This window comes from Mustela nivalis, assembly GCF_964662115.1.
Source record: "Mustela nivalis genome assembly, contig: HAP1_SCAFFOLD_2319, whole genome shotgun sequence".
Classification (NCBI taxonomy): domain Eukaryota; kingdom Metazoa; phylum Chordata; class Mammalia; order Carnivora; family Mustelidae; genus Mustela; species Mustela nivalis.
The window spans coordinates 1-67755 of record NW_028134346.1 but is presented as its reverse complement, the minus strand read 5'-3'; the positions used below and the strand labels follow the sequence as shown (position 1 = coordinate 67755).

At 52.8% G+C, this 67755-nt stretch overlaps 4 protein-coding genes across 13 annotated transcripts; 1 reads left to right on the top strand and 3 right to left on the bottom strand.

The window, feature by feature from the left end:
• Window positions 1–6: 6 nt before the first annotated feature.
• MTFP1 (mitochondrial fission process 1) lies at window positions 7–2887 on the bottom strand (the record flags this gene model as incomplete). Its single annotated transcript, XM_082751101.1, has 4 exons — window positions 2644–2887; window positions 1615–1742; window positions 1002–1234; window positions 7–38 (listed from the first exon to the last, which is right to left on the bottom strand). Coding segments are annotated over exons 1-4 (460 nt in total), but the record flags the coding sequence as incomplete, so codon positions are not given.
• A 1026-nt stretch (window positions 2888–3913) lies between these two features.
• Window positions 3914–24497, bottom strand: LOC309858396 (SEC14-like protein 2). Its single transcript, XM_082751100.1, has 12 exons — window positions 24338–24497; window positions 22081–22156; window positions 17769–17812; window positions 17311–17370; window positions 16868–17056; window positions 15738–15833; window positions 15549–15609; window positions 15108–15191; window positions 11849–11955; window positions 11607–11746; window positions 11289–11458; window positions 3914–6167 (listed from the first exon to the last, which is right to left on the bottom strand). Exons 1-12 carry the CDS (start codon window positions 24389–24391, stop codon window positions 6037–6039), a joined length of 1212 nt encoding a protein of 403 aa, XP_082607226.1. The 5' UTR covers window positions 24392–24497; the 3' UTR covers window positions 3914–6036.
• A 12593-nt stretch (window positions 24498–37090) lies between these two features.
• RNF215 (ring finger protein 215) lies at window positions 37091–44076 on the top strand. Of its 5 annotated transcripts, none has more exons than XM_082751111.1 (9): window positions 37091–37482; window positions 37748–37891; window positions 38325–38396; window positions 38477–38562; window positions 38980–39136; window positions 42498–42617; window positions 42694–42837; window positions 43070–43172; window positions 43264–44076. In XM_082751111.1, exons 1-9 carry the CDS (start codon window positions 37198–37200, stop codon window positions 43284–43286), a joined length of 1134 nt encoding a protein of 377 aa, XP_082607237.1. In that variant the 5' UTR covers window positions 37091–37197; the 3' UTR covers window positions 43287–44076. The 5 variants fall into 5 exon arrangements, with proteins under 5 accessions (XP_082607237.1, XP_082607235.1, XP_082607234.1 ...); XM_082751108.1 differs by having other exon boundaries at window positions 37114–37482; window positions 37748–37774; XM_082751109.1 differs by lacking the exon at window positions 42498–42617 and having other exon boundaries at window positions 37107–37482.
• Window positions 41403–60685, bottom strand: CCDC157 (coiled-coil domain containing 157). Of its 6 annotated transcripts, XM_082751106.1 has the most exons (13): window positions 60093–60677; window positions 57205–57316; window positions 54501–54759; window positions 52144–52315; window positions 51158–51436; window positions 50791–50971; window positions 50027–50104; window positions 49506–49696; window positions 48112–48288; window positions 47804–47972; window positions 46588–46727; window positions 46093–46181; window positions 41403–46003 (listed from the first exon to the last, which is right to left on the bottom strand). In XM_082751106.1, exons 3-13 carry the CDS (start codon window positions 54746–54748, stop codon window positions 45754–45756), a joined length of 1974 nt encoding a protein of 657 aa, XP_082607232.1. In that variant the 5' UTR covers window positions 54749–54759; window positions 57205–57316; window positions 60093–60677; the 3' UTR covers window positions 41403–45753. The 6 variants fall into 6 exon arrangements, 5 of the variants coding, with proteins under 5 accessions (XP_082607232.1, XP_082607228.1, XP_082607229.1 ...); XR_014308172.1 differs by having other exon boundaries at window positions 47790–47972; window positions 50791–51436; XM_082751102.1 differs by having other exon boundaries at window positions 50791–51436; window positions 60093–60685.
• Window positions 60686–67755: the final 7070 nt, after the last annotated feature.

Sequence of the window (67755 nt, the reverse complement as noted above, 5' to 3'; positions counted from 1 at the left end):
GTTTGCGCAGGCTGGAGTCCAGGAGGAAGTCCACTGACCTGTGGTGGACAGGAATGAGCAAATGAGCCCTGGGAGCTAGAGCGGGGAATAGGAGGTAGGAGGTCAGGGCTAGGAAAGGGACTCCTAGATGCAGGGCATGAGTGCCATCCAGGTGGCAGACATCACCCTTTTCTTTATTCAGTTGGGGAAACTGAGGCACAGAGAGGGTAAAAGGCTCACTTAGGGCCCTTGGGTAAGCTGTGTTCCCTTGGGAAAGGCCTGCTCCTCCCACTCTACATTGGTCTGATTGAGTTGGCCTTGTTCTCTGGTTCTAAGAGCAGGCATGTGACCCAAGGGTGGCCAATCAGAAAAGAGAAATTGGCTCAGAGGTGGGCACTCAGTCCAGAACAGACCAATGACAGCCTTCCTTGGGACTTTTTTGGTCAACTACAAGAAGCTTCCTATGGGGCTTGCTAAGCTGGTGGGGAGGAGGCTAGGAGCTGCTGGAGGCCATCTCTGCTCCCACGTGGGGAAAGCGAGTGAAGCCAACATACCAACATGGGATGGTATGGGAAGAAGGGCACAGTAGGATGGGGAGACCAAGACCCCAATGACCCCATTTGGGTGCCTCAATCCAGCCATGCCTGAAAGCAGCATTAACTCTGGACTTCTCAGTTTCATAAAACAAATCATTCTTATTTTCCTTCACCTAGCTTCTGTCGGGCTTCTGTCCCCAAAATCTCCCTAAACCCATCCCCTCCAATGTGCACCTGATCCTGTCTGCCTCTGATTGTTCTATAACACTAGGGTTTCTTTCTAGAATTTAGTGGTCCTGTGTCCTATACCCTCAAGGCTCTGCCCATACCTTTACTGCTTAAGTGCCTGCCAGAACACAGGCACAGACCATCCTTTCTGCCTCAAAAGCCTGTTCTACCAGCCCTGCCCGTGCTGCTCTTGTCCTGTGCAAAGTGGGGACACCCCACGTCTCTCAGAGGACCCCTGAGGCTGGAAGAGGCACCCACCTGTCAATGGGGTGGATGATGACAGGGATGACCAGAAGCCCCAGTGCAGTGGTGGTCCACTTGCGGACGGACAGAGGCCAGCGGGTGGCGGTGCCTAGGATGTAGAGAGAGGCAGCACACACACGGTTGATAGTGAAGCCTGGGATAGCCACAGAGGCCAGAGCCTGCCACACGAAAGTGTCCACCACAGCCACGGTCACCCTGGTGCTGCGGCCCGCTTCAGGGCACGGTACCTGGTAGGGAGAAGAGAGAATTAATCCAGCAGGAGCAAAGGTGGGAAACCCTGTAGACAAGGGGCATAAGACTGGACCAGGGTAGGTAGGTGGCCAGTGGGGGTGGGGACAGAACCACACTGGTGTCAGATTCTGGACTGTACCAATTCAGGGCTGAGCGTGAACTCATCCACAACCAGAATTGGGGTACAGGCTAGGGCACATGCATGGCTGGGGGCAGGGGACACTACCCTACAAACAGGACTGAGGTATGGATTGCAACAGGCAAGGTAGTAAGAATTGGACTGTCCCACCAGGCATTGTAGCAAACACTGGCTGTGGACAGAAGCACAAAGGGAGTGGACTAGGGTGGGGGGGTGGAGGGGCAAGCCAACACTCACGGCTCCCGCCTTCTTGCCCTTGTCAATGGCATCCGCCAGCACATAGGAGCTGGACACACCATAACTCAGCCACACCACAGCTGTGGGCACCAGGGAGCGGAATGCCTCTCCCACCTCATTGGCATAGCCTGTTGGGGAGAAGACATTTCACTCCGATGGTGGTGGGGGGGGGGGCGGCTGGCTGGCTCAGTCCATTAAGCTTCTGGCTCTTGATTTTTGGCTTAGGTCACATCCCAGGGTTATTAGATCGAGGCCCGCGATTCTCCCTCACCCTCTCCTTCAGCCCCTTCCCTCTCTCTCTAAAAAACCAAAAATAAGAATAATTCCGGTGGTGGGGAGGGGGGACGGGCTGCTCCACAAGGGGGCACTAATTCTAATCCCAGCTTGCTAAATGGTAGCTGAGTGACCTTAGATAAGTGATTTTATTTCTCTGAGCTTCTGTTTCCCAGTCTTTAAAAAGGCAACCATGAAGTCCACCTCCAGTCTAGGGCCACTGTGGGAGAGCTGAGTACAGTCACAATCATCATTCCCTTGCCTTCCCAGTCTGGGTTCTAGGAGCATGTGCACTAATGCAGAGACTAACAGCAGGTCCGCTGATGAGGCACTCACCCTGCACCAGTCTTTCCTGTGCCTTATTCTACCCTTCCAACTACCAGCACACGAGAGAGGCGCCGTTTATCTCCGTATGCCCCCAAAGAAAACCAAGCATCAAATAGAGCCAGTATGAGAGTCCAGATACTGACTCCATAGTCAAGGCCCAGACATACCAGAGAGGGCAGCCCACTCACCCCGTTCCTCCCAGCCGGGCTGGAACGTTCACCTGGGAGACTGGCCAGCAGAGACCCTGAGCCCAGAGCTGGGCCGACCTGAGCTGTGTGACCTTGGGCAAGTCCCCAGGCCTCTCTGGCCCATGCAGAATGAGAACTACGATCCTCCCACCTTCTCCAGGGCACTGACCGGCGCCTGGCGACCCCTGTCTCTCCAGCCACATGGTAGGGGAGTCGCCGTGCCCCTCGCCACCGCACTCACCTAGGTACCGCACCCACGTGTCCCGGAAAAGGTCGCGCTCGGCGCCCCGCGGGAGCGGTTCGGACATGGCGTTCCGCCTCCGCAGGTGCCACTGCAGCCGGTCCTGCTGCCGTTACCACCTCAGTTTCCACTACCGCTCCAGTCCGCCGCGGCGGGACGGGCTGAAGGTCCCGGGCTGAAGGACAGGTCGTGCGGTCCCCGCCAGCAGGGAGCGTCTGCAAATTACCCCGCGCACTGAAGCCCCTCTCCCAGGCTTGGGTTTTGCAGATTAACACGCTTCAGGTTTTCTCTGGGGTTGAGTGGTTGGCGCAATCCTTTCCCACGACTGACTGTAGTCTTGGAGCCTAAGAGACTGGGGTTCAAATGCGACATGCTACACTTCCTAGTTGCACTTTATAACCTCAGGCAACACACTGTACTCTGAGCTTCGTTTTATTAATTTATTAAATGGGGAACGCCGTGTTCAGTCCTGGGACAGTTGCAAAGATTAATGATAAGAAATCATTTATTAAGTTTACTACTGGCCAGACCATTGGCTAAAGACTCTAGACAGATTGCCTTCTAAAGCCTCCCACCAACCCAGGACCCCTATTTTACAGACGAGGAAATAAAGGCACACACACACACGCAAAGGGTCACTTTTCCAGGTCATACAACTAAGTGGTGAAGCTGGCATTTGAATCCAGCTCGTGGCTCCAGGTGCCGCGCTCTCAAGTTGAGCTGAGTGAATGAGGCTGGGGAAGTGAACAGTGAGCAGCACCCTGGTGAGGTGGATATTTGGACTCTCCCTGCCAGGTGCTATGTTCATATACCAAGCTCTGAGGTCTAACTGGATCAGCATAACCCCCAGACCAAGATTCTCTGGGGCAGGACCTCGAGTGGTTAAATGAATGAATGAATGAATGAACGAACGAACGAACGAAGAGACAGGGGAAGCAAGATATCATGGAAGTGAGCAAAACAGAAAGAGTGGTCTTGGGTTGTCATAATTACTAAGAAACTCTTCCCCAGCTGGACCTCAGTATTCTCACGTGAGCAATGAGTGCCCTTCACTAAAACCGTGAATCCTTGGGATTTTGGAGGTATCAGGCAGCGAAGAAGTAGAGAGGGCGTCCTGGGTTCAAATCCCAGTTGTGCCACCTATTTATCTACGTCTGTAAAATCTACTAGTAGCCCATATTTACTGAGTGCTCACTTGTTAAGGTTCTCTTCTAAGCGCTTTGCACATTTCCTTGAACCTCTGCAACAACTCAGGGCCATAAGCACAGGGTTGAAGTGTGGTACCCAGTAAGCACTTATTTTATTAAAGAATTGGCTTTTTATTATCAAATAAAGATGAGTGAAATAAGACCATTAGTTCAATATTAACGACTCCATTTGCAGCCCTGGGCTTCTCTGTCATCGTATGGTCGTATATACGGCAGCCGGCAGCCGGGTCAGCGGCGATTTGAGACCAAAAGCGCTCTCCAGCCCCGGAAACACCGGTAGTGCTGGCGCGGAATTAGGAGACGGTCCCTAGCACCACGTGAGCGTCTTTCGTCCGCTTCCCTCCCACTCTGTGCCCACCGCAGGCGCTGCACGTTCTCCCCAGACCCGCACAAATCCGCGCGCTAGAACCTTCGGGCAAGTATCCAGAAACCGGGTAGGGCGGGGCATCCGCCCAGACCTTGAAGGCGGCCAGGAGGCCCCCTGGTGCCCTTAACAAAGATGGCGGAAGATATTCCATCACGTGGACCAATCGGGAAGCAATCTGGTCATTGGGCCTCATGGGAAAGCGCGCTAGAGGGGAACAGTGAGGGGCTTCTGCGCGTGCGCCCCAGCTGTTGGCGACTATGTGGTCCGCTATTGAGGCATGAATCTTGACTGAGGGGCTTCGAGGAGGGAGGCGGTGGGCATTGACTTTTACTCCCTGTGTACTGAATGTTGCTTTATTCATTGGTTAATTTTCCTAAGAGAGCGCTGTAAACCAAGGTCAGGATGATGCCTCCTCAGCGGAGTAGCTGAGGCTGGCGCAGCCTCAGGCCGCTCCGGTCAGCTCCAGCCCTGCTCCCTTTTCCCTCGGCTTCCCCAGACCATCTCCCCACGCTGGGCCGGGGCGGGGGTGGCTGGCTTTCGGAGGGAAAGGAGTTCCTGCGAGGGCCTGGGGACGGGGGGGGGGGGGCGCTCTCCATTGTTCGTTTGCGGGGTGGAGCGTTGGGTTATGTGCTGTGGTTGCCCACAGGGTCCGTGCCCTCCAATCCGTGGTCGCTGAGGGCCTCCTTGGCCATCCCTGCTTGTCAGTGTGGACGGCGGGGCTGGGGGCCTGCGAGGCTATTTGTGCCTGCCCCCAGATGCCGGGCCAGCCTTTGGCCCACTGCCCGGGCAGCCTCCCCGCCAGACACCAGGAACCCAATGCTCCCGCCATATGCCTCCAACAGAGACGGGACTGCCAGAGCCTTGCTGAGGTCACTCAGGAAGCCGGCTGACCGGCAGGCACCGTGGGAGACTCAGACTAGAATGGCTTTCACTGAGACCTACTGTCTTGATCCCACTTGTCATTTTTGTGTGGGGTGCTCAAATGGAGAGTTGATGAAAGGCTGACAGCACTGAAAAGGGGAGGGGGGGGTTAGAAGCCTCAGGATTCACTCCCACCCTTAGCCTCCTGGCCCCATCCTGGAACTGGGATTCCTGGAAGTAATTTTCCTGTGCTTTGTTTGCATTGCAGGACAGTGGCTGGGTACAAAATTGCTGTCCTGAGAAGCTCTGAGTCACTGACAATCAGTAATTAAAGAGACTGCCGGTGGGTCCCAAGTCTCAAGGTGGCCTCTCTGTCTGCCCCTGAGTGGGAAGATCTATACTGACTCAGGCCATCCCTGAAAACTTGTGGGAAAAGCCAAAAGGTCCTAGCCTTGGAGATAGAAAGTTTAGAAGAGCCTTTGAACCCCCACCATAATTCTAGCAAACTGCTACCTTGCTACTCCTCATAATGATCTAGACTTAACATTTTCAATTTGGGAGCAAGTTCCTCCCCTACAGCTGGCTTCCCTGAAGTGTTAACAGAACCTTCCCCCCGTTTTCTAATTTCTGCCCTGCTGCCACCTGCATCTCCCCCTGCCCCCCACCCCTTCCTGTCTCAACTGTCACTGGACAGGTGATGTTGGCACAGCTTATAGGATGGTAGATCCTATCATGGTGCCCAGCCCCTGGGGACCCCTGAGTAATTTGAGAGGAAGGAGACCCTGTCCTGCTGCTCCCCCTCTTCCTAATTCTGAAATGAAAGTTCCCCAAATCCAGCCCAAGATCTTTCTTGTAGCCCAGCTTTTTTGGGCATCTGGGTACTGGGAAAATGACTGCTACAAGGGACAGAAACTGACAGAGACACAGAGGGAGCCACGCCTGCTGTGGGAAGAGGCATTACTTCGGGGTGACTGCCCCCAGCTGTTTCATCTTCTCTTCTGAGGCCTTGTCCGGAAGCAGGACCTCCACAGTGAAGCTGACCTTTTTGGCATGAATGAAGCTGTAGGTGTTGTCAAACCGCAGGACATCTGAGGGGAGGCAGAAAACCAGACATTCAGGCAGTTCTACAAAGGACAGCGATTTTGTTGACTGAACAAGGCAGTGTGGTACGTAATGAGGATAAAAGGTGACATAAGCAGTGGTCCCTCACCTTCTGAAATTTAAGCTGGGTGGACAAGATATTCACAGAAAGAAAAATAAAAAACAGAACATGCTGAGTGCCAGATGAGTGAGACAGCCACGTCTGTCACAGCTTGGAAGGAGAGGGCCTTGTTAAAGGCTTTTCAGAAGAGTTAGAACTTGAACAGCATCAATTGTCATAGTAATAATGGCAACAATGGCTATGGAGGTGTCTCAGCCCTGGGTTGGTAATCTATATATACTATTATGTTATTGCTCCGAATAACTCAGCATTAGTCCTGTTTTATAGCGTATAAAAAGGAAGGCACTGTGTCACACGGTGAGGAAGTGATGGAGCTGGAATTTCCTTCTGACCGGCATCACTGCCTGTCTTGGGCCCCGGAAAGGTGAGCCCTGTTTCAGGTTCTGGTGAAGGTAAAATACCTGGAGTTTTTGAGCCAGGAATTGATCCCACAGAAAGATAAACGGACCAAGATGTGCCCTGCACCCCTGTTTATAATCCTAAAAGATTTGGAAACCTCAAAACGGGTATGGAGTTGGCAGAGAAGGCTTTGAAGCCTTGGCCAAGAAACAGACTGCTTTTAATCTAGCCCTTTTTGAGTTGTTCCCTTTCAGTCAAACAGCCCTTCAAGAGAACAGAGTGTGAGAACAGAAACACTGGCTCTGCCCTTTCCCTATCCTGGTCTTCTCTTACTTTTCCTAGGGGAGGAAAAAAAATTAAAGCAAGCCCCCGCCTCCCAAAAGTGTATTTAATCCTGAGATTTAACCTCGCTCCTTTCTTACCCTAGTTAAATGCATAGTTTAGACATTGGGTAGACATAACACCCACACTTTCTTCATGGTGTAAAGTATTACTCATCAATTTTCTCTGCACCAGAGGTCTTTCAGAGCCAGTAGTCCCTCTGAAAAGAGGGACACTTCCTCAGTGCCCTGGATGACAGAGTCCCAGCGACCAGAATCGGTCATGCTGGAGGAGAGGTCTGAGCTCCTTGGATCAAGCACCAGGGTCGAGATGGCTCTGTTTTGCATATTCTGCTCTCAGAAACAAGGAAGGGGCTGTTCAGAGGTCGAGGCCTAAGGGGAAGTAGAGTTCATGAATTGCGTGGTTCATTTTGACACTAATCATATGCTGACACTTATAGAGCCCCCCCCCCCACAGAGATCCTCTAGGCTAGGGCTCCTCAACTTTTGTTGGGGAACTGACCCCCTTGAGAATCTGATGAACGCACCCAACTGTAGATCCCCTGGATGGAGCCCATCATGGACTCTTGGGGGCAGGGTTTCCCAATGGGAAAGGCACCATTCTGAAGAATGATGGCAAATAGCTGTGATCATCCACTCTCATTATATATGGAAACAAATACATATTCTAAAGCAGCTTCCTTTTATTTCTCCTAATGGAAGATGATAATGCTTTTTAAATTATGTGTTTAGGTGGGTTATGTTATCCATGAATTTCATTTCAGAATAGTAAGAGGGATATTAAATGCTGTATGTTATAAAAAACAGGTGTTTGGTCTTTAAGGGAGTCTATAAACCCCAGATTAAGACCTCCCTCGCTCTAGAAGTGCCTGGCTGGCTCAGTTGCTAGAATGTATGACTCTCTTCTTTTTTTATTTTTAAGATTCCATTTATTTGACAGAGTGAGAGACAGTGAGAACGGGGACAGAAGTAGGGGGAATGGGAGAGGGAGAAGCAGCCTCCCCGACAAGCAAGGAGCCTGACGCAGGGCTCGATCCCAGGACCCTGGGATCATGACCTGAGCCGAAGGCAGACACCTAACAACTGAGCCACCCAGGCACCTGGAGATTTTGACTCTTAATCTCAGGGTTGTGAGTTCAAGCTCCACACTGGGCACGGAACCTACTTAAATAAGTACATAGATAAAGAAGACCTCCTTCTGTAGCCCACTCTTCTCATTTTAAGGAGAAAGAAAGCAAAAACTAATTATTTGGAGAGTTGGTGGCACAGCCCGGCTCAGAAACCAGGCCTCCTGGAGCCTAGCTGGGCTCTCTTGCCCCCAGCACTGCCTGGAAGTACGATGGAGCCTTCACCCCGTGTTTGAGGCTGCCTGTTCCACCTCATGCACTCCTGGTGGACAAAGTCCAGATCTTTTCTGCTGAATCTTCTTTCCTAATAGAGTATTCTACACTCCGGCCCCCAGGAAACATTACTCTAGAGAAAATAAGTGAAATCAATTCAGACTTTGTTTCTCCTTCTCCCTACTTTAAGCACACTTGGGCAAGGACCAGACCAGCCTGGGGAGGATTAATGTGCTCTTGCCATTGGAGGCTGGCTCAGAGTTTTAATTTCTCCACTGGGTGATTATGTTCTACTTTGCAGGGAGTCGCCTGGTTCTTCAAGGGCACTGCCCTCTTACAGGTGAGCTTGTAACCTAACACTGGGTTCTCTCTGGGCTCAGGTCTAACCTGAGCCGTGGCTCCAGGCAACAGCTGATCCCACCTCATTGTCTTTCCACCTGGGAAAGGGACGTGGGTGCTGCAACCTGCCTTTAATCCTCCTTGGAATGGACAAGAAGCAGCACCCAGTCAAGGCCCTGCATGCAGATAAATGTTCCAGCTGGGAATGTAACCAAGAAGAGCTGAAATAAATTTGGGGTTTGCAAACCTAAGCCTGATTATGTTGTAAGGTATCCTGGTCCTTTCTCAGGCTGCCTCCTTCAGATACTACAGACAGTCATGGGCAATGCTGGAAAATCCTGGCTGCGTGATCTCAGGTAAATTACTTTCCTGGTCCAGGACTACTCTCTCGTCTGTCACATCAGGGACAGACCTGATCATCCCTAGGATAGACTATTGCCTAGAGATCTGGACCAGGACTTTAGGATTCCCTCATGTCTTCCGTCTTCTGGTGTGTACATGAACTGCTTTGTGGGAGAGATAACATTCCTTCTCTATACCTCAGCTTCCCTGTCCATTAAGGGGAAAAAAAAAAAATCAAGCTTAGGGGGACCTGGGTGGCTCAGTCAATTAAGCATCTGCCTTCAGCTCAGGTCATGATCCTGGAGTTCTGGGATTGAGTCCCACATCAGGCTCCCTACTTGGCAGGGAGTCTTCTTGTCCCTTCTCCCTCTGCCTCTCCCCCACACCAACCCCAACTCATGCTCTTACTCCCTCTTTCTCTCAAATAAGTAAAATTAAAAAAAAAAAATCAAGCTTTGGGGCACCTGGATGTTTTGGTTGGGCATCTGCCTTTGGCTTGGGTCATGATCCCAGTGTCCTGGAATCAAGCATTGGGCTCCTTGCTCCTTGGGTAGACTGCTCCTCCCTCTCCCTGCTGCTCCCCTTGCTTGTACACGCTCTCTCTGTCAAATACATAGATAAAATCTTTAGAAAAAATGGGCGAATCCTCTAAAAAATTCAAACTTCTTTATAAAATAGGTGCCGTGGATAATAGTAGCTGGGCTAGTGTGCCAGGCCTTGTTCTTGTTGAAGCATACAATAATACGCCTTCTCCTCCAAGGACCTGGCTGCAGGCTCACTAACAAGAATATTCCTCCCCAGGGAGCCATACCACAGAGCATCTGTGAGGAAGGGGTGGTTGAGACGGAAGGTTGCCTGGCAGGTGGGGAAGTACACAGCATCGGAGGTTGGGATGATGGTATGAGAGATATCTGTGCCCCTAGAAACAGGGCACAGGACTTCTCTCCCATCTCCAGGACCATCTCCAGGATGGCCCTTCTCCCCGCACAGGTCTTGCCCTAAGGATAATGATGACTACAGTGTGTTGAGTGCTTTGCTGCACACCAGGCATAAGTGCTGCCCATTTAATCATCATGTATCCCCAGGAGGTGGAGAATTTGATTCCCATTGTAGCAATCAGGAAACTGAAGCACGGGGAGACTAAGTCACCTGCCTAAGAACTAATCAGTAGGCAAATCCAAGTCAGCTCGATGATGAAGCCCTTGCTCTCATTGATTTTCCACGCCCGGCACATTGGCTCTGATAGAAAGGAAACGGAGATTTGAAGGGCTTTTTGTGTGCATGTATGTGCTTTTTCTGCTTACAAATGTAGTACATGGTCATTGTAAAATAAGCTAGTTGCAGAACTAGTGAAAAACTAAAGCCCTCTAGAAGCATCCTACCATCCCAGAGATAATCACCATTACAGTTAGCATACATTCCTCAGAATCCTTTTCAATGTATATACTTAAGAAAGAAAAAAAAAAAGTGAGTGTATACCATACGCTATGTTTCATTCTTTTTTTTTTTTTTTTTTGACATGTATTAGACCCTTTACACTTTACATTTCAATTTATTCTCCTGAATGGGTATAATGTATTTCATGTACCCATGTACCATAATTCATTTAACAAGACCTTTTTAAGGTCATTTGGTTTATTGCCAGTTGCCCAAGGCTGCTAAGAGCATCCTTTTACCTCTATTTTTGTGCCTTTGTGTAAACATTTCTGTAGGATACATTTCTGGAAGTAGAATTGCTGAAAAGGAATTTTAATTGATACTACAAAGTGGAGGGATGTAAAACACTTCCAAATGCCTGTTTGCAAAAAAGTGGGGGGGCATTTGCCATTCTTCTTATTCCTCCTGGCTAAACTTCCTGTTTGTGTCCTGTACCCAGTTTTTGATCAAGTTGGAGATAAGCTCAGAGGGGTGGGGACTGGGCTTTTCAGCATTCTGCTCACCTCGGATCCCTGCCCCCCACCCAGGCAGTTCTGCCTCTCTGACATCTTTGGAAGGAGCATTCTCCAGAAACGTTTGGTCACGGTCACAGATCCAGTTAAACTTGGAACAAAGAGCAAGTGTTCTAGACCCTCGTGATCACCTAGGACCATGACTCACCTCGACCTGGAAGTATTAGGTCAAGAGATCTGCCCTAGGTTCACTCCCTCATCTGTGTAAGGAGAGTGTTGAGCTCATGGGGCCCCACATCTAGTTCTCAGAGTCTGACAGCCTAAATCCATGGAGCGAGAGGGACCCCAGAGGCAGACAGCTAGGGAAGGGGCTTTAAGCCAAGAGAGGGAGACTTACAGATGCCAGGATCGCTGCAGGTGAGGGTCCCATCCTCAGGCACCAGATGGGCATTGTACCTCTGATTGGAAAGCACCTCTGTCATTTCACCTGCCCGCTGCCGCTCCCCCATCTTGGTCTTCAGGAAAATCCCAAAACCGATGTCCGAACCTTCCGATGTGAACTGCCACCTGCCGGGGACATCCGCCCATTCAGACCTGATTGTGTCTCTGTGTGCACTCTGTGGGTCCTGCCCCCAAGGCTTCTCCCACCCCAGCCCAACCACTGGCACCCTAGGGCTGAAAGGCACAGGTTGCCTGTCGGGGTCCAGAGCACTACCTGAGGACACAGCCAGGGAAGAGGATCTCATACTCCACTTGGTGGGAGGAGCCACGAGAAATCTGCACACTGTGTTCATACTGCTGTTTCACCTGATCTCGCACATAGTACTTCTTAGGGATGTCGCCCCCATAGTTGATCTAGAAGCAGGGCACAGAGTGAACTGGAATGTGCATTTGAGCCAGGCTTCCCTGGTGATCCCTAGCCCTTCTGGGTTCTTCAGGGGACTACACAGCCCATACCTTGGACTTGCACTTGGGGTTTCCATCAGGATCAGTCATGGTGCCCCCATACTCCACAGGCAGCTGGTCAGGGCTGATATATTTCAGTAAAACCTCCTTCCAGTTTGCTGGCAGCAGGGGGAAGGAAGGAGGGGAAAAAAGGATCACCACTAGGCAGGATTGCTTCACAGCACTGGCGGTCAACACAAAATGGGCAGGAAAAACCTGTCTGCCTCAGCACAGAAAACACTAACATTAGGAGCCGGCGATGTGCACACAGCTTTGCTGGGGGGTTCAGGAGGCAGCATCACCCAGAGGACTGCCCTTTCCCTGGACTAAGAATCAGAACCCCTGGAGTCCGTCTCCATTGCCTCTGACCCATTGAGCAACCTTAAGTAACGTCACTCTGTGCTGAGCCTGATTCTACCTGCCCCACGAGGCTGCGGGAGCGGGGGGAGTGAAGGGAACTAACTACTTGAGAGGATGTCGTAAACTATTAACTCCCTACCTGTATGAGAGTGTACGCTCACTCCCAGGCAAGGGGTACAAATATCTGGTGTGCAATCAGAAGTAACAGAGGGAAGGGCATCCCACCAAGAGGGAACAGCAGGAAGGCCTGAATCAATCTGATTTTTCCTGCTTAGACTGAGGGGTCTAACCCCATGTCTCAACCCCTGCTTTCACCTACACGTAATCGTGCTCAGTCGTGACTTACCGACTATACCACTGTCGAGTGGCCCCTTAAATGGGGCTCCCTTGGCTTTACCCCAGCCACGACTTTACTTACTTCTGCTGTTTTTCAGGCTGTCTAGCTGCCAGTGACTCGGCTCTTTTTTTCTTTCCTTTTTTTTTTTTTTTTTTTTTAAATAACCAAGCCCTTTCCTGACTAGGAGAGTTTGACTCTAGTGCCACCAATGCTGAGAACCATTTCACCACTCCAAATTCCTAAACCAGTATCAGCCAAGCACAATATTTTGATACTGGAAACCTTTCTGTGCCGACTCTATAGACCATAAATAGGCAGTCATGGGGTACAGACCCAGGGTCCTCGGCTGTGGGGACTGGCTAAAAGCCTCATAGAGGCTGCCCAGGGTCACCCAGCCCTTTGATTTCTAGGGTCCTGAGACCACACTGTTAGAACTGTTGGAAACTGTTGGAAAACAGCTTCTGTGGTCTTGGTGGGACATGTAATCTGTGCTTCCTAAGCTCCCCTGACCAGCCCAGCGTGAATGTTTTCCATCTTCTCTTGAAGAACTGGTATCTTCTGAGCCTGAGGCGGGCTTGGTTGAAAGGGTTTTAGGTGTGGGCGGGAGAACAGTCTGCTGCCAGGAAACCTAGCCATCTCCTGCTCATGGTGGGTGGTAGCGGCAGCAAAGCCAAAAATCATTGGAGCCTTTTGCTCAGATTTTGTATGTCTTCCCCCAGCTCAGCTGGAGAGTTGGAATAAGGCCAGAGGAGGGGCCCTTCCCATCTTACAGAGAGAGTAACTGAGGCAACAGGAAGCAGAACTTGTTGCTGCCAGAGTCAGGACCAGAACCCAGAAGTTCTGAACTTTCCAGAATGCTTCACGCCACTCCTGGGTCTCACTAATTTGCATCGGAAAGATCTCCACTTTCCATTTGTCACCTAGCGGTGAACATCCAGAAACCTTTAGAATCCCTATTACCTACCCCCAAGGTCAATTCCATAGGCAGCACCTGGCCTGACACAAGCCAATGCCAGTCTACCTCTCTGGCCTTTCCTTCCTACCAATTCCTCCTAATGCTCTGGCAAAACTCAGGTCCTCTCTGTTCCTGGCTGGCTTGATTCCTGTGCATCTTCCTTGCTGGCTTCTCCTTGTGCCTTGATGTCCTCTCAGCTCCCCTGCATATCCAACCTGTGTCGAGTGTGACACTGCCAAGCTCGTCAATCACTCCTTCTCCCTGGTGGGCTCCTCTTGCCGTGCCTGCCCTTGAACTCAGTCCCCAGGGTTCGCTCTTCTGTGGGCAGTCTTTACTCTCAAGTTCTTAGCTGCTGCCTATAACTGCTAACTCCCAAATTTTCAAACCAGAGTCCTCGCCTCAGCTTCAGACTCACGTATCCCCAGTCTCTGTGCATCTCACAGACTCCCCAGACTCAACATCAAGGTCATGTCCGCCGGCTGAACTAAACACACCAGAGTCATTGCAACACTCAAGTCACTCACACCAGCCACCAGAAAGTCATTCTGGATTCCTCTTCCTCCCTCCCTATGCCCAGTCGATCTTGTGGTTCTGTTGTTTTACTTCCTAAGTGAGTCCCAAATCCCTCCTTTCCTCTCTAGCCCTACCGCCACCGCCCGGCTTGGGTTTGCAACAGCTCTTGTGCGGACGACGACCACAGCATACAAACTAGTACCTGTCCTTCACAGGCATGCCAGTCATATAGGTCTCCATTTAAAGTCTGATCCTAGGGACCCCTGGGTGGCTCAGTTGGTTAAGCCGCTGCCTTCGGCCCAGGTCATGATCCCAGGGTGCTGGGATGGAGTCCAGCATCGGGCTTCTTGCTCAGCGGGGTGCCTGCTTCTCTCTCTCTCTGCCTCTGCCTGCCACTCTGCCTGCTTGTGCTCGCTCTCTTTCTCTCCCTCTCTCTGGCAAATAAATAAAGTCTTGGAAAAAAAAAAAAAGAGTCTGATCCTGGTCCTTCCCCACAATGTCCCCATTTCAGAACTCTTCTCTGGTTCCCAACAGCCTGTGGAGCTGTGTCCCAGCTTCTCAGCACAGTGCCCTGGATTCTCTGTGCCTGGCTCCAGGCAGCCTATCCAACTGCACCTCCCCTCTTGCCACGTGCTCTCCAAGACTGCCTGAGCCGTGGTGCGCAAGGCCTTCACTCAGTGCTATTCTTTCTGCCTGGTGGCTCTGGCTTCATGGGACTGCCTCTTACTCATGCCACAACACTCAGCTGAGGTCAGCATCTGGTCCCGCCTGGGTGTCTGGTTGGGAGGGCTGAGTGCCCCTAGTCCTTGTTCCCACCCACGCACCCAGGGTGCAACTCCCCTTCCCCAAGAGGGCCAGGAGCTCCTCAGGGGACTCTGATACCCCTTTGTCACCTAGTCCAGGGCTGACCCAGGGTAAGCGTGCATCAAAGGAAGCCCCTAATTGGAAGCAACCTCTCTGCTCCTATGACCTCCGTGGCCCCCACTTGCTCTTGGATCCTACTGCTACCATCAGCAGAAGAAGCCTTCACCCTAGCCACCTCTAAAGCTATCCCCAGTTTGGGTCACGGGCCAACTGGTGGCACTGGAAGAGTCTGAGCTACTCACCCCCCAGGACCATGATCTTCTTGCGGGTGTCCTCACTCAGGAAGGGTTTGATGAGGTTGTAGGCCACAGGAAACAGCTTGGGGGCTGGACGAGAGAGCAGGTATTGTGAGACCCAGAGCAAGGCCCACTCTGTCCCTGACAGTGTCCTCCACAGCCCTGTGTCGGGTCAGCCCAGGGTGGGAGGTTTGGCATTGGCACCTCTTTGACTTCTGGCTTCCCTGTCTGGACAGCAGGTCTAGTCTTCCTGTGTCACCACTCTGGGTGGTTCCAAGGAGGCAATAAATCCAAAAAGCTTTGTGAATCATAAATCCGTCTGCCTATGTCAGGGGCCCTCAGATCTCCTCCTCTGGCTCACCCCATTCCACTCTCCCGAATCTGTCTCAGGAACATTTGGGGCCCTTCTTTCCCATTTGACTTCATCACAGGTAGTTCCCAACTTACCTTTAACAACGAAAAGGCGCTTCAGTGTTTCAGGGTAATTTTCCTCAAACATGCAGAGAAACTGAGGAAACAAAATCACTGAGTCCAGCACACCCTGCCTCTCCCAGGCCAGACGGGACCTCCTAGCAGAGGGGCCCACTCCCCTCTGCTTTCCTCCTCCCAACCACAACCCCCAGCTCTGCCCCTCACCTCCCCATAGGCCTCTACCGCAGGCTTCCAGAGATGCTTGAGGCCAAGCCCCTCGCAGTCATAAATCAGGGTGATGGTCTCCACCTTCTTCCCCATCTGCAGGGGACAGAGAGGAGAAAGTCACAGCAGGTTGCTACCCTGCAGAAGCCTACCCCAGTTCAGGGCAGGAAGCTGATTTGCTGATGTGCCCGTAGGGCGACCAGATCTGGGCAGGGCCATATCTAGGGTTTTCCAAATTGAGATAAGCAGCCCCAAGGCCAGAATTATGGCCAAGGTTAGTCACTCTTCCTGCCTATCTGTCCTATTCTCATCCAGTAAACAACTGGGTGGATCTAGGTTATATTTGAGGTCTCTTCTGTTCTGCAGTCTGACCTGATGGCCTCCCTCTTCCTCTGTGCATAGCACCTGGCAGGGCTCAGTCCATGGGACCTCATCCAACCTAAGCCCTGAAGGGTGTCCATCAAACACTTCTCCGCATCCGCAGCCTATAGGGTCTCTGGACATGCTAGGCTCTCAGTGCATGTTCGTGAACAACAGTGTTGAAATGTTCCCAAACCTATGACATCATTTCGCTGGATCCTTATGCAGGCTCAAGAGAAAGGCAGGAGAGAAGATCCAGCTCTCTCTTTAGCCTTTTTCTTGGAGAGGGAGTCACCTGTCCTCTCTTTTTCGAATACAGAATTAGAGAAGCACAGACTCTCAGCTCATCTGCACCAGAGGTGCCCAGATACTTGTCCGAGGAGAGGCTGGGCCATGACAGAGATCTTACCAGTGCCTGGATGAATGAGAAATGCGATGACAGTATATTATGTTATTTAGGAAACTACATTTCTCTGATTTAAAGGACAGCCCTTCATTCTGAGACTATGATTCCTATGATTTGGGGGTTAACCAGGACAGTAGCAGCCAGTACATTTTCTTTTTAAGTCCTTACTTGGAAAAAAAAAAAAAAGTACAAATCTGGCAACGTGGGTCCATCCCTAAAACTTGGAGATTTCACTCGTCCGTGAAATCCAAACATCCATGTCTCAGCCCAGAACCTGTGCTTAAATCCCCGTGTGACACGCCTGCTTCTGTTGGAACAACTCCACGGTGGTGAACTCACTCTTCACCATGCTAAGACCACTCACCTTTTTGGTCTGGCATGCACACTCCTGCAGGAGCCGCTCACAGTCCCTCATCTTGGTCTTGAGCAAGTCCTGTTTGGTGGCTGAGAGGAGCAGCCCCTTGGCATCCAGAGGTCCAATGATATCATACCAGATGGGACAGCCATCCAGGTCATAGCCACACATGCCCCCTGACAGATACTGCTGGACCACCTGGGCAAAGACACAGACCAGGCCCCCACTCAGCAGGCCCATGGGCCTGCATCCCGGGGCCTTCCCATAGGTTCATCAGGCTCTCCCTCCACAGCCTTTCCCCCTGGGTGCCAATGGATACCCACTCTGAGAACCATTTGGGCTCACTGGGCATTGTCAAACCTTTCCTCTTGAGGACTTGAGACACAGACTGTGGGTGCAACAGACCTAACTAACACAGGTTTGGGGCAACATCATTCATCATTCATCCTCACCTCAGGAGGCTGCCAGCTCGTGATGTTGTCAATGTCCTTTTGCTTTCGGAACTCCACGTGCTGCAAACATAGAGATAGGGCTTTAAAAAAAAAAAAAAAGGCAGGGGTAGTAGAACCCCTTATAGGCATCTAGCAATAGGTGACACGGTGTCCCAGGTACATCATGAGAAGGCAAGTGGTGGGACTGGAAAAGAAAGCGCTGCCTGTTTCGGAGATCCGGGCAGAACAGATTGTAATTCTTAGCTGGACCAGAAGTATGCAAGCTCTGTTTCAGGGAAGGGAATGCACTTTGTCCCAAAGGAATAAGGCTGTAACAGTGGCCAGCTAATATTCAGATTGGCCACATGAGCCAGAAGCTGTGATCAGGTGGGCAGGGTGGGCAAAGATAGTCCAACCCCAGTGTGATTCTGATGGGTGGGAACCGAGAAAACAGTGGGCTATATCTAAATGGAGCTCACCTTCCGGAGCATGGCCTCAGACTTCTGCAGGTCGAAGTTTCTTGCTGTAACAGGGAAATGTGGTCAGGGTTAGACCAGGGGGCTGGGCATCCAAGGACAGGGAGATTTCCCTATTCCCTATTCCTGGGCTGGCTCCTCTCCAACTTCACCCCAGCTGACTTCCAGATGACCCCACATGCAGAAGCTTAAGAGGAGGAACTCCACTAAGGGGTTTCTAGAATACCACAGCCCCCAAAGAGCAGGTCAAGGATCAGGGCAGGTGGGTGCAGCCTTGTAACACTGGGGTCCAATGAATTTTACCCTCGTCGATACAAGAGGTGAAAGATCTTATCTCCTATCAGGGAAAGTGAACCCTGGATACCGTTATCATTCAGCTTTCTCCCTTTATACAAAGTTAATCTCCTTCGTTTTCTGAGAACTTGACCCCTAGTTCAAAGATGAACATAGCTGCCCTGTCATCTGGGTGGACAGATGACAGCAGAACATCCCAGGATGATAGAATGGTTGATGAGCCTCTGGTCAACCTTGCCATATTTTCAAAGGATCCACATATACCCTAATGGGACACAGAGGGCCCTCCTCTCAGGGTTCCTGGAAAACTTAAAAATTAAAGAATTCACCTGGGCCAACTCTTCATTTCATGCTCTCACCCCAAGTCATCCTGCTCAAGCTTGAACATGAAGAACTCACTGCCCCCCGAAAGCCAACTGCTTTCAGATAATCTGAGTGGCCACTTGCACTCGCACTCCTTGTTACACTGAGCAGAGACCCACAGCTGAAACGCTCTGAGAGTAGGGTCCCTTCCTCAGCCATGTGACAAGTTTTCCAATACGGGTGAATTTTGTGCTGCTCCCTGCATGCCCTTGGCTGTCATGTTGCCCCTCCATGGATCCTTCCTCTGACTGTTCCTCACAGCCTGGTTTCAAGTCCATTCACAGGACTTCCCTTTGGATGTTTCCCAGTCTGCGAGCGCCCTACTTCAAAAGTGCGCTCCATGGAACTGTGTGTGCGGCGCGAGGTGTTGCCTACCCTTCTCCAAGAAAGCCTGAGAACTTTCTTGGCAACAGTCACACTCTTAACTCAGATGGAGCTTACAGTCAACTGAAACTCCCAAATCCTTTTCAGCTGTGCTGTTGCTAAGCCTCCAACCCATATGTTGTGAGGTGGTTTTCTGGATCCATCCCTATCAGATTTCATCTTGTGACAGCTCACTCCAGTTCATCCTTTAAAGAGTTTCTGAGATCCAGACTCTGACCAGTTTTGCCAACTGCCCTATGAACTGTCCCTCCCATCCCTATGTCCTCTGTGGATCAGACTGCCATCGAGATCTGCTGACAGCCCTGGGACCTGGGCCAGATAGGCTGCCCTCTGGACTATCACTGGTCCCTTAATCACTGATCTCTGGGAGTGGCCAAGCATATTCCCTGACTCTGCTATCATGAAATCAACTCCACTGTCCTGCACCCAAAGGGTGCATCTATGGATTGACCAATGCCATGCCCATCATCACTGCTGGACACCCATTTATAGAATTGAACGGCCTTTACTCCTAGGAAGTTTCTTTTGTTGGCAATCTTGCACTCACTGTTGTGACAGCGAGGGGCACCTTTTAGAGGCATATAATCTGGGTTTGACTCTCAGCCCGTCCCCATTCTCCCAGTCTGACCTTGGACAAGATACTCCACATCACCAACTGAATCATCTATATGACCTAGAAACACATGGAAAAAAAGTAACCTACTGTCATGATGGGGGAGCCTAGTTGGTCTGTGAAAGTGGGCGTGGTCCATAGGAACAGGAGTGGCAGTAAAGCGTGAGCCCCCCTCTCTCCAGACAGCTCTCCAGTTCACCCGTATCTGCCAAGCTCCAACAGCCAGGGTCTTCTTTGAGAACCCTCCCCGAGTTGCCACTTGGCCGTGGCAGTATCTGGCCCAATGCCTCCCTATGCCTGCTGAGTCAGGCCTCTCCAGGGCTCCTGTGCCCTGGTTGGGGGCTTAGGTCAATGTCAGAGATGACCTAGGAGCAGCTGTCCTGGGTCCTGATTTGATAACTTCTGAGTCCTGGTGAAGGAGACTCCAACCTGCTTTGCCCCCTACCTCCCTGACAAGGCCCTATCTCCCCAATATGCATACAGTTGCTATTGCCTGTGGGTTTTATCTGGCCTTCGGACCTTGCTGGGAAGCCCAGAGCTCAGCCCCAGTCAGGGGAAAGCAGTAAAGACTTCTGTGCCTGCTCTCAGGGCGGGGGCCAGGGGGTGGATGCGGGGAGCAGAAATGGAACCCATGTGAGGGGAAAGGGGCCAAGAGTGAAAGCCTGAGCTCACACCTAGGTTAGAGAAAGGCATTCTGTTGGCATGCACTTTGAAAATGTTTCCTTTAGAAGCAAAGGTAGAGAGGGAAAAGGTTTCCATTAAAAAAAGGGCAACAAAAACCCTAATTGAAATTCACAGTAGAGTCTGACAAGGCCTGAGCTCCTGCCCAGGAAATGTGAGGCGCAAGTAAAGTAGTGAAGAGACACTTCCTCTGTCTGAAGAGGCCAAACTTGGCTTTGGGCGGGGCAGCGGGGCAGGGGGCAGCCATGGCTTAAAGGAGAGAGTGCTGGCCCGGGACTCTGAGGCCCTAGATTTCCACCCAGATTCTGCTCCTCATTAGATGTGTGCCTTCCAGGATGTGCCTTCCCCTCTCTGAGCCTCCAATGCTTCAACTGGCAAAAAGAGGATGACAATACTCTTTGATATTCTTGCAAAGAGAGGGGTTATCCCAGGACTGCAGAGTTGGGAATGTCAGGGAAACCAACTGCCAGGAGCCCAGGCAGCCTCCCCAAGATAAAAGGGCTGTGTTATTGTTCAGCTCTCTGAAACCACACGTCTCTACCTACCAGCAGCCCGGTGGTGTCTTTGATCATCTTGCAGCTGGCCCTTTAAGACAGCACAACCTTCCCACGCTGCCTACCCACCTGCTTCTAGCTACAGTCCTTCAGCAAATGCTGGACCAAAATATCCTCCAGCCCTCGACTGGCTCCACTGCGCCCCCCTACTGCCCCTCCAACCCAATATGAGTGGGCTGGAGTGGGGGAGGGGGTTGGGGGGAGGGGGGTGTAGGCGTGTCACAACATTTGTGGGGGGATCGGGCAAGTGGCACTTCCAGAGGCACAGGGAACCCCCCATGGATTTCCTGGCTTTCCTGCCCTGGGGTGCCTACTAGCAGTTCCCCAGAGTGTACCAGCTCCATTTCTGGGCAGAAAAGAAAAATACATCCCTTCACCTGTCCCAGGACCCCTAGGGGATGCATATGTGTGCCTGTGTCTATACATACTCAGGCATGATGTGTACTTTAATATTTGGGGCTATCGTTCTACAACACAACCGACTCTCTACCAACCTTACGCGGTAGAATTTTCTCTATTATTTCAATGTCTGGTATTAAAGTTTCTATAAAGAAAAAAAACTGTGTCACAGGAACTGGAGACGGTGGTGCATGACTTGAACCACTGGAGAGGAGAAGAGAAAAAAGAAAGGGGAAATTTCAGGAGTCGGGACAGGGGTTTGAGTTGGACTCTGATGTGAGGAGAAAGCTGGACCCTTCATTAGCACAGGCAGGGTTCTGTCATGTTACATCTTGCGATAGGCAGGGCACCCCATCTGGTCTTGTTCTACTGGAACTAGATGTAGTTCCTAAATTAGATGTGCACTCCTGGCCCACCTGCCACAGCCAGGCCATGACAGAGCTGGAACTTGAACATGGGGCTCTGGAGCTGGGTGGTGGCTTGAGCAGAATCTTGTCAACAGAGGTCAGGCTGAGCGCCCCCCACAATCCCCACCCAATGCACTCTGCTCCTCCAGCAAGCTGCTGAAACAGCTGGCCTGCCATCCCCAAAAGGCCCCAGAGGAGGCCAGCCTCTCCTAGGGATCTGCACTCTGGTTCAAAACTTGGTTCTCCCTTTGACTTCCCACACACCTGGGTCTTCCTAGGCTTTTCCTCAACCTACTTCCCCAAGCCCACCAGGAGAGAGGATTTATGGAAGGAAAGGAAAGTGCATTGGGCTGGGAGTCAGCCCACCACGTACCACCTTCTCTCTGCCTGTGGCTCAGGTGCTGTGTGACCTGGAGCAAGTTACTTCAGCTCTCTGAGTCTCACTGTTGTTATTCTACCCAATAGGAGGGTCAAGGTTATATAACTACACGGGGCTCTCTTGGTTCTAATGGTTGAATTCTCCAGATTCTCAGATTGCGAGGGGCAGGGTTTCCGGGGGTACCATTCTGCTGCCCAGAATGAGACCCTGCCCCAGCCTCCCACAGCCCCTCTTCCCTCACCTCGGAGCCAGCGCAGGAGAAAATAGTCATCTGGATTCGGCAGGGTGGGCAGCACATCCTGGACATTCTCCCGAAACTGTAGGGAGAGGTAGGAGGGTGAGTGGCAGGTCCCCTCCCTGACCACCCCCTGCCCAGGGTTCTCTATAGGGACTCAGCTGGACCCCGCCTCAACACGGGTCAACTCTGCAGACACTGGCTGAGCACATGGGTGTACTCAGTTGCCCTGGTGGATAGCAAGGAGGTGGCGGGAAGGGAGTAACACATTACCCCTGCCTGTCTGTACGCCCTTCCACACTCTAGTGTGGCAGGCAGCCATAGGCTATCCCTGCTAACTGTGATAGTAGACACTTGGGGATGTGCCACAATCAAAGATGTCTGTTCACCAAGCATTCCTTGTGTACCCAGCACTGAACTTGGCACTTATCTTATTCATGCCTCACTCAGAGTCCCTAGAGGTACTACTGTCCCCATTTTACAGATGAAGAAATTAGAGCTCAGAGAGGCTAAGTAACATGCCCAAGGTTGAACAGCTAGTGATCAGCAGGGCTGGGATGCAACCCTGCCCCCTGCCCCACGTCTGTCCAAGGCAAGAGGGTGCACGCTTTCCACTGTAGTCTTCTGCCCCATGGTCATGGACTGGTGAGCAATGGGCTGGGGAAGCGAGGGAAGGAAGAGTCTGATGGTGGCGGGCCCAGGAAGACGGTGGTCTCATCCTATTCGAAAAAAGTTTGTGTTGTGCCTGAAGGACTTCAAAGGTAGCAGAAGGAGGGAGGAGGACAAACCAGGTGGGAGGGAACAGTTTCAACAGGAAGCCACGAAGGGGGAAAGGGCAGGGAGTACCAAACAAGAGAAACGGACAGTGACCCCAACGGATGACTATATCCACCTCCAACTGCTCACTGCCCTGTAGGTGAGCACACACACACACCCCATGCTCTCCCCATGCCTCCTGCTCCCCACCCCTCACCTTTTTGTAGTCACTGACCTACAGGGCAGCCCAGGAGGGGACCAATGAGGACCTGCCACCTCTGTCCCTTGCTGAGGTCAGCCAGGGACACAGATCTTCCCACCCCATCCCCTAACAGCTCCTGGACTCCCAGGGAAACTGCTCCTCCAGGGCCCAGGCCTGAAGCAGCCCCTCACCAAGGACCCTAACCCAGCCCCTGGTTTCCAGTTTAATCACCACCTAATCCCCTCCTCTGCCTGACTTCCCCTGCAGGTCAGCAGTAAAATCTGAAGCCTCCCTATCCAGCCTCACCAGGATGGGGGAAGGCCCAGCCTGGGGCAAAGCCTTCGTGGGGTTGGTGCCTCAGCCCCACTGTGTGGCAGGAGAGACATCTGTCCCCCCAGAAATGGAGAACTCCTTGGCTGTGGAGCCCCCTAACCTGGAGACCAGACCCCATCAATTCTGGGTCCCAGTACAGCCAACCTCCCCTCTCCTACAGGGCAACAAAGAGTAGATGCAGTTGGTGGACAGAGGCTCCAGCCTTCAAACTCTTGCCCCCTCCTCTGCCCGAGTGCCCAGGCAAAGCCAGGCTTACCTCCCAGCCTTCTGAAGAGCCTCTGCCCAAGTTGCTAGCCAGGGAGGGGCCTGAACTGTTGGTCAGGGGAGGCCTGGTCTGAACTCAAACTAACCTCAACCCAATGAGTCACCCATAGGATCCCAGGCTTCACACATGAGGGTGCTCCCTTCGACATCGTGGGGTCCAACCTCTCATTTCCTTTTACCGAGCAGCACACAGAGGAGGACGGCTTTTCCCAAGGTCGCAGAGAGACCTGGTGCCCCAGCAGGGGCTCTCCAAGTGTCCTAAGGAGCTGTCAGGGGCCTGTTTGTGGTGCCTAGTGCCCCTACAAGAGGAAAACCTCCCGGAAATGGGAGGAAACCCGAAGCCCTACCCCTGCCCCGGCCCCCAGGGCCCGGCTGCCAGTTTCCAGAATGAATATTGCCTTTGTGCCCTCGGCTGCCTCCGAGGGCTTCCAAGCAACCGCTTCTTCCCAGGTGGCACCAAGGGCTCGCTCGGGGATGAGGCTGGGGTAGCCAAACTTCCCCCCGCCCCCGCAGGGGGGGTGCGGCGGGCCGCTGGGATGAGGGATGCGAGGCGTCAGGTGCCGCTGGCCGCAGCTCCCTCCTCCGTCCGCCTGTCCCGCACGGTCGCCCGCCCCCCGCCCCGGCCCCTTCCCGGCTCGTTGCAGCCGGAGGGCGAGGCCCTGGCCCGAAGGGGGGCCCGGGGGGTGGGGTGGGCGGGGGACGTCTCACCTTGGCCAGTGCCTCCTTCTGCTTGGGACTCAGATCGCCGACTCTGCCGCTCATCGTGGCTCGGGCTCGGGGCGCGGCGGTTGCGGCAGCTGATGGAGCACGGGCTCGTTCTCCGCCGCCGGAGTAAAGTCCCAGCCTTTTGCCGGGGCCGCGGGGCGGGCGGCCAAGCCCCGCCTCTTAAAGGATCCCGAGGGGTGGAGTGGGGAGGGATGCGTCGCGCGCGGAAGCCTCTGGCGCGTCCGTCTCTGTCCTCCTGAAGGCGGAGACCCTGGCAGAAGGCGAGCAGGAGTGCCCACCCGGGCTGAGGCCAGTGGACATTAGAAAGTCAGGAAATCTGGGTTCTAGTCTCAAATCTCTCTTTAGCTCGCTTTGTGACCTTGGACGAGACACCTGTGCTCCCTGGGCCTCAGTTTCCCCGTTGAGATGCTATCTAATGAGCTCTCCCGAGTTGGGGGTTCCATAGTCCAGAACCTCACTCTCCCAGATGGGAGGGAGCTTGCCCTGTGCCACTGGGTGGGGGGGGGGGGGGGGGGGGACACAAGTCCTGAAGCCTAGCATCGCTCTGCGCCCTGTGATGGACTGTGGTATTGGCCATTTCTCCCCGGGGTCCTTGCTCTTTTCCTGTTTGCCTCGAGTTTTGGTCCACTGCTGCCAACCCAGCTTTGGAGCCTCTCCGTGTTGACAGGCATTCCCCTCCACCTGTGAGGCAGTCAGGCCTAAGGGATAAGCAAGCACAGACCCCCTCTCCCCACCCAGGGCCCTGACCTCTGCTTCCAACCTTCCCAGCTCTCCAAGAGCTGCTCCTGAGATGCTCACACCCACCCCTCCTCGCAGGTAGGAGGGCTTTCTCTCTTGGAGTCAGAAGGCCTGAGTCTGAACCCTACATCTTCCACTTCCGTCTGTCAGACTCCAGCAAGCGGCTTCACTCCTGTGAACCTGAGCTTCTTCGCTCACTCCACAGGAGGTGATTTGATTTCAAGTCAGCTTGAGAGGATCAAGTGAGCTACTGTACCTAAGTCAGTCAGCACAGGTGGTGCCTAGCCAAGGGTTCAGGTCTGTGATCCTGCCCTACTCCGCCCTGCACAGCCTCCCTTTGCCCCCTGCCTGGCCAGGCTTTGGCCTCTGGGTAGGGTGAACATGCAGGAAGTCTCAGGAAAACTCAGTGAAAGCCACCCTGCGGTCCGCTTACCTGCTTCCCCTGCTCCTGCCCAGAGGCTAGAGCTGTGGGTTCCTGTAACTGCAAGTCTGACTTGTGTGATGGATGCCTCCATGCCCTCTGACTGTCCTGCCGTGCCTCACAGCCCCTTCCTTATCCAGTGAAGCCATTTCCTCCTTTCTGAGTTCAACCACATATTCTATTGTTACCTCCATGATAGTAGCTGTTCACATGCCCTGGGCCATTCTTTCCTCTTATTGTGTGCCAGGCCCTAGGCACTGTTCTGGGAACCCTGAAATGAATCAGACACTACCTTGCCCTCCCAGAGGTAAAATATGGCACCATCATCCAGAATATAAGAGAGATAAATGTGTCAAAGAGAGTAAGTACTTGGGAGGTTAAAAGAGGTGAATTTGCTTTGTGTTCTAAGAACCCTAGAAGGCTATGTGGAGTGAGTGGCATTGGAGCTGGGCCCTAAAATATGGGGTAGGAAGGAAAGGTAAAGGAAATCCACTCATTCCCTGCTGACACAATGGCATAAGCCAAGTGTGGATGGTTGACGGGAAGCAGAGGAAGAATAGGCAGGGAGGACCCACAGAGAGACCCTGTGTGGCCCTGCTTAGCAGCATCATCCCTGCTAGAGTGTGAGGTCCTTGGGCAAAAGCCCCTGAATCCCCATAAGCTCCCAACCCCCAGAACAGCAGCCTACACACAGGGACTGACAAGAAATGTATGCTGAATGAATGAATGCAAGAAATGCTCCAACAGGCACAGAGCCAGGTGCTGAGGGAGCCCTGGGGAGGAGACACAAGCACAGATCATTCAGGGATGCGGCAGCTCACCTCACTTAACAGCCATGGAAAGACCCAGAGAGAGCATGGCCCCGAATCCTGAGTGGTATGACAGCTGTGGAGAGCTTTGCCTGGTTCCTGGTGCATGGAAGGCCTCCACTTACAGCCTGGAATTCACACAGAGCCCAAGGAATTCATGCCAGGAGCCCAAGGGCATCTCACCTCTCAAGGGGGAGTGGGTGGGGAGGCCCCTGCCAGCTCTACAACTCAGGTCTCCAAGGGCATAGAAAGTAGGATGATCCCAGACTCTCTGGGTCAGAAGGCAGAGGCAGGCTATAGCAGGCGTGCTAGAGTCGCTGGGAGGACTGTGCACCTGAAATGGTCCACATAGTGAAGGTCTGCCTCGAGGTGCAGAGAGCTGAGGGTCTCGACTCAGCCCTGTTGCTGAATCCCCTCACCCCTGAGAGAAGTTTTTAGCTGTCCTTGCAGTTCTTCCCTAGTTAAGGAATCCTGCATGGGCTTCTGGCTTAAGGCAGAAGGCATGGCTGCCTTCCTTGTTGAACACGTGGCTGAAATCTTTATATAAGACCCTTCCAGGGCAAGAGGTAGGGCCTATTCAAAGAAAAATAGAACAATAGCCCTTTCATGGTGCTTTATAGTTCTGCAAGTTACTTTCCAATCTAGCTTTTCATTTAAGCCTGTGGTGAACCTCTAAGTCAGGTGATTTATTGAGGAACCTAGGAAGGGGGCCATCCTGTAAGAGTACATACTGATTTAGGACTTGCACCCAAGTCTCTGGCTTCTGGGCCAAGTGCTTCCAGGCACCCACACCCGCTGCAGCATGGACTAGCCTGGGAGTTGCCTACACAGGCTCCCCAGGAAAGCACAAGGAAAACTTTCACCCAGCAGGAAATCATCCTCAGCCCTAAACAAGCCTCCGGGAATCTAGAATTACCCCCGATAAAGGTCTAAGTGAAGTACCTTTCTTCCAGTCTGCCTTTCTCAGATCCTGTGACTGCCTGATTCCTCCACTGAAACTTACCTAGCTCTGGCCCACTATGGAACAGCTAGTTAATCTGATAATATAAATCCTAGACCAATAATCTGGTCACCTCCTTTGAGCTGGTTACTAAGAGAGAGTCCCTCCTCCATATCCTCACCTTTCCTCTCATCCCCTACCCCTGTCCTGCAAGTCTCGCTCCCTGCTTGGTATGTTGTTCACCTGCTCAAGAATCTGCAGTAGCTCCCTAGCTCCTTCAGGAGTCAGCACAATCTCACCAACTTGCATTCCAGGCCAAGGCCTATCCTGTCTCAGCATCCTTTGTGGGCCTCAACTGCCACTCTTCCCCTCTACACACTTTCATTTTTTTTTTTAAGATTTTATTTATTTATTTGAGAGAGAGAGAGAGAGCATGAGCAGGGGGAGGGGCAGAGGGGAAAGCAAGCTCTTCACTAAACAGGGAGCCACACCGCAGGGCTTGATCCCAGGACCCCAGGATCATGACCTGAGCTGAAGGCAGATGCTTTACCAACCAAGCCACCCACTCGTCCCCAACACACTTTCATTTTAGTCAAAGAAGCTCCCTGCTATTCCTCAGACATTCCTTGGCCCTCCTGCCTCTGTCATAGTTACTTCCCTCTCCTGTTTCCTCCTGCCAGATCCTCCCTGATCTTCAAAGCCCTGTTCAAATGCTGTTTCCAGGAACTTCTCCCTGATCTAACCAATCCAACATGAGCCCTACTAAACAGCAGCCCCTCTCTCCCAACCTTGACACCGACTGCTCTGTGTTGCAGTGGTTGACTGTCAGGTAACAGGCTGGCCCGACAGGAAGAGCCCAGCCTTGTCAGTCAGGCAGGCTGCAGGTGAGATCCAAGTTCTACCACTTTCCAGCTCTGTAACCAGAGTGCTGTGTGGAGTATAACTTGCCAGGCAAGGTAGTGTTACACCTGAAAGAAGGCTGCCAGGCCTAGGAGATATAGGAGGAGCATGGGCTAACTAATGGTTCTAGTCTTGCCAGGTAGTGGGCTGAGATACCTCTAGGAGGTGGCTGTGGGATCAGGTGGGAGCACTGGACTGGGAGTCCAGGGCCGGGCTTTCAACCATGTTCTCAAGCGAATGTGCTTCAGTGACTGTTTAGCAGTGAGCACTGGGGAGGAAAGGGGTGTTCCTCTGGGCTACCTGCCCTTGCCTCTGGACCTTGGATGACTCTTCTCCAAAACAAGGGCACTGACCTCCAGATCAGAGTCCCCTGGGGGACCTTGTCCTGATTCTCTGGTGCCTGCAGGGAAAGGGGGTGGTGCCGAAATTGGCACAGTGGTTCGAGAGTCGGAGAAAACAGTCTTTCAAACCCTTCAACAAATATTTGTGGAACACTCTACTTCCATGGGCCAGGACGGCAGAACTCTCTGGATAAACCCTGTGCTTGCAGGCAACCGTGCAGAAGGACCCTGACTCCAGCCTCCTTGCCTCCTCTCCTTATCCCAGTCCTGCCATGTGGGGTTTCAGCTGCCTTAAGTTTCTTTCCAACAAAGTGGGGAAGGAATGAAGAAATCCACCCTCCCCGGGATGACATGGCCGTAACAGCAGTAGAATGAGGAAGTGACAGTGATGGGCTCACTCCTGTACCTGCCCTCTCTCTCCTCCAGGTGGTTTAGGCTTCAGCTCCTAACTGGAGCTGGGAGCCAGAGCAACTTTCATTCCTTCGCTCCAAAAGTATTTAAGTAGAAGGTATGGTGCCAGGCACAGGGATACCTGGGGGAAGGAGGCTGACCAGGCCCTGCCCTTAAGAAATTCCTGGTCCACGGGGAGATGGCTAAGGCAACAGGTCATTCCAGCCCAGTGCGACTGGTGCCGCCATATTGGTGCAGTCAGGAAGCTCCCCATCCGGGTCAAGGGGGGCGGGCATCTCAGGTTCCCCAGAGACCTGATGACTAAGCAGGAGTTGGCCACACTGGAGGGGACAGGAGGCCTGGAAACCACTCACTCCTTCCTCCCTTCCTTCCTTCACATATTTCACTGAACACTTTGGAAGTCCTGGAGTAGGAAAATTGCCCTCCGGGAACACACAGTCTCGAGATTGGGGGCATGCCCAGCCTGAGCTTGGTCTGTGGATAAGTGAGAGGGGCTAGATAAGTGACGGGGTCAGATAAAGAATCAGCACTTAGGGGTACATGCATGTAGGAGGGCAGGTGTCAGGAGGGACTTTGAGCGATGGGGAGGGGCTATTCCAAGAAGCTTGAGCTGAGTATGTTCTGTGTGAGCTGTGGAAGTGGGCAGATCCTTCTTCAGGGGCTTCAGCATCCTTGGTGTGGAACCGAACTGGAACCTCAGTCAGGATACATTCAGACTGCAGGTGGAGAGTGCTTTTGAAGGGTAGAGGTTGGCAAATGAGTCTCCCTTGAGGAGGGTGGGGTGTGTGTAGGAGAGGGGGTGGGATAAGGAGCCCCCTAATCAGGCCCCTCATGTTCCAGCCCCAGCCTTGCCTTGCTGCCCAGGATAGAGGATGGCAATCCCTTTATTCCCTAACTCTTTTCCAACCTCCCCAACCCCCAGTGAGGAGGGCAGGGGTCTTCAGAAACTTCAGTGGCAGAGGTGGCAGCCATGGCACTGAATGAATGACTTCATTCTTCCTTGGCAGCTCTTTGGCTCTTTCTGGGGTGTCTCCCCCTGAGGCAATGCAATGAGAGCCAATGAAGCAATCATGGACCTGGAGCTAGAGGCCAGGAACCAAACCCCAGCTGGGGGATGGGCGGGGCAAAGTCACCTGTCTTCTCCAGGTTCCTGTTATCTGGGGAGAAAAATAATCCTTGCCTCTCTCTGGGGGCTGCTGTGAGAATTCCAGGTGAATAATGGCTGGAAAAGTGATGGGTGCACAAAGTGGAGAATTATTAGTACTATTATGTGTTTTTTCAGAAGGCACAAGAGAACAGGAGAAACCGAGCCTGCCTCCAGGCTCCTCCCAAGGAGCCCACTTCCTTGTCACTTCCGCAGTCCACCCTGGCTTTGCAAAGACACAAATCCCCTCCCCGCCCCACTTCCCACACCCAAACCCCTCTAATTAAGTCCCTTACCTTCCTGGCTATCACTGTCTAATCCCTAAGCCCTTTCTCACCGGTCTCCAGTTGTCTCAGGGAGTCAAATCCCTTTAGAATGAGGTGGCCCAGTTAACTGTGAACCCAGAGGCTGGGGGCAGGGAGCAGGGACTTCTGGACTCCCCTGGAGTGGAGGGGAGGGCAGAGGAGGGCAAGAAGGGTGCTGGAGACCTTGCCCAGGCTCTGGACTGGCTAGCATGAGCCTGGAGACCTCTCTTGGGAAGAGTGGGTTTTCATTTCTAGCCCTGTACCCTGCATCTGAGATAGAATCCAGATTCTTTTTTTTTTTTTTTTTAAGATTGTATTTATTCATTTGACAGACAGAGAGAGAAAGCACAAGCAGGGGGAGAGCAGCAGCCAGAGGGAGAAGGAGAAGCAGGTTCCTTGAGGAGCAGGGATCCAGATGCGGGGCTCAATCCCAGGACCCTAGGATCATGACATGAGCCAAAGGCAGACATTCAACCGACTGAGCCACCCAGGCTCCCCTGGAATCCAGATTCTACCACCCGACTTGTTCAGTGTAGGTCAGTGACTTTGAGAAACAGAACAGTGGGGGATGAGCCCTCCTGACTCTGGAGTCAGACTACCTGGGTTCGGGTTCTGATTCCAACATATACCACGGTTACTTGACTGCCATGCCTCAATTTTCATTCCATAAGATGGTGATGAAAATCTTACTACCTCATATGGCTGTAATGAGATTAAACAAGTTTATTAGTGCGAAGGGCCTTTATTAGTGCGGAACAGAGTAAACATATCAGCTGTTTTCACTTGTACTTCCTATTCTCCCCCCACCCAACCCTGATATACCTGCCATTCTTACCCCCCACACCACCTCTCAGAGAGGCCTTTCTTCCCCTGGTACTGAAGCTGAAGCAGCCCCCAGCAACTCCCTCTCCCCATGCTATTTTACCTCCTTCGTGTGGCATTTACCGTGGTCTGAAATTACCTTGCTTGTATATGTAGTTATGGTTTCCTAGCTATTCTAAAGGGCAGGAGCTGTTCCATGTCCAGTCCCCAGATGAGCCAACACTCACTCTGCCCCCTGAGGGCTGGGCCCAGGGACAGACAGGCCCCTGGCCACCCCTCCACTCAGTAGCTCTTCCTCTCTCCCAAACCACAGTTATCTGCTGCTACTCTGCACCTGCCCTGTGTGATCTTGGGCATGTCACCACCCCTCTCTGGACATCCAGGTGAGGAAAGGGAAGAAGCAGTGGAACTAAGCAACCAAGAGACAATCTAAGATTTTCTTTTTTCTTTTTAAAAAAGATTTTATTTATTTATTTGAGAGCGAGAGCAAGAGACAGCGGAGCCAACAGCCTCACTGATTATAGGGTGTGACCTTGCAACCCTGTCATTGGGGCTGATAGATGGACTGGGACATTCACGGACCTGGAGAAGCAAGACTCTCCATGGACACCTAGGGGCCTGCAGAGTGCCTTTTGCAACTTACAAAGAAAACACAAGCAGGAGTTGCAGCAGAGGGAGAGAGTGAAGCAGGTTCCATGCAGAACAGAGAGCCTGATGCGGGGTTTGATCCCAGGATGCTGGGATCATGACCCTAGCCAAAGGCAGATGCTTAACCAACTGAGCAATCCAGCCCCCCAGATCTAAGGTTTTTCTAAGAAAATCTGTTATACATCCTGTGGCTCATGCCGATTAGGGGGAAGGACCTCAAGGATCTCTGGGGTCTCAAAATAACAGTCGCCAGCCTAGTTCTCTCCTTGTCACTGTTCCTGAAAGCCCCCACGGTTGTAGGGGTGGGTTGCACTCCTAGGAGCTGGGAGTTGTCTAGCTGACGGCCCTTTGTAAAAAGAGCAGAGCCCAAAACTGGGCCCCTGCGTGGTCCCATTCCCTGGGGACTATCTTGCCACCTGGTGGCAGCTTGATTGCATTGGCCCTATTCCATCTGGGAGGGTGCTCGCAGCTGGGGAGGTGGGGGGGAGGGGGCAGACCCAGATTCTGGATATGGACTTGCCTTTCTGCCTTCATCCCACTTCCAGCATCGCTCACGCAATGCTTTGTCCATTTTTATGCACAGCCTGGCATCACAGCGAAGAATTCATTTCACAGCAGAGGAAGAGACACCGTGGGCACAAGCCCATGGAATTCACTGGCCTTACCACATACTCTATTCCTGGTGTCAATTCTAGAACATTTTACTGCCTCAAGCCTGTTCCACTTCGGTTACACAGCCCATGCCTCACACTTTCATTAACAGCTTCCTTTCTTCCTAGGTCTTCCTGCAACTTTAGGGGGTTAAGGAGACGGGACACTGGGGCCTCCTCCACCCAGTTCACGGCCCAGCCCAGGGCCAGGGAACCTTGTAATCCAAGGCACAAGTCACTTGGAATCACAGCATGTCTGGTGAAAGGACCCCCTGCCCCCAAATCGTTTGGTCCAACTCTCATTTTCCTTTACAGCTGGGGACATGAGGCAAGAAAAAGGAAGTGGCTTACTGGGAGGAACACAGCAGAAAGAGTAACAGCCCTGTCCAGCCAGCTCCCCACTCAGCCCCAGAAGGGAAGCTAGCTGGGATCTAGGGGCTTGGCTCCTCTGGAGGGGCCCACTGGACTGAGCAACCTGTCTGCCCAGCCCTGAGAGCAGGGAGGCTGAGGTTCAGCACCAGGCCTGCTACTCCCAGCTGGGATCTCGTCCTTCCCTCTGTGGTCCTCTAGTCACCTCTTCCTCACATGCTCTCCCAGCACTCATTCCCTGCTATCAGTCTCCAGGCCTTTGCTGCCTTGTCCCTGGGCTAATACTCCCTCCAATGGCAGCTCTTTCTCTATAGCAGAAGGGCCCTGCCACATTTAGACTATCTCTCCAAGCACTTGTTCCTTCTGGGATAACTAACCATTCCCTGGTAGGAGGACAGACCACAGAGTTACTTTGGTTACTCACTAAGTTTACAGGACACCTCAGGCTCCCACTGATGGAAAGCTAGGATGTGGATATTCATGTGGGAAACAGAAGCTTGTTCCAGGCAAGGGTCTGTGCCTCATTGTTTGTGTGTGTGTGTGTGTGTGTGTGTGTGTGTGTGTGTGTGTGTGTGTGTGTTAAAGGGACAGAGAGGACCCTTTGCCTAAGTGGGCAGGATGGGGTTAGGGAACAAGCTGTAGCAATAGGGATAGGCAGACAGCGGAGCCAACAGCCTCACTGATTATAGGGTGTGACCTTGCAACCCTGTCATTGGGGCTGATAGATGGACTGGGACATTCACGGACCTGGAGAAGCAAGACTCTCCATGGACACCTAGGGGCCTGCAGAGTGCCTTTTGCAACTTACAAAGAGAGATTGCTTAAGGTATGAAAAAACATTAGCACGAAGAATAAAGAATGATACAAGAAACACCCACATGACTTAAGCAGAACACTCCTGGGTGCCCTTCCCCAATTACATCCCACCTGGTGAACGGATGTCTGTTCTTCTCAGTCCCTTGATTTTATTGATAGTTTTGTTACAGATGAATTTCTCTCTTCAAAATGTAGTTGGTCTGCCATGTTTTTTTTTCTTTAATTGAAGTGAAATTCACATAACATGAAATTAACCATTTTCAAGTAAAAAAAATTCAGTACGAAGTATTGTACATCACAATGTTTTGCAGCCAGCACCTCTGATTCCAAAAGACTTTCATCACCCCAAAAGGAAAACTTGTACCCAGTAAGCAGTTACTTATCATTTCCCCTTCCCTTCAACCACCAATCTGCTTTCTCTCTCTACTGATTTATCTATTCTGGATCTAGCATTTGACATCTAGGCCTTTTGTGTGTGGGTTAATTCACTTTGCATAATGTTTTCAAAGTTCATCCATCTTGTAGCATGGGTCAGGACTTCATTTCTATTTATAGCTAAACAATATCCCATCATATGGACATATCAAAATTTATCCACTCATCCATCAATTGACATTTCAGTTGCTGCCACCTTTCAGTTATTGTGAATAACACAGCTATAAATGTTGGTGTCCAAGTATCTGTTTGAGTCCCTGTCTTCATTTGTTTTGGATATATACCCAGAAGTTGGAATTGCTGGATGATATAGTAATTTTATGTTTAATTTTTTGAGGAACCACCATACTATTTTCCACAGCTGCTGCACCATTTTACATTCCTGCCGTTGATCCACTTTGAGTTAATTTTTGTATATGGTGTGAGGTAGGAGTCCAACTTCATTCTTCTGCGTGTAGCTGTCCAATTGTCCCAGCACCATTTGTTAAGGAGACTATTCTTTTCCTTATTGAATAGTCTTGGTGCCCTTGTTGAAAATCAATCAGCCATAGATGTCTGGGCATATTTCTGGACTGTCAATTCTATTCCATTGATCTATGAGTCTCTTTACACCAGAACCACACTGTTTTGGTTATTGTAGCTTTGTCGTACATTTTAAAATCAGGAAGTGTTAGTACTCTTTGTTCTTCTTTTTGTCCACAGGGGGTATTCAGGGCTCCTTCCAACTCCATGTACATTTCAGGATGGGTTTTCCATTTCTTCAAAAGAGATCATTGGAATTTCAATACACTGAATCTGTACATTGTTTTGGGTAGTATGGCCATCTTAACATTACTAAGTCTATCAATCCAATAACAGGGATGTCTTTCCATTATTTAGGATCTTCTTTCATTTATTTCTGCAATGTTTTGTAGTTTTCAGTGCTCAGATCTTTCAGCTCATTGCCTAAGTTTATTTCCAGGTGGGTTTTTTGTTTTTTGTTTTTTGTTTTTTTGGCAACTGTTGTAAATTGAATTGTTGTCTTAATGTCCTTTTAAAATCGTTCATTGCTGGCATAGAGATACACAACTGATTTTTGTGTACTGTTGCTATAAATACTGATGTTTTTGAGTTTAAATCATATGAATTATTTGGAGACTTGTTTTTTGTGCTAAGCATTCTGTTAGAATTATCCACCATGATACACACAACTAAACCATTTGTTTTTCTCTTTACATGGTATTTTACATATGAACGTACCACAGATTTCTCTCTTCTCCTACTGACGAGTTGTGATCTTAACTCTTATTTCCTTAATTAGTAATTAGGTTGAGGATCTTTTCAAATTTATTGGCCATTGTTGTTTTCTTATTTGTCAAATGCTTACTTGCATCTTGGGCCCTTATCTACACATTTGTATATTCTGCATAGCAATAATTTGGTTGCAAATACCTTCTCCCAGTTTGTTGCTTTCCCTACCACTTTACTATAAGGTTTTTTTCATTTTATTGCAGATTAATTTCTTCAATCTTTTCCTTTATAATCTGTTTTTATATAGTAAGAAATCTCTCCTGACCTTGAAGTAAACAGGATAGTCTTCTACGTTTCTTTCTAAAAATGCTTAAATATAGCTTTTCATATTTAGATCTTTAATTCACATGGAATTGATTTTTCCGGTACAATGTGAAGTAGAGGTCCAATTTCATTGCTTTTTGTTATGGTTAACTCATTTCCTTGGCACAATTTGTTAAGTAGTCCATAATATGGCTCCTCTCTCCAATTGCAGTGGTCCCTCGGACAAAGCCACAGTTCTGTGTGTAGGCCGGTTTCTGGCTTTTCTGTTTCATGCCCCATTTGTCTGTCTTTGGGCTTACATCAGATTCTCTTGTTCTCTCCATCTTATTCTTCAGGAGTCCCTTGACAATTCAACATTAGGGGTTATATGGGTGTTCACTATAAAATTCTTTTCATTTTTCAGTATGTTTGAAATTTTCCTTAAAAAAATATTGGGGGAGGGACACCTGGGTGACTAAGGTAGGTGTCTGCCTTCAGCTCAGGTCATAATGGAGGGGGGTCCTGGTCCTGGAATTGAGCTTTGCATCAGGCTCCCTCTTCGGTGGGGAGCCTGCTTTTCCCTCTCCCTGCTGCTCCCCCTGCTTGTGCTCTCTCTCTCTCTCTCTCTGAAAAATAAATAAATAAAATCATAAAAAAATTAGGGGGGGAAAGAGTGCTGTGGCTTATCTGGCCTTTACCCTTTTATCAGGATACACTTTTTAAAAGGCTCAGGTTTCAGACAAGGCGATTCCCAGCAGCCACAGCCCTTTGAGAAAAAGATGAGTTTTAGGACAGTGTGTGGACTTTTCACATTCTTGTGGGCATCAGAGATTATTTGCTGGAGATGAGGCAGTGCTGCTCTTAATATCATGCCCATTTCACTGCCCAGAAGAGTGACCTGCCTGAAGACCTAGCCTCTGGGCCCCCCGAGGAGCTGTGTCTGGCCTGCTTTGTTCAGGCAAATGTCCCCAGCCCCTTTTCTGCCCCTCCGGGACCCTTGTTTCAATCTCCCATCTCCTTCTCACGCCAATCTCTGGTTCTCTGTTTCCTGGAGTTTGGTCTGGTGAAGAGATGGAAGCCCAGAAAGATGAGGATGTTACTTGACCAAGGCCACACCAAGTGACCATAAGGCCGGCGCACAGCAAGGGCCAGCCAGCCTTCAGGCCACAAAACGTCCCTTGTTCCTGCCCTTCTGGGGGCGCTGATCGTGCCTCTGCCTCCCCATGTTGCTAACTATCTCCCTCTGTCTCCCGTGCTCGCGCTCGGGTCTCTGCCAGTCTGACAGGCCACAAGCTGACTACCTCTTCCCGGGCTCCGCCCCACTCCAGCCACCTCGGCAGTCGGCGCCGGAGTTCTCCGCGGCCACCAGGGGGCGCGCGCGGCCTGTTCTGGGCACCAGTGAGGCCGAGGACGCCCCGCCTTCCCGACGCCCCGCCCCGTCCGGCCCCGGCCCCGCCCCTCCCGGCGCCCCGCCCCGTCCGGCCGCGGCCCCGCTCCCTACGCTCCCCCGAGCGCCGGTACCCCTGGCACCAGTGTCTCGTCTGCTCGCCGGGTCCAGTCATGGGCCCCGCTGCTCGCCCTCCGCTGAGGTCGCCCCCGCCGCCTCCTCCGCCGCCGCCTTCGCCACTGCTGCTGCTGCTGCCCCTGCTGCCGCTCTGGCTGGGCCTGGCGGGACCCGGGGCCGCGGCGGACTGCAGCGAGCCTGAGGCCGGGGCGGGGCGGGGCGGGGCCCGCGCCGTACGAGTGGACGTGAGGCTGCCGCGGCAGGACGCGCTGGTCCTGGAGGGCGTCAGGATTGGCCCCGAGGTCGACCCCGCACCCGCGCTGGGCGGCCGCCTGCTGCTGGTGAGCGCAGCCGAGCCATCTGGTCCCGGCCCGCCCCGCCCCGCCGTAGATCCCGCACCCAGATCCGGCCTTTATCCTGGACCAAGCCCTAGGCTCCCAACGCCCTCTCCCCAGGTTGCCCAGGCCTCAAACCCCGGCTTCCAAAACCTGAGATCCAGATGCCCTTCCCTTCAAACTCTCTCTCAAACCCTGACCTTACATCGCCTGTGTGTCCAACCCCCCTTCCTCCCCTTCCTCCTTCTGCCTGTGGTCCCTTACCCCACAGATGGACATCGTGGATGCTGAGCAGGAGGTACCCGTAGAAGGCTGGATTGCAGTGGCATACGTGGGCAAGGAGCAGGCGGCCCAGTTGCACCAGGAGAGTCAGGGCAGCGGTCCCCAGGCCTATCCCAAGGCCCTGGTCCAGCAGGTGCAGGGGGTGTATGTGGGGAAGGGGTCTGGAGGAAGGGGTTTCAAGGCCAGAGCCAGACTACTAGGTGGGCCCCTAAGGAGCTTGCAGAGAAACCTGGGGCCTGGGTGAGGTGAGGGACCTGAGTTTGGAAAATTGAGACAGTATGGAGTGAAAGCAGGGAGATGGGAGGTGGCCAGAGTCAGGAAGCTCCACCAGGCTCTGAGAGTATCAGATGAGGAGTTCCTGCTGAGAGTTGGTGGGCAGGCCTGTCCTACTAGGACCAGGGAAGGCACATAATTGTTTGGATCCTCAGGACATCTGGGGGAAGGAATGTACAGCTGATCTATCCGGAGGAAAACTTTGCAGAACCAGGAGCTAAGAACTGTGGTCATGGGTAGTGAGACAGATGTGTGGGCAGGGGTCAGCTCGCTTCTATCTCTGTCCCTCACAGATGCGGAGGGCACTCTTCCTGGGAGCCTCTGCCCTGCTCCTCCTCATCTTGAACCACAACGTGGTCCGAGAGGTAAACTGGTTCAGGCGTGGGGGTATGCAGGCCAGGGAGGAGGGGACCAACACCGGCTGACCTTGTCTATCCATCTCCAGCTAGATATATCGCAGCTTCTGCTCAGGCCAGTGATTGTCCTCCATTACTCTTCCAATGTCACCAAGCTGTTGGAGGCACTGCTGCAGTGAGTTGGGTTTTGGGCTCCAAAGGACTGGGCTTGGGAACCTGGGTGCTGAGGGGGTCCCTGAATCTGCCATGGTCTCAGGACCAGGACTTTTCCTGTTAACCTTCAGACTGTAGTCTGGTCTGAAAAATGGGTGAGGGGATTGGAGCAAAGAGGCAGCTCTAGGGGCCGAGGGGAATTGGTTTCAGGAAGGAGGAAGCTGGATTCTGATTGACAGGTTCTTTCCAAGACTTGCAGGCCTCCCTGGTCTGGCTGGGAGAAATGGAAGAACCAATAACCAGAAGAGGCTTGGGGGCCAAAAGCAGAAAGGCTGTGGGATGATACGTGGGAGGATCTTTTTCCTACAAGGCTGGGGCGGGTGGGTCATCTCCTGCCAAAAGCCCTTCTCTCTGGCCCCTCTGTGGCTTTCCCTCCCAGGAGGACTCAGGCCACAGCCGAGATCACTAGTGGAGAGTCACTGTCAGCCAACATCGAGTGGAAGCTGACCCTGTGGACCACCTGTGGCCTCTCCAAGGATGGCTACGGAGGATGGCAGGACTTGGTGTGCCTGGGAGGCAGTCGGGCCCAGGAGCAGGTGGGTACCTGGGGGTGCAGCAGGCTCGGGTATGGCTGCACACGTGCCTTGTCTCAGATCCTGTGGCCTCTCCTCACCTTGCTGGCCAGGACCACTTCTTCCACCTCCCAGGGCTGTAATGAGTGCTCATTGACGTGGGTACTCAGTGCAGTGCCTGATGGGGTCATGCATAATCAGTGTTAGTTACTATGGCTATGTTACTCTCCCGCTCAGAAGCCCTCTTTGGCTCCCCATTGCCTGCAGAATAAAGTTCAGACTCCTTAGCCTGGCTTTCACAGCTCTCCTGTTCACTCACTTATCTTTTTTTTTTTTTTTTTTTCCCTAGTCTCTTCCTTATACGCTCACCCTATGCCATTTACTGGGCTTCACACATGCCCTGGCCTCCTGCCACTAGGCCTTGTCTGTGCTTGGCTGCAGGCATGGACATTCTTTTTCTCTGTCTCCATACATCCCTGTCTGCTTGCCTTCTTTGGAAAGCTTCCCTTGCAGCCTCAGCTCACCATTCCTCTCTCCGTCTTTGAAGTCGTCCTTTGTCAGGCCCTTTGTAGTGTTCTCAGGACAGTCCGAAGTCTCTAAGTGTTGGGAATGTGACTTTGTTTCCTGAAGTCTGGGGCTGTGTCTTACTAGTCTCTGGATTTCTCAATGCTGGGCATCGAGAAGGTTCGAAGGTATTTTGTCCACAAGCATCTGTGGACAGATGCTCTGTCGGGGCAGGCATGTCCTGGTCTCCTGGTGGGCAGCCTCGGGGCGGGGGGTGTCAGTGGGATTGGGCTGTGTGAGGCCGACTTGCAGCCTTAGCTGAGGGATCTCGGGTTGAGTGTTTAACCTCTGTAGCCTCATGTTCCTCCTTTGTGAACAAGGACAGGACATGGCCATAGGATCGTCAGGGTGTTGTGTGTGCATGAAGTTCACAGTGGGCACAGAGCAGGTGGGCAGCTCCACTCTATGAATGTGTTTGTTATAAATGATGGAATAAATTAGCAGTCATCAGATAATCTTTGAGGTTGTAGGACACGTAGGGCTCAGTGAGAAGGGTTGTGGAGGGTCCAGAAAACCTATGGGACCCAGGCACTGTCCTGAAGGGGCTCAAAAACAAGCAGGGAAGGAACTCTCCCATGAAAAGGCCTCAGCAATTCAGCCTGGACATCATGTGCTCATTCCTATTCAAGCAGCAGGAACTGACCCACAGTTGTGTGAAGGGAGGGGGCAGTGGGACTAGGGGAACAGAAGGGCTTTCTGGAAGAAGAGGGAGCTGCACTGGGCCTTCCCCTGGAGGGCAGCCCACCCAGACGTCTGGGTGGGGCAGGCATTTGGTAAGGGACTGTCGGATGAGAGGGGATGGGCCTGCAGAAAGCCTGGAGCCCGGGGAAGAGCGGGCTGGGGAAGGGGCCTGGGAGTGGGAATGCCTGCAGTCTGCAGGCCAGTCTGTCTGGTACAGGGGGCAGAGCTGAGCCTGTCAAGTGCTGGGTAGCCATGATAGCCATGATAGACTTCAAGGTGGCCTAAGGGTGGCTGGGGCCAGCTCTCGGCCCCAGCCCTAGGGCCAGGTCACCATGCTGGTGAGTCTGAACCCAGAACTACAGCACCTGTGCACCGGAAAGGTCAGAGGGACCCCCTCCCTATCTGCTCACCTGTGGGTCCCATAGATGTGCTGAGCCTGAGAGGACTGGGTCTCTGGCCTGCAGCAGGGTCCCAAGCTGGCCATGCCCTGTGCCCACGCAGTGCCCCAGGCTGCTCCAGATCTCAAAGCTCCAGGTTCTGCCCTGGTGAGCTCACACTACTGTGGCCACTGAGTCCTGCCCCATGTCCGCCTGGCTCCGCACAGCCCAGGCCACAAAGGCAGGGCAGTTCTGGCCCTGGGCTTCTGGGTCCCCAAATGGCGAGGAAAAAGGCCATGGCGGTCACTCTACCAGGGTCAGCACTGAGCAGGGGAGGGGGGACAGGCCCTCCAGGACACAACAGAAGCATCTGAGCTCAGCCTGGGGGCTTGGGGAAGAGCTTCCTGCAGTAGGAGGTACTACCTTCTCCCACTCCTCAGGAAAAATGGGGGTCCAGAGACCAGAGGAGAGAGGGTGAGGAACAGGCAGCTGGGGCTCACGGTCATCTCTTGATTTGTGACACCAGCAGCACCCAGCCTCGTCTGGAGTACTCTTCTCTTAAGAGCCAGTCACTTCTTGGCCCCTCTCCCTTGTAACACGATGGTAGTTGAGCTTCGTTGTTGGCCAGGGAAGAACACGATGGCAGAAAGCTACCAGGAATGCAGAAAGCTTTTAAATGAATGCATTTATTAGTCATGACATGTGCAGAGACCCTGAGAGCTGGTGCGCCTGTTTGGGTGAGCCGGCTGGGTTTTGCTTACTGTGCCACATCATTTCCTGTAGTCAAAGCCCAGCTGCCACACTGCTCTGGGGAGGGAGTAGGGGTAGTTAAGTCAAGGTCAGAGCATGCCCCCCATCCCCAGCCCAGGAACTCTGAGGTTCTGAGGGGCCCTCTCAAGGGCCAAGGGCAGGGCTGATGTGGTTCCTTCCCCGCAGTGGGAGCCTGAGGACCACCAAAGGCAGCGACAAGGAAACACATAGTAAAGAGTGTGGGAAGGGCTGGGGGTTGGGGAGAGCTCAGGAGCAGGGGGCATCCAAAGGCATTAACCCAGGGAAGGGGTGAGGAAGAACTGGGAACACAAGAAAGGACACGGAGCATGGGACCCTGAAAGGACAGGGTGTGGGCGATCTAGGGCCTTGCCAGATGGCTGCTTGAAGAGTTCAGGGTGTCTCCTGAGGGCGGGGATGTTGCAGGGAAGGGGGGCAAGCAGGGGTCCTGGGTGATCAGGTTTGCAGGTGAGATCCTTGTCACTGTAGGAAGTGGGCTGGTGAGGCTGGAGCAGAGCCCCCAAAGAGCAGAGGAGTGGAATGGAGGGGAGGGGTGCATGGGCCCCCAAAGAGCAAAACCACAGGGGACCACGTGAATGCTCGGCTCAGACGGAAGTGGGTGGGTGATGGCACCCAAGAAAGTAGACCAGGAGAAGTGTGGGGTAGGCATGAGGGTGGGAAAGTGTTAGGGTCCTAGGCTGGGGAGTCTGTGAGGCTGCCAGAGAGAAGCTTCCAAGAATGCAAAAGCTTTTTTCCCAGGAGACGGTCTGGGGGCAGAGGTGGGTCCCCTCAGCAGCTGGACGAGGAGCTGTATAGACAGCGGGGACTGACCCTGGGGGCACAGATGGGAGGCACGCAGGCTTCAGAAGAGGAAGTCAGGAACCTGCAGGGACACGCTGCCAATGGACCTTACCTGCCTGGTCTTCGGAGTGGACTCACTGGGGGAAGAGCATAGAGCAGCCCCAGCCTTCCTGACACTCTGCTCCCCTGCCCAGAAGCCCCTGCAGCAGCTGTGGAATGCCATCCTGCTGGTGGCCATGCTCCTGTGCACAGGCCTCGTGGTCCAGGCCCAGCGGCAGGCGGCCAGGCAAAGCCAGCAGGAACCCGGAGGCCAGGTGAGAGCCGGCCCCCCGGAAGCCCTGGTGCCCCCAGCGTGAGGCCCGCCTGACTGTGCCTGCCCTCCCCCACCAGGTGGATCTGCTCAAGCTCCGCGTGCTGCAGAGACTGGCATCCCTGAAGACCCGGCGCTGCCGTCTGGGCCGCGCAGCCCAGGGCCCCCCAGAACCAGGTGCTGAGACCTGTGCCGTGTGTTTGGACTACTTCTGCAATAAGCAGGTAGTGCCATGGGCAGAGGCTGACCTGTGATGTCCCTCACTGTTCCGAGACCCCCCAGAACCATTCCTACCAGGCCTTTATCCCACCAGCTCCTACTCTAACTAGGAAAGCACCCACTAGGGGGTGGGGAGGGTGGTGACAGGCTGCAGGAGTTTCAGTTCCCCTATGCAGGTGGGGGCAGGCATCCCCATGTGGAGGCCTGTGGTCTGAAGTCTCCCCCCACACCCTGCAGTGGCTCCGGGTGCTGCCCTGCAAGCATGAGTTTCACCGAGACTGCGTGGACCCCTGGCTGATGCTCCAGCAGACTTGCCCGCTATGCAAATTCAATGTCCTGGGTAAGCACCAGGGGTGGGGGCCCTTGGCCAGCCCTCCCTGCTCGCTCCCCACCTGACACCTCCCTCCCGGTGTTTTCTTGTTCCCATGCAGGAAACCGCTACTCAGACGATTAGCTGCCCAAGCTGGGTCTCTGCATGTGGGCAAAGGACCCTCCCACCTGCACCCTGGCCCTAGGCCTGGGCTCCCGGAACAGAACCGCGGGATGGACAGGAAGCTGGTGGGAGGAAGGACAGGGGCCTCCCCTGCTGAGGGGCCAGGCACCCCATCGTATTCATTCTGGGAAGGAGGGACCACACTCCCCAGTCCGAGGATGCAGGGTCTGGATCTGCCAACTCAAGAGAAGCCACCTTGGGGCCCTTCTTCTACCATCCTGGAATGTCTGTGTCTGCCCTCCTCGCAGGCAGCTCCTGGGACCCTGGCTAGGGGCCTGGGGGAAGAAGCGGGTGGGGCATCGCAGCTGGTCCCAGGGCTTTGGTGCCTCTCTGACCTGCCTGTCGGGGCATCCCTGGGGACTGAGGCTGTGGTGGCTGGTCGAGTTGTGTGCTTATTTATTGGGCGCTGGGTTGTGAGAGGAGCTATCTGGCCTTGGGGGCATCCTGGCCTGTCTTTCAGGACACATCTTGGTCAAGGCTATGATGTTCAACTGATAGCGCCCTCAGCCCTTGGACACAAGGAGCAGCAAGTGCTGCCTGTCCAGCTGGACTCCTTCCCCAGGCCTGGCTGGGATCAGAGGCCTCAGAAGCCATCCAGTCCTGTGCTGCTTGGCCAGGCTACGGATTGCTGACCAGAGTACTTGAGCTGCAGGATAAATGTGGTGCATCTTTTAGGGGCAGCTGGGTTTTTTAAGACTTGGGGTAGGGGAGGTTTAATACTGAAATAAACATGGATATATTTTAACATAAAGAGATCAGATTTGTGTGGAGGTCTTAAGACAGAAAAGTCGCCTTAGGCTCTGCTGCCTGTGAGGGGGGATTCTAAGACCAGCTTCAAGATACCCTGCCCCCAGCCCTCATGGACATCCCTTGTTGTAAACCTGCAATGGGGAGTGTAATAGATTTTACCCCCATGATGAGGTTATATGGCAGGGTTGATCTTAAGATAGGGAAAGTATCCAAGAGGGTCTGACCTAACCATGAGAGCCCATTAGAAGCAGAGAGTTTTCACTGGCCCGGTGGAAGAATAGGAAGTCAGAAAATTGAAGCAAGAAGGGCATTCAGTGTGTGAGAAATTCTCTGTTGCTGACTTGAAGATGGAGGGGGCCACGTGGCAAGGAAGGCAGACAGCTTCCAAGTGCTAAGAGTGGCCCCTGCTGACAGCAGCCATCGGGGAGATGGACCTTAGTCCTACAGCTGCAAGGATAGGAGTTCTGCCAGCGGTCAGAAGGAGCCTGGGAGTGGGTCCTTTCCCAGAGCTGTCAGAAAAGAATGTAACCTGGCAGATACTCTGACTTGAGTCTTCTAAGATTCTGAACAGAAAACCCAGATACAGGGCCTGAACTCCTGACCTCCAGAACTGTGAGCAGAGGGGAGATGAGCTGTGATTGGTCCTACCCTGGACTTGGACCCACGTGTCTTGCCTCAGAGACCCCACCCCAAGGGCTGGCTTTCGCCCGTGAGGGCCAGGGCATCCCAGCCTCCCTCCACAACGCCAGGCTCCACAGAAGCTGGAGTTGGGCAGGTAGCGGCGATGCCCATTTAGCTACACACATGGCCCCTCTTGACCTTTCTTGTAAACTGAGGCACTCTCCCTGCTGGCCTCCTCGCCTGGGGAAGATGTCACAGGAAGCTGGGAGTGCCCACCCTGAGAAGTCCTCAGCAAGGCCTTAGAGCCTGTCCTTCACTGCTGAGGTGACCCAGGGCAGGCTGGAGGCTTCGTGGAGAGAACTGGACTGTGGGCCCGGCATGGCTGGGTGGCATGAGTGCCAGGGCCCAAGAGACAGGCCTGGGAAATCCAGGGCTTGCTGAGGGTCCTGCTGTCGGGTTAGGTGAGGCCTTGCCCTGCCTTCTAGGGATCCAACCTCCCAGATTTAGAGAAATCCTTTTGACTCACATTTCCTGAAGGTGAATAGTTTCTTAGTAAAAAGGATAACTGACTTTTTTGGGTCCTTAATGTCCCCATCCTGGGTTCAGAGCTGGGGGTAGGAGGAACCTAGAGCCAGGAACCCCTTCTCTGACTCCTTCCTCACCAGGCCTACCTTGGCAGCTGCTCTCCTTCCCTGACCTACCCCTACCCTGACCCTACTATGCTCCATGGGTAGGGTCACTGAGTCTGTCAACCTTTTGTGCTTGCTCTGGGGATCAAAAGACTACCTTTCACCTGGCCCAGGTGCTAAAGCTTCTTGCTGTCCTTTGTGTACCCTCTTTTCCCACTGTCCTGTCAGGACAGTGTGCTAGGCCTCTGCCAGCAGACGACCTACATGGCTGGGGACTCAGTGGTCCCCACCCAGAATGGGGGAGGAAGGACTCTGCCTCTGACTCAGCCAGTGCTGTGAGGCCAAGGGTGCTGTGGGCAGATGGCCGGGGCTTTATTACATGGAACGGGTTGCCAGCCACCTGCCCTCCAGCCCCACCACACGGCAGGCTACATGGGCCGCTCCTGGGGCTGGTATGCAGGGCTGGCCTGGCTCTGGCCTGGTGACAGTCTCCTCCTCAGCCTGGCCAAGGCCCGGATGGGGTTCTGAGCACAGTTGGTTGAGTGGGTCATGTCCTCCAGGGAGGACCTGCTGGGCCGACCGCAGGACTGCTGAGGTGGGGATTCCCGGAGCTGGCATGGGAGGGTCCTGCCCACGCTGGCTGTCCTGCTGCTAGGCAGGTGCCGCCTGCCCAGGGGCCTGAGGGAGGACCAGATGACAAGATCTCCCGTGAGTGAGGAGGACCAACCCACCCCCGTCTTCCCCACCTCCCTCAAGGCCTTACTCACCCTGGAGAAGCATTCTGGGCCTGGGCTGGGGGCACTGTTCCCTGGATTCCTTTGCTGGGAGGGGCCCAAAGCTGGTCCTGTGGAATCAGCTGCAAAGAAAGCAAATTCAGAAAGGCCCTGGAAATCTCTCTGCACCCTTCAGCAAGGGTGTTCTTGCCATGGAGGAGAAGGGAGGGCTGAAACCCATACCATCAGCCCCCTCCTCTCAGGTGCAGGGTTTGGGGAGCCCTCCAGGGCCACCCCAGCTGCAGTTAAGTGTGAGAAGTTTGGCTTTCTGACAAGATTCCTGGTTGTCCTTAAAGTGAACAAGAGCTAGAAGGGGAAAATGGAAAGGCACCGTACCATTCTCACGCCTGCTTGAAACATGGAAACCACATGTGATGATGCAGGCTTTGGGTAGGTTCCCAGGGTGGGGTCTGAAGACCTGCTGGGTCAGGGGCCTCCCCCAAGTCCCCAAGAGCCGGCCCTCTCAGGTTGGGGAGCCAGGCTGCTCACCTTCAGGCTTCCCTGCTGGGCTACCTCCCGGATTTTGGACAGCATAGACTGGAGCCGCCCATTCTCCTCCTGCAGGACCTGGATGCGGATGTTGTTGGCCTGTATCTGCCTCTCCATGTCATCAGTAACATTGCTGGAGCCTGCAGGGATATACCCTCTGTTACCTCCCCCTGCCAGGGCTGACCCTGGTGCCGAGGGCACACACGCTAGTGGGGTGTACCTTAGGTTGGTGGCCTGGCGAGCACAGGGGACCTAAGCAGGGCCCGTGCTCTACCTCCTCCCACCCCCGACCTCATCATCCTTCTCCTGAGGTCCTGTAGTTTCCCACCCCCTCCCTGCTGGGAGGTGACCACAGCAAGCTCACTGGGACCTCAGGCTCACTGAAGATGCTGTAACTGGGTAAGAGAGTGAATCCCTTCCAAAGCCACTTGTTTTCAGAGAGACAGCAAGCTGTCTCAGGCCACGCAGCCAGCTCTTGTGTATGAGTCACAGAACTCAGCAAGCACGTTCTTTCCCACCACTGGGGAGATGGATGCTTGCTTTCTGACTCTGAACCTAAGCAAGTTGCTGCCTGCTGTGGTTCTTGGTCTTGTGGCTTGTGAAAGGGCTGTTACCCATCTTATGGGGCGGATCAAAAGACAATGGAAGGCCCTGGCCCGCTGCGCACAGGACCGATGACTTAGTATGACCAAGCTAAATTACGTCACTCTACCTGACAGCCCCGCAAATGGATTCACCCCCCCCAGGGATGAGGGCTGAGGGCCTCAAAGAACCTAGGTTGCCTGGCATCCAGTTCTCTGCTGAGATGGGTACCTAGTACTCCTGGGGCATGGGGGGCATGACACTGGACACTGGAAAGCTAGGGCGGTGCCCATGGAGCTGGCCCCATGCTGTGGTTTGGGGAGACACCAGGACGGGGGACACCAGGATGTTGAGCAAGGACTGGCATGTGACATGGTGAAGAGCACAGGCTACAGAGGTGGTTAGACCTGCACGAGGATTCAGCATGCGGACAGTGGGCAGTCTTCTTGCCTCGGGGCTTCTGTGTCCCCATCTACAGAGTGGCTAACACACGAAGCGCCTTCCGTGTCCTGGGGACTCAGTAGGGACCACACTGCAGGCCAGGGAGCTGCAGACTCCAGTGTCTTGCCCAGGTGAGCCCTCAGCTCCCTGTCCAGGCCCCAGTACGCCCTGGTCAGCACCTCTGGGCCCCTACTTGGGATCTGGGCCTCGATGGGTCTGTGCAGGTCTGGGAAGGCCACCAGCAGCCGCTCCCGCTCCCTCAGCTCTGTGAGCTCACGTTCCAGCTCTGATATGGTCAGCCGCAGATCCGTCGTGGCCTGCTCCAGGCCTTGGTTCTCCTGTTGCAGGCTCTGCAGCAGCTCCTGGGGCAGGGGGAGGCTCAAGCCTTATGCAACAAATGGCTCCCGGCTCCCCTGGGGACAACCCCTCTCCCCACCAGTCCAGACTTGGGACAGGCCCATGTCTGGGAGCCATCGGCACCCTTACCCTGCCGGCTCCCACCTGCTGGGCCAGGAGCTGGCTCTGCCCCTGCTCCCTTTCGCTCTGTAAGCTCTGCAGCTGCTCCTCCACCTGGGCCCGCTGGGCCTCGGCCTCATCCAGGCTGCTCCGAAGCTCCTCACGCTCTTGGTCCAGGTTGTCCAGCTGCTGTAGCAGGGCTCGCTGTTTGGACTGTAGGGACTGAGGCAGGGTGGGCAGGCAGGGAGGCCATGAGGCCCATGGGGCAAGGCTCAGCGTGGGACAGAAGAGGCCTTGGTATCTCTGATGCGCCCCCTTGTGCCTGTCTGTGTACAGGGGAGGCTGTGCATGCGTGTGCAGCAGAAGGGGCAGAGGGGCCAGTGGTGCACACCCCACTGGGCCCCCCCACCCGGTCAGGCCCAGGCCCCCCACTTTGCAGACCCCTGCCACTTTGGAAAGCAAGGGACTGACTATCAATCTTGTCCCCTCTTCTTTCCAGTCACAGTCTCCACTGGGGGAGGAATTCTGGGCAATACATTCTCTTTTTCTCCTTAGGTTTCCTGTGTCCCGTCAGCCCATATCACTTGGGATCCACTTTTCCTGACACCCACTGAGTGCAATACAGGAAAAGCCAGTGTCGGTCTGCTCCAAGTCTGGGCTCTAGCTCCGGCTGGCTGCGAAGCTTTGCATAATTGCCATAATCTCCCTGAGCCCCAATCTCCTCCTCCATAAAATAGGGACGACGAGACTGTCCACCTCCTACTGTGGTGATGAGGAATAAGAACAAGGGGGCTACAGAGGCCGAGGCCTAGCCCCTTGTCCACAGCACACATTGATACCTGGTGACCGTGACCGTTCACAGGGAACTGAGGAAAACACCAGCTTGGGACTGAAAGGCCTTCCCGGCCTGGGCCATAACTACTTCAGGTGGCAGGTCACCTGCTCCCTCAGCCCTACCCTTGAGGGTTCCTGCAGGGGCCCTGTGCCCAGGGCACAGCTGTAACCTGGGCCTTGGCTCGCTCTTTGTCATCCCTATCCTTTCTCTGATTGATGGACTCCTCACCAGCCCCTGGCATCCAGTTCAAAGGCCATTCCTTCCCAGAAGCCATCCTGGATTCCCACAGATGTGACTGTCCCTCTGTGGACACCTGTAGCACTTTCCCTGCACCTCCTAGCCATCTGGCAGCAGAGCTGTGGTGACCCAGCTGTTTGTCCTCGCTGGGCGGGGAGCTCCTCCAGAGCAAGGCCACCTTTGGCTGCATCTGTCCCTGGATCGCTGTTTCCCCAGTGCTGGGGGCCCAGGGGAAGGCTCAGGCTCTTGATAAAGATCAAACAAAAGCCTGGGTCTGTGTGTTGCTGGGCAGGTACCCCCCCGACCAGTGGGGCTCTCTCTTCCTGCAGCCTATGTCACAGACATAGATCCTCACCTAGATCCTCACCTCCTGGTGGCGGACCATGCTGTCAACACGGGCCTTCTCCTTGTCCAGCTCGGTGCTGGCCCAGCGGATCTGCTGGCTGGCCCCGTCCAGCCGCCCGGCCAGCAGCTGCACCTGATCCTCCAGCTGCTGCACCTGCCTCTCGGCCTCTGCCCTGCGTTCAGCCTCCTCCTGAAACTGCCGTGCCTTCGTCTCTGCAGGATTGAGTGGGGAGGGGTAGAGCCAGAGAAGCCTGGGTGCGAGTCTCCGCACTGCCCCTGACCCATGATAGGACCTGAGGTGGGGCGGAAGGGGTCACAGCCTGTCTCTGGGCCTCAGTGTCCCAGAAAATGCTGCTCTGAACCCTTCTGTGAAAACAGAAGGTGCTCTCTGGGTGGGAGGTGGTGGCAGCCCAACTCAGTGTGGCCAGGTGGGCCCATCCCTGGGGCGCCTAGAAGCCCATGGGACAGAGACAGTACCACTCATCTAGCAGCACCACTGGGCACAGGACATGGGGTACAGGGCCACACAAGGGGACTCCTCACCCAAGGCCTGCATGGCCTCCTGTTGCTGCTTCAGCTCCCCCTCTAGGGTGGCCACCTTCGTCTTGAGGTTACTTGTTTCTACAGCGGTTGAGAGAGAGAGAAAGAGAGAGAGATTCCGATGGGCCTGGCCAGGGCCTTCAGGCCCAGTGCACCCTGCAGTGTCATGACAGGCAGTGCTGTATGGAGGGGCTGCCTGGGCCAACTGGAGCTCTGCAGAGAGGCCGGGAGGCCTGGACCCCTCTTCCTCCTGTTTCCTATTGGCTGGCTGCCAGGTCTCTACACTGCTCTGGGCCTCTGTGTCCTCTACAGAGGTGACAGGCTCAGAAAGGACAGTGATCTGCCTAAATCCCGCTGGCCTCCCAACCTCAGTGGGCCCTGGCCTGCTCCTAGTGAGTGCCTTAGCTGTCTCTCTGTCTGGTGGCTTTCATGGAAGCCAGAGAGCAGCTCCCCCAGGGAGTCCCCTTTGGGGACACATGGGAGTGAGGAGATGAACCCCCCGACCCCTTGCCCTCTGAGGGGACAACTCTGAGGCACGCGTTCCACACCACCAGCTACAGTGCTCCCCAGGTGGGATGAAGCTCAGGCCGCCTGCAGGGTAACCAGATTGGAGAGCTGCCCGTCCTCTGACCCCACTCCCCAGCCTGGGTTTCTTCACCCCAGCGGACGTGTCCCTGCAGCCCTATAACGGGGTCTGCCTCCCAGTGAGCCTGTGCTAAGGCTGCGGCAGAGCCCCAGGGCTCAGGGCCCCGCTTCCCAGCACAGACCTGTGAGCAGCTGCTGCCTGTGGCACTCCCATTCTGCCAGTTGCTGTGTGGCCTCGTCCGCCTGTCGCTGCCGCTCCCCCTGCTCCTGCTGCAGTGCCTGCTCCAGCTGGCCCACCTGCTTTTGCAGTCCGTCCTTCTGTCCCTCGGCCTCCTCCAGCTGGGCTCTGAGCGGCCCGACGAGCTGAGTGAGGGCCCCCATGTGCTTAGTGAGGCGTGTCAGGTCTTTGCTCTGCTCGGCTGCCCAGTGGCCCATGGTGGCGGCTGGCAGCGGCCTGAGGCCCATGCTGTCCCGCACCAGCTGCTGGAACTGGCCTAAGGACGAGGGCAGGTTCTGGCTCTGACACAGGCTGATGACCGCCTTGCCCACCTCCCGCAGGCTGCTTTGGACACTGGTGCATGCATCACAGGGCACAAGGGCTGTCTCCACCGTCTGGGAGTGAATACTCCTGCTGTTCTTGGCAGTGCTGGCTGGACACTGTGGGAAGACTCTGATGGGGAGGCTCTCCGGCTCTTGGCAGGTCTGAGACAAGCGTGGTGTTGGGGAGGGGGGCTTGAGGAACTTGGCAGTCACAAGCTCAGGGCTCCTGGCTGGCTCACCCTTGGCGGTGGGCTTGGAGGTGAGGTTCTCCCCTTGGTTTACTCTTTTCTGTGGTCAGGAAAAGAAAGGGAAAGCAGATGGAGGAGACAGACCCAGGAGGGGATCAGTTTCCTGGTGAGTATTCTGTACGGCCTCTTCTGATGTTCAGACCCTTAGATGTTAGATATCTGACACCAACGTGAGTAGGAGAGAGAACCTTATTTCTTCACTGCCTCAAATTACCAAGCCTGGGCCAACTCTCTGTTGTTCCCCCTACCCCCCAGGCTCTGTGCCGTTCTGTGCATGGGACAAGGAGTCTAACAGTGAAGCCACAGCTGCTGGTTCCAGAGATTTTGCCCAGTGGACCTGCTTGTTCTCGTGTCACCATAGCTGCTCTCAGTTTTCCATTCCTCCCCGTTATGGTGATGGTGATCATTCTCACAGGGATTTGTGAAAATTATAGGAGAAGCCATAACGAATGGGGCGAACATTAACAGTATCACCCAACAATGCCCCGAGATGGAGAGACTGTTATTATTCCCACTGTACAGATGAACAAACTGAGGCTCAGGGTAGGCTCAGCATAAACAGCAGACCCTGGGAGCCCAGACATGATCCCTTGAGGCCTGCCTCTGGAGGGGACACCATCTCCTCTGAGTGGTGTGAGCCCAGACAGTGACACCATCTCCTTCAGGAATTTGGGTGGTTTGCCCACATGGTGTGCCACAAGGCTGGGACTGGGGCAGGGTAGACAGGTGTGAGGGTGACTAACCCACCTGGGGGGCTGCCTGCTGGTAGATCATGCGCAGCCTCAACAGGCTGTTCCAGAAGCGTCGCACCGTGAGCCCCACAGACATGCAGGGCCCCACAGCCCGGGTAGCAGGCACTGTCTGCTCTGAACTGAGGTTCTCCAAGTAGCTCGTGCAGCTCTGAAGCAGCAGCAGGAGCCTGTGGGCAGAGATGGCAGGGTCAGCTAGGGTAGAGCCTGGTGCCAGCATGCCTGTACACCCCACAACTAGCAGCCTCTGACTCTGGGGACCTTGAGGGCCTTAGAATGTGCTCTGCTGGACCAGCTTCAAACCCAATCCAAGGGGTCACTTCCTCCAGGAAGCCCTCCCTGAGGGCTGAACATGGGGGCCTTTTCTGGGCCTCCTGGCCATCAGCACTTCAGCCTGGTTGTTCCCCACCACTCGGGGATGCTCTGGCAGACTGGGTCTCGCTTCAGTTGTATTGCGCATGCTTCGAGAGTGCTGGGTGGGTGGCTGCCTTACGTCAGGTAGCTCAGAGCCTTCTCCTTACAGAGGACAGGGCTGAGACCCTTGAGTGGAAGGGCCTGGCAAGCACACAGGCCAGGGGCACCCTGCAGCTTCCAGATTCTAGTCAGGGTCTTCTCCTGCAGGGCAAGCTGCTTCTGTGACATCAGGGGCATGAAGATAGCTAGGGGTCTATCCCAACTTCAGTGCTTAAAATTAGAGTCAGGCTGCTCTAAGGAAGACAGGCATTAGAAGGACAAGTTTGAATTTTGCAGGGGAACCAAGCTACTTTATTTTTTTTTTTAAAGGTTTTATTTATTTGACAGACATAGATCACAAGTAGGCAGAGAGTCAGGCAGAGAGAGAGGAGGAAGCAGGCTCCCCACTGCGCAGAGAGCCCCATGCAGGGCTTGATCCTAGGACCCTGAGAACATGACCTGAGCAGAGGCTTTAACCCACTGAGCCACGCAGGTGCCCCGGAACCAAGCTACTTTAAAGGAAGAGGTCTTGTATTTATAGAACATACTGAGCAGGTAAGTGACCCTGCCTTGTTTTGGGGGCAGAGGGGTCATCCTAAACCCACGGGGTATCTTGGGCAGGCAAAACCTTGCAGGAGGAGACACCAACTGCCTCTCTGAGCTGAGGTGTATTCCTCTGTGAATGGGGACAACTGTGCCTGCCACAGTGCTGGGCAGCATTAGGGGTGGGGTGGGGTGGGAAAATGCCTGGAAAGAAGTCAGAGCATGGCCTTGACAGAGGGGTGGGGAAAACATGTCAGCAACAGCTTTATAGGGGCGTGGCAAGATTGGGCCTTGATGGCTGAGTGGGGCTTGGCCAGACCAGGAAGGGGTGTGCAGGGGGTTCCTAGCAGATGGCATAGCATAACATAGGTAAAAGTAAGGGAGGAGGAAGGTATATTTGGGGCACCTGGTTGGCTCAGTTGCTTGGGCATCTGCCTTTGGCTCAGGTCATGATCCTAGGGGTCCTGGGATGGAGTTCCCCCTCCATGTTTGGCTTTCTGCCCAGGGGGGAGCATGCCTCTCCCTCAGGTCCTCCAGCCCCTCCCCTGTTCATGTGCGCTCACTCAAATAAATAAATAAAGTCTTAAAAAAAAAAAAAAAAAGGAAGTGTGTTCTGTGCTTATACATGTTTAGCCTCTCACGGGTTCCAAAGAATACTTTCATCCTGAGTGTGCCTCCAGGACTCTAAGTGGTAAACTTAGCTTCTTCTTCTTCTTCTTTTTGTTTTTTAACACTAGCTTCTTTATCCCCAGGCAAGCCATCCCCAAACTATTCTTGTCTATCAGGCCTCCATGACTTCAGTCCGTGTACGGTTTTGGTCACAGGGAGCCAGGTGGTGGTCCCCAGGAAGTGAAAAGCTGATGGCCATGTTAAGTTTAACGAGAGTGTTGAAGTGGCGGGGCTACGAGGCAATCTTCCCAACAGGGCCAGAATCTGGAAAAAAACATCCTTGTGACCCACAGTGACAATGCGATAGCTCTCAAGAAACCAGGACAAAGGGCCTGGGATGGAAACTCTGAGCAGCAGCTGTGGTGTCCCCGATGCACAGAAGCTCTAAGTAGGTGGCCGACGGAAGCTGGAGAGGTGGCCCTCGGAGCTGCACAGCTGCAGGGAACAAGAGGGGGGCCCACAACTCCCCAAAGGTGGACAGGATGGGAAAGCACAGCACATGACAGAAGCTGAGATCGCAGTGAGGGCCTTGGGCTGGCCAGCCTCCTGACAGGCGCGCAGTTAAAGGTGATTATTGATATTGATGTGATCCCTGATGGTGGCGGAAGGGGCGGATCCTGAGGCTGGTTTACTGATTTAAGGAGCAGATGCCAGCACCCCAAGATCACTGGGCTTGGTCAAGGCCCTCACCTGTCAATGACCAGCTCCAGCAGAACAGCATGGGACAGCTGCGTGAACTCGGGGTCACCTGGCACGTGGTCATAATGCTCTAACAGGGCCACCATGTCCAGGTCGCAGGCCACACGATCAGGGAACTTCCAGGAGGGGAAGCGCACGGGTCCGGCACGAGAGAACACATCCACGATGGCGCCCTGCAGGTCGGTAAGGTCCTTACGCAGACTGTCCATGCAAGACTGGCTGCCCAGCAGGTGGGCCATCCTCGTGGCTCCTGGGGTGAGCAGAGAGGATCCCTGTTAACCAGAACCATGTGGCTGCGGCTGGAGGTAACTTCCCAAAATCCTGCTCTGCCCAGTGGGTCCTAGGCCAAAAGCCCTACCTAGAGCCTGGGAAAAAGTCTTTCCCAGGCCCAGGCCATGGGCCCTTTAATACCTGGGTAGTAAAGACACCTCCCCAGAATTCCACTTATCCCCCTGCCCCACGTCCACACTCCCAAGTCCCAGCTCCGTAAGTCAACTAAGAGAGAGTTGTAGCTACAGCATGACAGGAAGTGCTGGATCCTACCCAGCCACCACCATCTCCCACCTGGACCACTGCAGCTGTCTCTGGTGGGGCCACAGGGGTGCCCCCTCCAATGACACACTTCAGCTCTAGAGATTTGGGCCATATCTGATCAGATCGGGTCACACTGGTCAACACCCCCTCAGGACTCCTAAGGGAGAAAGGCCACCTCTGGCCGCAGTTCTCCCCGCAGCCCTCTCTGGTCCCCACACCACCACCCCATACTCTGTATTTCAGCCCCAGTCAGCTCCACCAGCAGCTCAGGTATAGGCACTCATTTCTGAACCTGGGCCCATCTGTTCATTCTGTCTGAATCATGTTTTCCCCATCCAATTCCCATCATCAGCCTAATTCCTCCCATCCTTTGGGCTTCCTGGATATCACCTCCTCCAAGAAACCTTCCCTGAGCACTCTTCAGGTTGGGCAAGATCATCTCTCTGGGTTTCCCCCATCTGGACCCTGATCCCTCTCTGCTGGAATGGCCTCCACACTCCAGGCCAGGTCCTCAGTTCACTTTAGCCAAGGTGGTATCCCCAGAATGGCAAGCCTAAGGCCTAGCCCATGGTAGACATTCACTGGCAAGTGAATACTGAGTAATTGAACAGGGAAATGAAAAGAACCCACACAAAAAAATTTAAATACCTTAACTTTGTCTTAAGGTGTAAGGGAGGAAAACCTGAAAATCTGTCACTCTGGTGACAGGGGCCCTATTATATGTGAATGCAGAGAGTTCCAGTCCTGCCCTTTCCTGGCTATGTGGCCTCAGGCAAGTCACTACACCCCTATGAACCCTAGCTGTCTCAGCTGTAAGATGGGGACACCATCCCCAAACAGGCTGAGCGGTTGTGAGGTCATTAACAGTATCCACGAGTAAAGCGCTTGGTGCATGGCAAGACATGAGTAACAGTTCTCGAGAAATAGTGACCATTAGTTTGGTGATTACTGTTATTAGCAGTAACAACAGCAAACACCATCGTTGTCTGCAGCCACTGCCTGCCCTCTGTATGTCCCCTCTTCCCCCTGCAGCTCACACGGAGCGCTTCTCATCCATCTCTGGAGTCCGTGGACCTCTGAAGCCAGTGATTTGGATGAATGGCCCCTGGTCCTTGACTCAGAAGGTGGAAAAGCATGACTGTCCTGACCCCTCCAGTGGCTCATCACAGGCCTTGCCAGTGTGACCCTCTTCTCTCTGTTCAGAGCTGGGCAGCCCTGGTCTCTCCCCACCCTACAGCAGGGTCTCTTGTTCTCTGTGGCTTTCTCAGCTGCAGAAAGTGCTTCCTTGTACCACAGCTCCTCCCTACAGTGCGGAGGCTGCCTGGGCAGTATTTAGGCTATGGTTGATCTCCCTGAGCCTCAGCAAGTCCAGGCCTGGTGGAGGAATCTCTCTTCCTCCGACCTACTTCCAGCCCAACCTCACTCAGTAACAAAAGGGCGCCCCCACTATGTGCAACTGGGCACTTCCTCGGATTCCCTTCTCTACCCCCTATCCAAGCACCTAAGGCTGCCAGTCCTGTGTCCAGACCACACTGAGAACCCACCACTGTGTTCGTCGTGCTGTTCCGTGCTCCCTCTTCTCCCCAGACCACTGCCACAGCCTCCCGGAGGGGCCACCCTCATCCCTCTGTCCAGCACCACCTCATCCATCTGTATATGGTCAGAGTGATCATTTAAAAGGCAACTCATCCCCCTGCTTCGAGCCCTTGAATGGCTTTTCATAGTATAAACACTGGAATACTTCCCTGGGCTCTGGCCCTGTGTGGTCTGTTCCCACCCCAGCATCTTCTCACCCAGAGCGTGCCTTTTCCTCCCCACACTTCTTTCAGACAACGCAGCTCACGCAGGTCCCCAGGCCAGGTGAGTTCACCTGTCACCCCTCTGAGCATTCTGTTCTTTTCCCTCCCAGCATACGCCACACTGGCACTGATTATTATTTGAGTAATTATTTGCAGTTGGCAATCTGCCTCCCTGCAAGCACATGGACTGTCTTTCGCTATGGTATGATCGGGCCATCTGGGCGAAAGGACTTTAGAGCCAGCTGCTGCCCACAGGTCCTGGGACACTCAAAGGCACGAAGGGGTGATTCCTGAAGACTGAGCCGGCTTCTCAGGCCTCTCAGAGGACTGGGCCCTGTCCTCACCTCTGCAAAGGTACCTGCCTGTGAGGCTGGATGTCTGGTCTGTGGGCTCTGGGACTCAGGTCAGAGGCTCACCCAGATGCCTGGTTTCCTGTCTCCAGTGCAGGGCTGGCCTGGAGTCGCTCTTCAGTCCCTGAGAAGGGATGAAAGCAAGAGTGAGTGAGTGTGCTCTCAGGGAAGTTTCCTGGCGGGACAGGGAGGAGGCTGTACCAGAAGGAGAGGGCCAGAGGGCTGAAGTGAGGGAAAGCTCATGTGGGCTCACCTGTTTTGAGCCTGAGCACAGAGGTGCTTTAATAGTGCTAAGCTCTGACCACAGGTCCTACTGTGCACTACTTCCTGAATCTGCCTCCTTTATACAGATGAGGAACCTGAGGCTCTGGAAATTAGGGGATGAAGCCAAGGTCACTCAGGGAGCTAGGGTTCTTGAGTCCAACATCTCTGCTCTGTCTTGAAGCCATGATGCTTCTAGGGCAGCACTGTCCAAAAGGAATATAATGCTAGCTGCACATGGGATTTTAAATTTTCTACTAGCCAAATAAAAAAGGTAAAAAGAAACAGGTAAATTCATTTTAATTAAATATTTTATTTAACCTAATAAACTCTAAATACTATCACTTCAACATGACATCAACGTAACACCATTAAGATTATTTTACAGTCTTCTCTACATTCAGTCTTGAAATCCAGTGTCTCTTTGACACCTGCAGCACATCTCAGTTTGGACCAGTCACCATTTTCAAATGCACCACCACATGGATGGCTGGCCACCGTACTGAACAGTGGAGGTGTAGAGGGTCAGATCCTGTGTGTTCGGTAAGCAAATGGTGATTGCATGCCTTTGGCATCCTGGGCACTACGTCAAGAATAGGGACAGAGAAGGACCCGTGGAGCCCTGTCCCTAGAGGCCACCATTTCCCTCTGAGGATCTCTATTGGGGATAAATTTCCACCCCCAGGGCAACGAGTCTCCACCCTACAACACTCACAAACACACCCAGGCCCACATCCCCGCACACATACTCTGCCGCGGCGATGGACTCTCAGGAGATATTGCCACCTGGGAGATTTTATATACCCCAGGAATGAGGCAGAAACCAACGAGAATAACAGACTGAAACATTTTTGTTTTCCTTCCAGGAAAGGGAGGGAGGAAAGCAAGCAAGCAAGCAAGCAAGCAAGCAGTGCTGTCCTGGGAGGAGGAATATTCAGGTGGCAAAGCACCTAGGACTTGGGAGCTTATCTGTGAAGACACTGAGAAACACTGGCCTCAGATAATTACAGCTGCCATCTGGGGCCCTCTGAGATCCAACTCCTGTTAGATTCTAGTTCTGAGAAGCAGCCACAAATGCCAAAGCATCAGCAATATGGAAGAGGAAAACAAAACTTTGAAAAATATCCAAGGTTACCTTATGTCATTTCTTCTGAATATTGGGATTTGCCATTATAAACAGGGCTTTGAGAACCACTTTGGTGTGTGGCAAGTGAAGGAGCACGTGACGTGGGCTTTCTCTGTAATTCCTGGTTCTTGAATGGAATCGTGAGCCTGAGGCTGCCAGCCCTGCCCTGACTATTCCTGAGGTCATATGGGTGATGGCACTAATTGGGCCATCACCAATGGAAGGAATAGCAGCTAACTCTGCCGTCTCCCCAGTTCCCTCATGCTTAAGGTGGACTTCTGACTTGCAGAGAAGGGCAGGAGTCTTTCCTCCACTCCCATTCAACATGCAAGCCCCTTCTTACTCTAAGTCTTAGGACTCTCTCCTCTGGTAAAGATTATGCCTACCTCCTGGTCAGTGCCCCAGCTGCCCTAACACTTGGAAATTCTGAAACCATCTATATATCCCAGTTGTCAGCCTCTGACTCGGGACTGCTAATGCCTGGATTCCTGGGGGACAATGAAGGGACAGAGTGAAGACAAAGGAATAGCTGCACTAGTAGAGGAGTAAGAATGGCCTGGGTTTGGATTCTTACGCCACCAACTCTGCACTTCACTGTCCTCGTCTGTCAATAAATTGCTCTAAGAAATTAGTGATGTAGGGAAACCTGGATGGATTAGTCGGTTAAGCTCAAGTCATTTTCCCAGGATCCTGGGATGGAGTCCCCAGTCCTGGGATGGGGGTCCTGGGATGGAGTCCAGGGTCCTTGCTTAGTGGGGAGCCTGCTTTTCCCTCCGCCTGCCACTCCCCCTGCTTATACTCTCTCTCTCTGACAAATTAATAAAGAAAAACTTAAAAAAAAAAGAAATTAGTGATGTAATGCATATAGTGTTTAGCAGAAGATCTGGCCACTGTAAATGTTCAATAAATCCTAGCTATCATCATTCTACGTTATTACAACGACATAAACCAGTTCTGGTGTGTGTGTGTGTGTGTGTGTGTGTGTGTGTGTGTGTGTGTGTAAAAAAGAGGGATGGGGTAAGACACTTGGGAGGGCATCTCTTCCTATCCCGCCTCCATTTCACAGGTGAAGAAACAAACTATCCAGGCATGGGCTAAAAACCGGCCTGCAGTCCGGCGCTGGGATGGAGCGGAGACGAAACAAGGAGGACAGGATCTCAGGAGAGGAAATGGGAAGGGCGGGATTCGAGGTGAGCTCGGGGAAGCTAGGGAAGTAGTCAGCGAGAACGCATCTTTGGGAGTGAGGGATGGAGCTTTAAGAAGTCTTGATTCGAGACGGTCCGCGGGGTTTGGGGGCCAGCCTATGGAAGGCAGAGAGTGGACCCTAGAAAAGGCAGTCCTAAAAGAGAATTAGGCCTTGGGACTTGGTTTGGAAAGGGGGTTCAGAAGATGTAGGCGTGAAGCGAAAGAAGAGGAGTTTAAGGGAGGAGGGAAGCGGGACTTTGAGGAAGCAGGCTATAAGGGAAGGGGCTCTCCAAGATGACAGGCCAATAGGAGGGAGAGAGGAACCCACCTTTGGAGTAAAGAAGGGGGCCAGGGCCGTGGGGTGTGTGCGGAGAGCGTCCGGCGAGTGGTATAGAACGTCTCCCCAGTCTCCTGCTTCGCAGCCTCAGCCCTTGCGGTCTGGTCGGCTCTTGGAACTGCCCGCGGCGCGCCAGCGCCTCAGGGCATCCCCCACAAATCCAAGCCGGGTGCCTTGAGCGCTGCCATGGCAACGGCGTCTCGCGCAGAAGGCTCCAGGGAGGGGGCAGGAAGTTGCATCACGAAGAAGGGGCAGTCCCGGAAGTGCGTCATCCTCCCCTCCTCCGCGACGACTCTGTCGGCCGCCGCCATCTTGGGAGCTTGTCGTGTTGTCCGTGCGGGGAGCTGCTTTGACGCAGCACCGCTCACCTTCAGCGAGGCGGACTGGCAGCCCTGAGCGTCGCAGTCATGCCGGCCGGACCCGTGCAGGCGGTGCCCCCGCCACCGCCCGCGGCCACCGAGCCCAAACAGGTACTGCGACCCCCGCACCTCTACCGGCAGCCCAATCCTTGGCCTGGGTCCTTCCCTCCGGTGCGGGCCCTCTTCACTTGTGCGGAGGAGGAAGCGGCCGCTTTACGAGGGCTTGGAGGGACTACAAGTCCCAGGAGGCAGCGCGCTTCCCGCTCTGCGCTCTCTTCTGGTAGCAAAAGAAGCGCTCTTGGAACAGTGGTTCTCAAAGTGTGGTCCGCGGACCAACAGCATCAGCATCACCTGGGAGTTAATTAGAAATGCCAGACCTAAATACTTACGCATTTTAACAAGATCTCAAGGTGATTGATTAAAGTTTGAGAAGCACTGATCCAGCCCATCCATAGGTTTTCTGTGGTTATTGGGCCCACCGTCGCCGTCCCCCACCGCCGCCTGCCCAGCCCGCCGGTTTTTGCCCAGTAATCCCTAGTTTTCCAACCTGGGCGGTACGTTTTTGTTAATTCCCAGCATCTGCTCTAAGCTAAACACCATGCAAGGCTGGTGTTTAGAATGAATGAAACATACCTAGTTTAGGGAGGTCACAGTTCTAAGTGGGGAGCCATATAAGTGAACATTCTACAAATGGTTATTGTTTCGATCACCATAAATGATACCAGCCAGCCCTTAAATCAGCTGAGGGGGAAAGAGGTGTGTAAATAATTGCAGTATGTTGTGATAGGCCCTATAAGGAACAGGTACAAAAGAAACTAATCAACATTTCTTTGATGGTGTGAAGGGGGAATTAAAGTAGGTGAAACCCACATGAGTGATAGGTGAATTGCTTTTAAAAGGATGAATTAGTAGTTTGCCAGACAGGTGATTGGAAAGGTTAACAGCATCTTATATTCATTAAGCAAACGTTTATTGAGCACATATTGTATGGGGACCACTGCTTTGGGTTGGGAATATAGCAGAGTACATGACAGAAGAGGTCCATTTTAAGTACATCTGTATCCCTGGCATTTTCCCAGTCACTTGGGGAAAAGTGAGGTAATACCAGATAATTACAAAGACACCAGGGTAGGGATCACCTGTTATCTCTGGTGGAGAGTAAATTAAAAAGTGTTGTTGAAGTTTAGGAGTGGGAGAGTGGTAGCAAAAGATGCATTTTGGGGGCGGTTGAACTTCTCCTAGTACACAGTGGGGAGAAAAGGAGGAGTTTGAAGCTGGATAACTGACATCTGTGTTTCAGAAATTCAGGTAGGCAGGTAGTGATGAGAATATATAGGAGCACAGTTACTCAAAAGATGCTGAGCGCCTGCCCTAGGTGTGTTGGGGGCGGGGGTGGGACAGACTGGATGGGCAAACGCAAGTCACGCAATGACTGGTGGTGCAGGCTCTTCAGCTCAAGTGATGTGTTGGATTCCTGGTTCTGCCATTTGGGCTAGTTAAGCTTTACGTTCCTCGATTTGGTCACGGGTAAAATGAGGGTAATGAGTATTCACATCATGGGCCTCTCATAAGGGCTGTGGAGTTAATATATTTAAAGTTTTTAGAAAGGTATATGGAACCTGCTGTGTGCTTGATAACTGTTACCATTGGATATGGAGGCCAAGGAAGGAAGAAGAGGGCCATGTTTTTGACTTGGATGACTGAGTGCGTGGTTGGCCGTTGATGAGGAAAGCGGTTTGAGAGGAAAAGTGCCCCGGAGCCAGCTCAATCTAGAATTCTATGACACATAACAGTGATCTGAGGCATCATTTTAGGTGGGATTGTTCAGTCCCAAGGTGGTAGGGGAAGTAAAGGCCATAGTTGTGAGTGCCTGAGTACAGTGTGAATACTGTGGAGAATAGAAGTTTGGGGAACCCTAATATAGGGCAGGAGGTGAAACAGGAGCCAGGAGGGAAACTCGCTCAGGTGGAGTGGTGAGCAGGAAGGAAAGACACAGATAATGGGGCATGGGAGTTGAGTGGAGAGTTTTGTGAAGGAATGGTCACTGGTCACATGACCAGATGCGAGCTATAGTTGGCTCTAGGCAGTCATGTTTGACTTTTGGAAGGGCACTTGAAATGGATGGGGACCAGATGGGAGGGAGGGGTAGTGGGAAGGGCAAGACTGCGGAAATTCAGGATATTTAGCTATCAGAGGAAGAGGGGGAGAGTGTAACAGCAGAAAAGAATATGAAGGCAGGGAACTGCTATCTTTTTTTTCCAGATGAGAGACTCACCCTTTGTTTACTAATGGAAAGAAGCTGGTGAAGAAAGAATACTGGAATTTATGGGACAGTTGATTTGTGCATTTCAGTGGGGTTTCACAGAACATTTGAGCATTGAGTGGTGGTTAAGACAAGAATAGGTGCAGAGGGAAAGGGCATAAGGCGCTGCCAGCGGAGTTTCCCATCTTTATTCAGCAGTCATTAAATATTCCGTGCCAGGAACATCCCTGGGTAAAGACATGGCCTTCTGGATTCTGGAAGATGGTTTCTTAGAATGTGGTCAGATCCTTTCCCCTCTCCCCCAAATCTGAATCGTCTGGCCGCTTGGTAAAAATCCAGGTTCCTGGTGTCACAGACTGGCTAGCTTGTGAGAGTCAAGGAGGCTGCTCTTTCCACCGGTTCCCCAGGAGAGTCCCATGCAGGCATAGTGCAGTTAAGAGCCGGTTTTCTGGAGCAGAAGGTCCTAACTCAAGGAGAGTCCCTGGGAGAGAGTCCATGCTCTCAATGATTTTAGAGGAGTTTGACTTCAGTCCCCCATATCAGGAACCTCAAGACGTTATTTTCCTTTTCTTGTTTTCACAGCCCACAGAAGAAGAAGCTTCTTCGAAGGAGGATTCTACCCCCTCCAAGCCAGTGGTGGGAATTATTTATCCTCCTCCAGAAGTCAGGAATATCGTTGACAAGACTGCCAGCTTTGTGGCCAGGTAACATAGCTGCTTCTGCATTGTCAGCCTGGGCCCGTTAGCTCATCTAACACCACAGCATGCTGGTGAGGTGGGCCATGGTCAGGATTAGTGTCTCGGCATGGCATGGCAGTGACAGAATGTGAATCACACCCAGCCCCAGAAGCACCAGGAACCTGTGCTTCCAAAATAGGCCTGAGGAAGTGCCTGGAAAGCTGTTTTGTCAGGGAGAGTATTTGTGTCTGTGTTTGTGTCTGAGCTGCTGGCCGGAGGAAGACATAAAAAGGGAGTTGGTCATTCTCATTACGCAAGAACTGTGCTCCTCACAGCTTCCACTGACGCCTCTGCAGGATGGAATAAAATACGAGCTCAGAGTTCTTATGAGGCAGGAGAGAGGGAATGGGACTGAGTGCGGTCTTTGTGGATGACTTGGAAGTCAGTGCGAATTCCTCTCATCCTTCCCCATCATGTTTTACACACACCTGCTCCTCAGATGGAATCCTTTGGCCGCTTGACTCCAAAGGTCAGCACCCCCCACACACCAGTTGAAGTGTTTTTTGGCAGCCAGCAGGCCACATGCAGCCTATAGAGCTGTTGTTTTTCCTCATGATACATATTTTTTTAAAAGATGTATTTATTAGAGAGGAAGGGAGGGAGAGGGTAGGGCAGAGGGAGAGAATTTTCAAGCAGACTCCTACTCAGCAGGGAGCCTGACACAGGCTTGATCCCATGACCCATGAGATCATGACCTGAGCGGAAACCAAGGGTCAAACACTCAACCAACTGAAACACCCAGTCACCGTCACAATAATGTATTTTTTAAAAACTTGAATAAGTTGCTACCATTTAAAAATGAGGAGCTTGCACAGTAAATCTAGATTTCTGGCTTTTGTCAACAAACTGGACAACTCGTTGCATGTAAGCAGCTGCCCGCCTTGAACAGACCGCTGCCCTCAGTCAGGGCACATGTGCTCCAGAGGCACATGTGATCCCAAGGCAGTATCCCCATCACAGTACATTTTAATAGAGGGTTTCTTCCTTCCCAGCCTCTTAATAAAGTGAAACATAGGTTACTCTGAGGCCTTTTACTTGTCAGGGTCCATGCGGATTCATAGCCTCACATTTCAAAGGCTTTGCTTAACCAGGGTATTGCATTAAATCTGCTCTGTGCTTGGGGGAACAATGTTAGGTTCAGGGCAGTAAGTGTTTATGATAAATGTTCAATGTCTCATAGCAACGCTCATGCTTCTCTTTTTGCCCTGATAATTTTAAAAACAGAATAAATAGGAAAAGGGTGTTAGAGGAAGAATCACCACAGTCTCATTACCAGAATAGTTTCTACCAGCTGTTTTCACTTTCCTGTTTCCTTCTGGTCCTTGACGTCCTTTTTTAGACCCTTGTAATATTAGTAGATACTTTCACATCCTGCTTTTCCCCTTTGTGCTATGTTAGAAGCATTTTCTCCTGTTGCTCCACAGTCCTCTGCTGCTGCGCTGTCCTCAACGCACCATGTTGAGGTGACAGGCCTCCCTTGACTTGGCTGTCTCCTCTCTCCTTTCCTCCAAGTTGTTTCCAGCATTTCAGTTTGGCACACAAAACTGTGGGGGAAATCTGAGCATTTTCTTTTCCTTCTAGATTGTCTTAGAAGAAAATTCTATGTGGCACATAACTGGCTTAAAGAGCATTTTTAAAGATTTTCTTAAACATTTTGCCAAGTAGCTTTCCAATAATTTTGTGCCAGCCTCTGCTGACACAGAAATGAGTATCCAAGTTTTCTTAAAAATAAAAACGTATGCATCCATATTTTTAGATTTATTTTTGGCTTAGGTGATTGCCTTGTAGGCATTTTTAAGTATCTGTGGACTTGCTTTCATTTACATTGCAATGGAGGGACAGACAAGCATCATCTCACTCTGGGATAAAGGAAGCATATGGGACCATCTTTCCACTTCTGTTGAATCTCACACATTGATTGATGGAGCATTCAGTTAAAATCACTGAGTATGTTTTTCCGAAAGAAGTTTTTTTTCCTTTCTAGGTTTGGTCTTTCCTACATTCTCCTGTCAAGAAGCTGAAGTGGAAATTACCCTTAAAAAGTCCCACCAGCTGCGTTGACTCAGAATCATGTCTTTTTGTGCTGAAATCTATTCCTTGTGTTAGAGAACATAATTCTAAAATTAACATTAAGTTAATTTAAAGGAAAAGAATAGCTTGGAATGAACATTCCTGCCTTCTCATTTTCTTTCAGATTATTACCAGATGTGGTGAGGTTATGGCTTAGGAGGCAGTGATGGAGGAGACAAGCAGAGCGCCCCCCCCGCCATCCTTTTTGAGCAGCCCTTTGTCTGCTCTGGGTGTTTGCTGGGCATGATGGCCTACTTTATCAGTACCTGAGTGTGTAGTTTGCATTATTTCAGAAGGTGGAAGGTGCTTCTTCCCCAAGCATGAGGTTCCAGTTGGACTCATACATTGCCTAATTAAGACCCCATGGCGTTATTCATGCTACAGAGTGTGACCAGAACTTGCAGAGGACCTAGCCTGGGTGTTGATGAGCACCATCATGGCACAGTTTGGTACGAAGGCTAATCTGTGGCACAGCATTGCCTGTACCCTGTCTCGCCCTCCAGCTAGCAAGGCCAGGGTGTGAAAGTCTCGAGAGTGTGAAGCTGCTATTGCCAGCAGCCCCTGGAACCATCTATCCCTTGATATGTTCAGGGCATCTTTTCAGTGTGGGGCTCTGGCTGGAGGGAGTGAGGGAAGAGGCCACACAAACATCTTTTTTTTTTTAAGATTTTATTTATTTTAGAGAGAAAGTGTGTGTGTGTGTGTGTGTGTGTGAGAGAGAGAGAGAGAGAGAGAGAGAGAGAAGGAGGAGGGGCAGAGGGAGAGGGATAGAGAGAATCTGAAGCAGACTCTGCACTGAGTGGAGAGCCAGATACAGGGCTTGATCTCACAACCCTGAGATCATGCCCTGAGCCGAGATCATGCCCTGAGCTGAAATCGAGAGTCGGACACTTAACTGACTGAACTGTCCAGGCGCCCCACCACAAACATCTAATACCCACATCATCTTTAGTGTTTATGGAACAGCCCTTTCTAGCCTTCATAGGAATAACAGCCCTTGCATTTCAGGCTGCTGTATGATTCCAAAAGACTTAGCCATCTCCTTAACTGATTTGATCTTCTGAGTTCTCCAAGGTAGAGAGAGAAGGTCGTATTAGCTGCATCTTACACATGGGAATTTGAGACAGAGAAGTTTGGACTCCCGACTTCTGGGTAGGGGAGAGGGGCTGGTGATTGAGTTCAGTCATCAATGACCGGTGATTTAATCAGTCATTCCTGTGTCATGAAGTCTTCATTAAAAAAACCCTAACCAGGGGTGCCTGGGTGGCTCAGTGGTTTAAGCCGCTGCCTTCTGCTCAGGTCATGATCTCAGGGTCCTGGGATCGAGTCCTGCATCGGGCTCTCTGCTCAGCAGGGAGCCTGCTTCCCTCTCTCTCTCTCTGCCTGCCTCTCCATCTACTTGTGATTTCTCTCTGTCAAATAAATAAATAAAATCTTTAAAAAAAAAAAACCCTAACCAGAGTGATTCAGAGAGCTTCCATGTCGGAACAAGAACACATCAGAGAGGGTTCCAGGAGGCTGGTGTACCCCAGACTCTAGGGACAGAATCTCCTGTGCTCAGGACTCTACCAGACCTATCCCTATGTGACTCTTCATCTGGCCGTTTGTTTTTATTCTTTAAAATATCCTTTTATAATAACCTGGTAATCTAGTAAGGAAGAAAAAAAAAAAGAGAGTGGAAGGTTTGGTAACTTGGTGAGTCAGAAGTGAACTCAAAACATGTATGTGTCCATATCTTATGTCTTTAAGTTTATTGTGCTTTTTGAGTGACACAGGTATTATATATGTTAGACACCCTTGAAATGTTACCATTGGGAGTCCTTAAAATCAGGGTTCCCCAAATATCATGAGAGGGACATTTTTTTTTTAATCCTGCGGTATTTATCTATTTATTTATAAAGAATTTATTTATTTGACAGGGAGAGAAATAGCGAGAGAGAGAGCACAAGCAGGGGGAGCAGCAGAGGGAGAAGGAGAAGCAGGCTCCCTGCTGAGCAAGGAGGCTGATGTGGGGCTTGATCCCAGCACGCGGGTATCACGACGTGAGCCAAAGGCAGACACTTTACCCGTTAACTGAGCCACCCAGGTGCCCCAGTCCTGAGGTTTTTAAAGGCATGCAAAGACCTAGGGTATATGTGGGAAACTTTCTCAGTACGGGGAGAGATGGGAGATCTCCCTTCTAAAGCTCTCCTCTTGTCATGTGGATGTGCCGTATGCAGCAGCAC

Excerpts from the sequence above, each read along its gene's own strand:
- LOC309858396 (XM_082751100.1), bottom strand. The coding sequence starts at position 24,391 with ATGAGCGGCAGAGTCGGCGATCTGAGTCCCAAGCAGAAGGAGGCACTG. Across the intron at positions 15,610-15,737 it reads CGGTAGAGGCCTATGGGGAG|TTTCTCTGCATGTTTGAGGA; the intron begins GTGAGGGGCAGA and ends TTGTTTCCTCAG. Across the intron at positions 11,747-11,848 it reads ACCCCAAGTGCAAGTCCAAG|ATCAACTATGGGGGCGACAT; the intron begins GTATGGGCTGTG and ends CCCTGCTTCTAG.
- CCDC157 (XM_082751102.1), bottom strand. The coding sequence starts at position 54,748 with ATGGCCCACCTGCTGGGCAGCCAGTCTTGCATGGACAGTCTGCGTAAG. Across the intron at positions 50,105-50,790 it reads CAGGCAGCAGCTGCTCACAG|AAACAAGTAACCTCAAGACG; the intron begins GTCTGTGCTGGG and ends CAACCGCTGTAG. Across the intron at positions 48,289-49,505 it reads GCATGGTCCGCCACCAGGAG|TCCCTACAGTCCAAACAGCG; the intron begins GTGAGGATCTAG and ends ACCCTGCCTCAG.
- RNF215 (XM_082751111.1), top strand. The coding sequence starts at position 37,198 with ATGGGCCCCGCTGCTCGCCCTCCGCTGAGGTCGCCCCCGCCGCCTCCT. Across the intron at positions 37,483-37,747 it reads TGGGCGGCCGCCTGCTGCTG|ATGGACATCGTGGATGCTGA; the intron begins GTGAGCGCAGCC and ends CTTACCCCACAG. Across the intron at positions 38,563-38,979 it reads CTGTTGGAGGCACTGCTGCA|GAGGACTCAGGCCACAGCCG; the intron begins GTGAGTTGGGTT and ends TTTCCCTCCCAG.